At 41.2% G+C, this 60,948-nt stretch overlaps 1 protein-coding gene across 3 annotated transcripts; it reads left to right on the forward strand.

The window, feature by feature from the left end:
* The first annotated feature begins 50,723 nt into the window (after positions 1-50,723).
* Positions 50,724-56,744, forward strand: LOC147896557 (leucine-rich repeat receptor protein kinase HPCA1-like). 3 transcript variants are annotated; one of them, XR_015541781.1, is made up of 20 exons: positions 50,724-51,019; positions 51,358-51,487; positions 51,641-51,712; positions 51,861-51,935; positions 52,044-52,115; positions 52,223-52,360; positions 52,489-52,563; positions 52,748-52,819; positions 52,952-53,023; positions 53,191-53,259; positions 53,373-53,447; positions 53,556-53,627; positions 53,709-53,837; positions 53,959-54,461; positions 54,733-54,885; positions 54,976-55,118; positions 55,362-55,581; positions 55,680-55,912; positions 56,022-56,674; positions 56,713-56,744. XR_015541781.1 is itself a non-coding variant. In XM_087381734.1 (19 exons), exons 1-19 carry the CDS (start codon positions 50,878-50,880, stop codon positions 56,511-56,513), a joined length of 2,937 nt encoding a protein of 978 aa, XP_087237860.1. In that variant the 5' UTR covers positions 50,724-50,877; the 3' UTR covers positions 56,514-56,712. The 3 variants fall into 3 exon arrangements, 2 of the variants coding, with proteins under 2 accessions (XP_087237860.1, XP_087237861.1); XM_087381734.1 differs by lacking the exon at positions 56,713-56,744 and having other exon boundaries at positions 56,022-56,712; XM_087381735.1 differs by lacking the exon at positions 56,713-56,744 and having other exon boundaries at positions 53,727-53,837; positions 56,022-56,712.
* The last annotated feature ends 4,204 nt before the right edge of the window (positions 56,745-60,948 follow it).

A 60,948-nucleotide genomic window follows, 5' to 3' on the forward strand; every position in this document is an offset into this window, starting at 1 on the left:
ACAAATTTATCTTTAGCATCCTCTGACTACAGCCCGATACCAATCCAATAGACACACATGAAACGTATGTTTCATCTACAGCAACATTCAAGAATGCTCTAATCTAGACTAACCCAATCCAATCAGTGATGCAAGTACACCAAACTTCAATGAAGCACTCACAGTGGTGCCAACAATCATCTAATAATAGTCAGACTCCGACTCTGATTACGTGTGACATCATTCCCCCCATCTGACCTCACTTCGACTCCAACACCCACTCTTGCTCTGCTTCAAGCCGAAGGGGACCCTTCGTCTCCGACCCAACTACTTGTTCACCATCAGACACCGCTTCGACATACTGAAGGGTTTCTGACAGTCCTCCAACCCTGCTCCAACAACAAGGGAATCTGTCTCAAGCATACCCAATTCTTTGTACTGACAAGACAGCCAACAAACGTACATGGTATGAATCGAAACATTATCAACAAGCCTCTTCACTCGAATGAGGCTCACACCTCCACATTAGCCATTCTCACAGACTTGTCCCCAACAAACTCCATCATCACAAATACATCCCACAATGCTAAACGCAAGCTGATAAGCAGTCACTCATACATGTTGAAAATCACTGGCAGTTCATTGCATGCACCACTGACCGTATGCAAGTCTACCCTGGCCATCTTGGAAAGCTTCCCCACAGTCTCTCACATAGTATGAAAGTTTTCACTAGAGTGGAGGTATGTTCACTAGCAATGTCATGCTTTTCCTGGGTATTATTGCACAGGTTTTTTAGCTTCCAATCATAAATGAGGAGGTTGTCTACAAAAAAGATGTGGACTCTGACATGCAAAAGGAGTTCGGCCCCTCAGAGATGCAGAAAAACTACTTCATCAACAAAGTCAAGATTTGAGGAGACAATAGCAATTTGTGTGGTATCTTGAGTGGATGTAGCTTCTTATCAAGACCAACACTATGAGCAGAGATTCCTATGCTACCCTCAGTGTAGCTGAGAAGGGGACCAAGATTTCATGGGCTCATCTCCTACACTCTCGCCTGATGAGCAAAATCGCCAAAAAAGACTTCAGCACCTCAAACGCTCATTCAAAGATCGGGTTGTTCATTGCAGCCCTATTCGAATTTGCTAGTCGAATGGATGCAAAAGGCTCAGAGATAGTTCAACACTACAGTGCAAAGTGCACCAAAGCAAAGCAGGCACAGACACCCCAGGAAGACAAGGCAAAGAGAGACATGATACAAGCCCTGCAAGATGCCCAATACTCCTCAGACGATGCCACTATGGTGGCCAATCCCTGGCAAAGCAACTATGAGATAAACCCCTTGCAGGGGAAGAGTTTCTAGGCTTGCCAGCCGAGCAAAAATATTCCAAGAAGATCAAGCTAAATCAAGCTAAATCTTCGGTCTAAGTCTATGCTTCCAAAGCCAGAGATCTAGAGCAAACCTGAGGATAATATTGCTAGCATTCTACTGACAACACCTCCTAGGAGCTATTTTGAACAATTCTCCCCTGTTCATAGCATGGCCGACTTGCCAACATCACCAACACATAAGCAGAAGATTCTGAGTACAAAAGGAGGACAGGCCAGCAGAGAGCCAAAACATGCACTGAGAGTTTTACAGAACTATGTTGATGAATAAAGGACAATTCAGCTACAGTTGAGACAGCAAGTACAAGAATTAACTAAAGACAAGAAAGCGGGACATGAATACATGCTAAAGCAGGCCGACATGCAGAAGAAGCTACATGCTACACAATTGGAGCTCGAGGAGGTCAAGACAGAATATGCATAGTACAGAACCATGTGGGAGAAAAATGTCTCCAAACTCACCTCCCAGGTGAGAGTCCAAAAAGAATGCTTACCTAATGTCACAAATTTTGGTTGGAAGAAATGAAGGCATACTTTATCCTATAGTTGGATCGAATGGGTGCATCCCATTCTGACTTAAACATTGAAAATCTGTTACTCAAGGAACGGATTAATGCTTTAGAAGGGTTGACTAGAAACTCAAGGAAATCGCGGGGAGGTTGATGGTATTTTCTTAAGCTCCTCTAATCTCATAGAAATGAAGACACAGCTAGTCCAAACATCTCAAGCCCTGTGGTCAGATCTTAAGAACCGCTTGTTTGTTATTGCATAGTGACCATATGAGGCATTTGCCTCTACTGCTTATGCCTATGAGATTATGGCACAGGAATTAGAAACCCTTAAAGCTGCAGCACAGAATGCTAAATAGAATAAGATGCCATTAGATGCTGATAGAGAAATTTTTGAGCTGACAATAGAGCCTAGGAAACCAGATGAAACAAAGCAAGGCTAGTCTACACAATTGTCTACCAAACATGCTTCTTTCAAACATGAGGAATATCAAAATACAAAATTCATTGCTATCCCCAACCAGGCCTTAGCCCCTACTGTAGATTTTGAAGAGGCAGAGACAAAAATGGAAGAGGAACTAGAGCTACATGATAGCTCCAAGAAAGACAAAGAGGAAGCAGATCCAATTGCTGCCAAGGCAACAATAATCGATCTAAACTCAACACATACTAAAAAGGTCCACTTGATGGACTATTTCTAGTAAGGGTTCAAGTCTTCCACTTTTTGGAAAAAGTCTTACCACCCGGAGTGCCAGGTGTTGAGGGTGACCTCTCCACCCATGTGGGCTTCACCCAAGGAAGGTTAGTATACCCCTCATAAAGGGAAGTTACATTAGGGAGTAGTGGATAATTTTGTAACTATAGGGATAGTTATAACTATCCCTAATAGCCAGTAGTAGTGACCTTATCCACCACATCATGTTTTGAACTATTTTTGTTTCGGACTGTTACCCATCTGATGATGTTATAAGCTGATCTTCACCTCCTGTATGAGGGTCGATCTTCTGGAATACAAAATCCTAGTAGCATTTTTATTGTATACATAGTTATCTCAGTTCTCTGTATGTTTTGAGTTATCTTTTCATCTTTCCGACGTTAGTCAAATGTAAGTCCGACCCTGGCACTACCATTGCCAAGTGTGGACATGTGTAGGTGTTTTCCAGCCTTTTGGAGACACCACTAACAACTTCGTACAGATACCAAGTCTACAAGTCATCATGAAACATCATTTTGGTGAACTTGATTCTATTCAATGCTAACTTGAGCAAACTTTTATAGCCTTGTGGTCAACTTGGTCCTAATAGGTGATCTAAGCATGAAGGCATGGCGTGATTGCCGTATCATACCGCGCATTATAAGGAAGCATCTATTATGAGGATCTATCATTAATTCTCAATTTGGATTCAAGAAACCCAACTTTAAGATGGGATAGAATGGCCGCTATCAAGTCATCAAGGTTTTCCCTAATGGAACTTTGCAACTCGAGGAGCTTCATGATGACCACTTCTTGAGCTAATTGACAATAGTAATGTCAACTTGTACTATCCTTATTGTCACCTCATTATACGAATTAAAACGTTACCTTAAGCCTATTCTATTCATTGAGATCTCAACAGGTATCATACATACAATCATACACATGACTATGTGATTTAATTCAACAAATTTATCATGATTGACCATGAAATGGTAGAATATAATCAAGCCTTGTTTGGTAAAGATAAGAGATCTTAATAAGCTTTGTTTTACAATGATAATATATTTTGATGCGTGCAATTACTTTAGCTAGAGTGGGAAGGCTATTTTGCTGCAATTTAGTGCTAACTCGATGGCACTTGACATGATTAAGCTTGTACATGTCCATGGCTTATCATCATGCATCACTTCCTTAAAGGATTTCTACAATGTGATTTCTATGAATGGGGAGGTATGCCCTTTAAATTTATTTTTTCCCATGGAGTTACAAGGTTATGCTTTGGTTTACCACTTGTTGTACTACCATCGAGCACTAATATTTCTTAGTCAAGGCTCCTCTATTGGGCTTCAACTTTTGTAATATATTTCCCAACTCCATTTGCAGTGGGCAAGGACTGGTTACAACCTTCTTCACTTACAAGAGCGCATGAAGATAGACTAACCACTTAGATTTGTATTAAACACCTATTTCATTAATTTTGGACTGGTGCACTGTCCAAATTCATTTTATGAGATAATTTTGGATAAAACATTTTTAAAAAAGAGGCTCTTATAAAACAAAACTTTGAGTCAAAAAAGAAGAATTTAAAAAATCAAACTAGAAATAATTACATGACATGTTATTAAAACTAGAGTATATTAAAAAAAGAGGACATCACATTGTTAAAAGAGACAAAAAGTAAGATTTTAAAAAATCAAATTAAAAAAAATGGTGTGACATGTTATTAAAACTAGAGTACATTTTAAAAAAAAGCATGACACATTTGTACAGAAGTAGATCATATAACTCAAAGCCATATGGTGTCAAAAAACTCCTTACATGCTCAGCCTAGAAGATCTCATCTTGGTGTCTCTTATCTTCTCAATAACCCAAACTCCAGAAGATCTCATCACCAGTCTCTCTTATCTTCTCAATAACCCAATCTTCTCTATGAGGCTCTTATTGTTCTCTCAGCATCCGCATCAAATCGCCCATGATGAGAGCTACGATAACAAAGGTTAATAAGTCTAAGAGATCTTGTTGTGCTTTTATAATATGTCTTAAAAGTCTTTCACTCTCTGCTATCTTGAGAGTCTCCTTCCTCTCTATGTGCCTCCGTGCGTCAAATTCCTCTCTCTCCATCTGTGTCAATGGAAAGCCTTGTCGAATTCTGACCTCTCTCTATGCTCCTTGGTCAGCAATCCATTCTTTGAGACTCTTAATTCCAGACTCCACATCTTCGACGATGCCAAGGACATCCATGGGTGGCGAGATGATAAAGAAAGAGAGATGGACTAGGATGGAAGAAAGAAGAGAGTGTTTGTGGAAGGACTAGGATGGAAGAATATTTTGACCCCTTCTCTAAAAGTCTTTGTGGAACTTTGACCCCTTCTCTAAAAGTCTTTGTGGAACTCTAGTTCCATTTCTTGTCTATTACAACTTTACATTAGAGAACTAAAAAGTCTTTGTGGAACTTTGACCCCTTCTCTAAAAGTCTTTGTGGAACTGTAGTTCCATTTCTTGTCTATTACAACTTTACATTACTTTACATTAGAGAACTAAAAAGTCTTTGTGGAACTGTAGTTTCATTTCTTGTCTATTACAACTTTAGAAAACACATAAGTCTCTATGGAATTAAATTTCCATCACTTGACTATAGGCAACTCTCCACCCACAACTATGCCCATCTTCCTGCTCTACTACTAAACGCCTTTGGAAGTCTAGCGAGTCTTTGTACTGTCCTATTTCTCTGATAGCAGATACCAACTTCTCAACCGACCTCCTCATCATGACATATTAAAAAAACTTATTGTGTCTATTACATAAGGTACATAATATAGAAGTAACAATAGATTAATAGAATACTTACGTTTGCATTGAGCCATGAAAGCCTGCAATCGAGTTGACAAACCAACAATAGTTGTCTTCAAGGTCCCAAACCACCAAACTCCAATGTTCCCTACACGAATAATTAAGAACCATTATTATTTAACACAATGTTGCCAGTATAAGATGAAAATAAAGGTTGCCATAATACTTACATCTCGTGATATGCCATAAATAGGACTCACACGCCATATAAATGTAAAGGTTGTAACCATTTACAAACATCGGCTATCGTCTTTCTGCAATCGCTAAGTATAGGAGAAAGAAGGGAATCCAACATATACACACGGTTTTGTACGGATCTACAATATCATGAGATAACTATACTGCACCAACAAATAAATGAATATTAGCTTATTAGTTTTAATCAAAATATTGAATTATCAAGCAAAGAAAAAGTTTGTATCAAACCTGAGAATGGCCATCATAATGTTGTTAGTGACCTCATTTGAAGCTCTAGAGAGGATTGAAATCTCCTCTCCACCAAATTCAAGATACTGAGGTCTATGTTGAATCATAACCCTAACATTAAAAGAGCTTCCCAATTCTTCCAATGAAGCCATGTTTGTACAGTTGAGGTCTTCTATCCCCTTTGACTCTTTGACGGCATTCATTTCGCACTCCTCTGAGCCATTATCTATTTGACTTGTGGGAGGGTCCATAATGTTGCCCTTAATGATTGCTCGAATGGTACATGTTATAAATGCATAGAGATGCAAGTCCGTATATGTTGACAGTGTGGTGTCATTTTGTATATCAAAAATTTGACCAAGTACCAAAAAGCAATTGTAGCCCACCCTCCATCCACAATTGTAGATGTGGCTATCCTCTTGATGTGATACTTGACATGTTATATACTCTATTTGTTGTGCCAAGTCACGTTGCCGCATTACTGTGTCGATAGCACCTACCACTTTTGAGCCGATCTGCACATCAAAACATATAACAAGAGTGAATATGTGCATTGCATATCAATCTACATGTCAAGAAGTGACAACAAGTGTAGTCTATACTTTAACACAGTGCCATGGACGGATGTCATTGAGTTGGCAAAGAAGCACTTCTTAGCAAAGATGTCCATGACCACCAAACTCCAATGTGAGCTGCATTATCAATAAAGAATAATTATTGTGTTTGAGACAATTCTAGAAACGCAATAGAAAAAACAAGTAGGGTTTGTTGCTTACTTCTCATAATATGATGTAAAGATAACCCGTGCCTCATTCATAGGAACATGCTTCAACCACTTACAAACATCCTCTATGGTTTCTTTTTTATTGCTAAGCACTTCAGAAATAAGAGGATCGAGCATATATGAAACTCTTTGTATATTTTGAGGAAAATCTACTATAACATTACTATATTTAAAAAAAAAGTATCAGCTTCTTGGGTTTAATCAAAGTACACAAGTATAAAGCCAAGGAAAAGGCTGCATCAAACCTGAGGATGGTTGTAATGACTTTGACATTAACCTCTTTCTTAGGATTCAAGAGGATTAAAATCTCTTCTTCACCAAATTCAAAAGTATGAGTTTGTTGTTAAATTAACAACATAACAGTGAATGAACTTCCAATCTGCTGCAATAGAGTCATATTTTCATGACTCGTCTTATTGAGAGAGTAGTCTACATCGTATTCTTCTTCACTTGCTATGTCTTCTACATCCTCCTTCTGCTATAAAAATATAAAAAAGTTATGAGATTTACACATCCCATATAAAGGCTTAAACAAGCATAGAAATATAAAGATAAGATTTCATACATGCTACAATGTAGTCATATTTTTTGGTTTTTCCCCAACATTAATAATGGTTTTTTCATAAGACTGCATAGAAGTATACAGATAAGGTTTCATACATGCTTTCATTAGAGTGATTCTCTCCTCCTCTTGGAGGAAAATTTTAAAAAGTTATGAGATTTACACATCCCAAATAAAAATAAAGGTTTAAATAATCATAGAAGTATAAAGATAGCATGCTTTCATTAGACTCAGTCTCTTCTCCTCTTGGAGGAAAATATAAAAAAGTTATGAGATTTACACATCCCAATTAAAGGCTTGAACAAGCATACAAGTATAAAGATAAGGTTTTATACATGCTGCAATGTAGTCATATTTTCAGGTTGTTTCCCAATGGTAGCAATGAATATTCTCAGCCCGAAACACTAGTAGATCGACTTCTATATATGATTCCATTTTGACTAGTAACTCCAAATCAAAAATCTCTTTAAGAAGCAACATGCAATTGTAGGCAACTCTCCACCCACAGTTGTGCCCATCTTTTTGCTCCATTGGTAGATGTCATTTGAATTCTACTTGGTCTTGTTGCTCCCTGGTTGATACTAGCCGATATGCAGCACTGTCCATCATGACATATGAAATATATTAATATGTCATGATCAGAAGATACAAAATAAGAAAGTAACAAAAATATTAAGAGAATAATTACCTTGGGGAGTTGGCATGATAGCCTTCCATTGAATTCACAAACCACAAACGGTTGACTTTAAGGTCCCAAGCGATCAGACTCCAATGTGAGCTACACGACCAGATCAAAAATGATTATTGTTTAACACAAATTTGCCAAAGAAATAGTAAAAATAAGGTTGGAGTTGATACTTACTCCTCATAATAAGGCATAAAGATGACTCGCACCCCATCTAAATTCAAAGGGCTTAACCAAGTACAAACATCTTCTATAGTCTTTTGAGGAGAGCTAAGAATAGAAGAAAGGAGAGCATTGAGCATGTAGACACGATTCTGCACTGCACTAGGAAGCTAAGAAATAACTACACTGCACCAAGAAATAAACAAACATTAGCTCATAGAATTGATTCTGCATTCTGCACTAGGAAACTGAGATATAACTACACTGTAAACAAATAAACAAATGTTAACTCATTGAAGTAGCAATAAATAATCAAATGTTACCTGAGAATGGCTAGGATAACATTGTCATTAACCTCTTTTAAAGGATTGGAGAGGATTGAAACCTCCTCTCTACCAAAGCTCAAATACTGAGGTTCTCGTTTCAAAATGACCCTAACTTCAAATGAGCTTTCCATTTTATCCAATGCAGCTAAATTTGTAGAATGGGTCTCTGTCATAGCTTGTATTCTATGTTTGCGGTCATTCTGCTTTTCCATGGTATCTTCAAAGCTCTTGTGCTTATGGGATTCTTTAACCAAATTTAGAGGTGGTTGCATTGTTGAAGTAGAAGGGAGTACCTCCATATTGACTTCATCCATTTCTTCTCCCTCTATTGCCTGTAAACAAATATGAGAGATTAGATTCATTATCTTTAAATTTAAATCTTATTTAAAAAATGGTATTTAGTTGAGAAATAGAGAGTTCATATCGCTAAGTATTGTCGTAGTGGCCTTTTTACATAACCCTACGAGCTATAATTATCAAAGAAGGCATCATCATCTTTCTCTTCATCCACCAACCTCTCTCTGAATGGGTCATGTAAGTCCATCTTTTCATCATCATCAACTGGGACATTGTGATCTTCAAGGTCATCATCCATGTCATCAATCTCCTTGTGCTCTACCTCTTTTTCATAGCCTGTGGTTAGATTCTATTTGTTTTTATTGAAAATATATCGATTAAACATTTCTACTTTCCCTTCTCGAATCCCCCTCAAGTATCAATTTATGATCTAGATTGAAACCCATAGATCATGATTCTCGAACTAGCAATCGAAAAGATCTGCTTGAAGCTGAAAATAGGCCATGAAATGCTTGTTTTCAATAATATTTGTGGAGTTTCCTTTTCTGAGGAGATCCTCAAATAAATATCCCATCCTGCACAAGGTGACCTCCCAACCTGCTGGTAGCGAATTCTCCACCATGGTAAGCAAGAGACTCCCACTTTTTGCCGGACTTCCATAGTTTTTTTTTTGATAATGTATGGACTTGGGAATATCTTGCTCTTCTAGCATCAATCTCAAATTATTTGAATTCCCTCTTATGTTCTTTTGTAAGAAGTGATCAAGGTTGGGACTTCGCATACACAAGAAGAATGATTCAAGAGATTGAATCGCTATGCCACATTCTCTCTTGCCTCTCTTTGCTGCATAAATACCACTATAGATCTTCAAATCTGATGAATATGCTCGCTCTAGAGTAACCTGCATGGCTTCTTTGTCTTGTTTATCAACAAAAATGACAATGTTGCAAATTGCCACTTTGCTAATGGTGGTATATACTATTCTATCAATGAAGTTATGGATATCATAGCTAGAAACTTCATTGATGAAGAATAGTTGTGGCTTGTCCCATGCCGACTCATTCTTAATGCAGTCATCTTTTGAAACTCCCCTGAAGTTCACAAGCTTTCTAGACTCTGACGTAACCTCTACATTGAATTGAAAGCTTTGGTGCATATCTGTCGGCATCCTTATCTCAGTGATTGATCTTTCCACATATGCAACCACCTGTTGTGGGATTTCTTTTCTCATGTAAGAGGTTACTATTTCTGACCCATCTTCATCCTTTTTAATCCACTTGTTTGCCCATAGCTTTACCTTGGTGTTGACAAAGAAGCTATATGCTTGACCACATTATAGTCAATGTTACAATGACTAAGTGGGATTTGTTTCTCTGACAGCAAATACTTAATGGCACTATGCACTGCATCATGCCTCACCTGTACATTGATGCATTCTTCCAAGCAGTGGTCTTTGTCTTTCTTTCCAAAAAACCATTCTTTCTATAAAAGTTTCTGTGCTGCCATGGATGCATACTTGTCAAATTCCTCTCACCCCTCCCTCCACTCACTTTCTCTCTCTATCCTCTCCTCCCTCCACTCATTCCTCTCACCCCTGGGGGCACGGCTGCCAGAGCCCCTCCTTCTCTCTCCTCTGTCTCCTCACTCCCCTCTCTTCCCTCACTTTCTCTCTCTACTCTCCCTCTCCTCACTTCTCTTTCTCTCTCCCTCCTCTCCCTCCCCTCATTCTCTCTCTCTCCTCTCCCTTTCCTCACTCCTCTCACCCTGGGGGCCACGGCCGCCAGGACCTCTCTCTCTCTCTCTCTCTCTCTCTCTCTCTCTCCCTCCTCTCTATCCTCTCTCTTCCCTCCATTTCTCTCTCTCCTCTCCCTCCCCTCACTCCTCTGTCTCTCTCTCCTCTCCTATCTCTCTCTCCTCCCCTCCCCTTTCCCTCACTCCCCTCCCTCCACTCACTTTCTCTCTCTATCCTCTCCTCCCTCCACTCATTCCTCTCACCCCTAGGGCCGCGGCCGCCAGAGCTCCTCCTTCTCTCTCCTCTATCTCCTCACTCTCCTCTCTTCCCTCACTTTCTCTCTCTACTCTCCCTCTCCTCACTTCTCTTTCCCTCTCCTCACTCCTCTTTCTCTCTCCCTCCTCTCCCTCCCCTCATTCTCTCATTCTCCTCTCCCTTTCCTCACTCCTCTCACCTTGGGGGCCGTGGTCGCCAGGACCTCTCTCTCTCTCTCTCTCTCTTTCTCGCTCTCTCACTCTCTCTCTCTTTCTCTCTCTCTCTCTCTCCCCCCCTCTCTCTCTCTCTCTCTCCCTCCCCTCCCTCCCCTCACTCCTCTCTCTCTCTCTCCCCTCCCTCTCTACGTCACCCTCCCTCTCTCAGCCCCGCTTAGCCCCTACCGCTCAGCCCCTCCCGCTCCTCTCCGCCTCGCCTCAGCCACCCCTCACCTCCTTCTCACTCTCTGCCTCTGCCACACCTCAGCCTCACCCACCCCTCCACCTTGCCTTGCCTCAGCCTCGCCTCACTCTCCGCCTTGCCTCCGCTCACCTCCTTCTCTACTCCCCCCCTCTGCTGCCGCCCCCTCACCTCCTTCTCTGCTCCCCCCCTCCCGTTGCCTCCCCCTACCGCCTCCCCCTCCCGTCGCCTCCTCCCTCCCTCATTTCCTCCCTCTCTCTCCCCCCTCCACCCCTCCATCCCCCCCTCCATCCCTCTTTGCTGCCCCCTCCATCCCCCCTTTGCCGCCGCCTCCCCCTCCCACCGCCTCCCCCTACTGCCGCCCCCTCACCTCCTTCTCTACTCCCCCTCTCCCGCCACCTCCCCCTACCGCCTCCCCCTCCCACCACCTCCTCCCTCCCTCCTTTCCTCCCTCTCTCTCCCCCCTCCATCCCCCCTCTGCCGCCACCTCCCCCTCCCGCCACCTCCCCCTACTGCCGCCCCCTCACCTCCTTCTCTGCTCCCCCCTCCCGCCGCCTCCCCCTATCACCTCCCCCTCCTGCTGCCTCCTCCCTCCCTCCTTTCCTCCCTCTCTCTCCCCCCTCCACCCCTCCATCCCCCCACCTCCCTCTTGAACCTCTCCCTCTCATACCCCCCTCTCTCTCTCTCCTCCCTCCCTCCTTTCCTCCCTCTCTCTCCCCCCTCCACTTCCCTCTTCCTCCTGGAGGCCGCGGCCCCCAAGGCTCCTCTCCTTCTCTCTAAACTTTCTCTCTCTCTCTCTAGTTCCTCTCACCTCTCTCTCTCATAACCCCCTCTCTCTCTCTCCTCCCTCCCTCCTTTCCTCCCTCTCTCTCCCCCCTCCACTTCCCTCTTCCTCCTGGAGGCCGTGGCCCCTAAGGCTCCTCTCCTTCTCTCTAAACTTTCTCTCTCTCTCTAGTTCCTCTCTCTCTTTCTTTCTTTCTCTCTCTTCAAATTTAAAAAAAAAACAAATCTACAAAACTTAGATAAATAATTAATCAAAAAATTTTACAAGTACCTAGAAAAAGTTTGTAACTTTGCTCTTTCTTGCTTTCTTGCTCTTCCTTCCTTACTCTTGCTTCAATGAATGAAATGAGGGGAGAATGAATGAAGAAGGAAGACTATATATAAGAAAAACTAGGTTTTCCTCCTCCTCTCCTATTCGCTTTCCATTCCTCCCCTCTCTCCTATTGGCTTTCCATTCCTCCCCTCTCCCATTGGCTCCCATTACTCCCCCTCTCCCATTGGACCCCCATCCCTCATCCCAATCTTCCATTGGCCCTCCCCCCATCCATTTATTCTTCCTCCCCCATTGCCACCACTCCCATCCCACATTTCCACCACGTCCCATACTCCTCCCATTTCCCCATCCCACCCTTCCATTTCCCAAAATCCCATATTTTCCCATCTCACCCTCCTCTTTTTCATCCCCTATCAACTCCCCTCACTCATTTCACTCCCTTATTATCCTACTTCCCCTCTCCCATTCCATTCCTCCCTCCCCACTCTCACTTCCACTTCCCATTACTCACTTGCCATTTGTAAACTATTAATATATTATTATACTATTTTTTATACTTATTATCATACACCCCTATTACCTCCCCTCTCCCATTCCACTCCTCCCTCCTCACTCCCACTTCCACTTCCCATTATTCACTTGCTATACACATTTGCAAACTATTAATATATTATTATACGATTTTTTATACTATTTGCAAACTTACATGTGGGCAAAATCACAGGTGTTAAAGCGATCCTATTGCGGTCATACAACAACTGTGCTTTTATTCAAGGGCATATTTACAAGGGTGTATTTATCCTCATCAACAAGCTTATTTCAGCTTTTATTTTGACACAATACTCAAGGTATGAAGTGCATGATTTGTGCACAAGGTGTTTATTTTGCTGTATCAAAATTGTTTGCCACACACACACATATATATATACTGAGATTTTGCTAATATTATCGCATCTACATTTCTTCGATGGGCACAAAACTTTGTACACGCCTCAACCTAGGTTTTATTGACTTGCGTACAAAGTGGTGCACCCATCCCATAAGTACTTGTTCGAATAACACACCTACAAACGTATTTTATGACGATTGTGCATAACACTAGGAACAAAATGGTATATAATGTGCGATCGACTATGCAAAGCATATCCAATGGACACAAGACTTTGCACGTTCCTCAACCTAGGTAGTATTGACTTGTGTGCAAAGTGGCATCCCCATCCGATAAGTACTTGTTCGAAAAACACACCTAGGATCGTGTTTTTTGATGGTTCTGCATGACACCAAGGCAAAAACGGTATTTAATACTCAGTCTACCATGCAAAGCATATCCGATGGGCATAATACTTTGCACGTGCCTCAAAAGTGGTGGTATGGTGTTCCATGCAAAGTGGAACGCCCATTCAATAAGTACTTGGTATGATAATACACCTAAGAGCGTGTTCTTTGACGGATGTGCATAACACTAGGGGAAAAACGGTGTATAATGTGTGATCCCTAAAGCATGACTGATAGACACAATACTTTGCACGCACATCAACCTAGTTGAAATTGACTTTCGGCACAATACTTTTACTATGCCTCAAACTAGGTGGTATTGAGATGTTCTCAAAGATGCAAACCCATCTGATAAGTACTTGGTCAGATAACATACTTAAGGGCGTGTTTTTTTACGGATGTGCATATCACTACGGGAAAAACGGTGGATAATGCGTGATCGACCATGCAAAGCATATTCGATGGCCACAATACTTTGCACGCACCTTAACCTAGTTGAAACAGACTTGTGTGCAAAGTGGAACCCCCATCCGATAAGTACTTGTTTAAATAACACACCTAGGACGGTGTTTTTTTATGGTTGTGCATGACACTAAGGCAAAACGGTGTTTTATGCTTGATCGACAATGCAAAGCATATCCGATGGGCACAATACTTTGTACACACCTTAAACTAGGTGGAATTGACTTACATGCAAAGTGGCGTACCCATCTCATAACTACTTGATCAGATAACCTACCTACCAGCGTGTTTTTTTATGGATGTGCATGACACAGGCAAAAATGGTATTTAATGCTTGATCAACCATACAAAGGATATCCGATGGGCACAAGACTTTTCCTATGCCTCAACCTAGGTGGTATTGACTTGTTCTCAAAGAGGCACACCCATCCAATAAGAACTTGGTTCTATAACACACCTAAGGGCATGTTTTTTTACGGATGAACATATCACTAGGGGGAAAACGGTGTATAATGCGTGATCGACCATGCAAAGCATATCCAATCGTCACAATACTTTGCACACACCTCAACCTAGTTGAAATGGACTTGCATGCAAAGTGGAGCTCCCATCTGAGAAGTACTTGTTTGAATAACACACCTAGGACCGTGTTTTTTTATGGTTGTGCATGACACTAAGGTAAAAATGGTGTTTTATGCTTGATCTACAATGCAAAGCATATCCGATGGGCACAATACTTTGCACACACCTTAAACTAGGTGGAATTTACTTACATGCAAAGTGGCATTCCCATCCCATAAGTACTTGATCGGATAACATACCTAGCAGTGTGTTTTTTTACGGATGTGCATGACGCTAAGGCAAAAATGGTATTTAATGCTCGATCGACCATGCAAAGCATATCCTATTGGCACAATACTTTTCCTACACCTCAACCTAGGTGGTATTAACATTTTTTCAAAGAAGCACACGCATCCGATAAGTACTTGGTCAAATAACACACCTAAGGGCATGTTTTTTTGCGGATGTGCATATCACTACAGGAAAAACGGTGTGTAATGCGTGATCGACCATGCAAAGCATATCCAATGGTCACAATACTTTGCACACACCTCAACCTAGTCAAAACAGACTTGCGTGCAAAGTGGAGCCCCCATCGGATAAGTACTTGTTTGAATAAGACACCTAGGATCGTATTGTTTTATGGTTGTGCATTACACTAGAACAAAAATGGTGTTTTATGCTTGATCGACAATGCAAAGCATACCCGATGGGCATAACACTTTGCACACACCTTAAACTAGGTGGATTTGGGTTACATGCAAAGTGGCATGCCCATCCCATAAGTACTTGATCGAATAACATGCCTAGCAGCGTGTTTTTTACGGATGTGCATGACACTAAAGCAAAAATGATATTTAATGCTCGATCGACCATGCAAAGCATATGGTTGTGCATTACACTAAGGCAAAAACGGTGTTTTTCTGCTTGATCAACAATGCAAAGCATATCCGATGGGCATAACACCTTGCACACACCTTAAACTAGGTGGAATTGACTTACATGCAAATTGGCATTCCCATCCCATAAGTACTTGATCGGATAACATACCTAGCAGCGTGTTTTTTTACGGATGTGCATGACACTAAGGCAAAAATGGTATTTAATGCTCGATCGACCATGTAAAGCATATCCGATGGGCACAATACTTTTCTTATGCCTCAACCTAGGTGGTATTGAAGTGTTGTCAAAGAGGCACACCCATCCGATAAGTACTTGGTCAGATAACATACCTAAGGGCGAGTTTTTTTGCGAATGTGCATATCACTACGGGAAAAACGGTGGATAATGCGTGATCGACCATGCAAAGCATATCCAATGGTCACAATACTTTACACACACCTTAACCTAGTTGAAATGGACTTGCGTGCAAAGTGGAGCCCCCATTTGAGAAGTACTTGTTTGAATAACACACCTAGGACGGTGTTTTTTTATGGTTGTGCATGATACTAAGGCAAAAACCGTGTTTTATGTTTGATCGACAATGCAAAGCATATCTGATGGGCACAATACTTTGCACACACCTTCAACTAGGTGGAATTAACTTACATGCAAAGTGGCGCGCCCATCCCATAAATACTTGATCGGATAACATGCCTAGCAGCGTGTTTTTTTACGGATGTGCATGACACTAGAGCAAAAATGGTATTTAATGCTCGATCGACAATGCAAAGGATATCCGATGGGCACAATACTTTTCCTATGCCTCAACCTAGGTGGTATTGACAAGTTTTCAAAGAGGCACACCCATCTGATAAGTACTTGGTCAGATAACACACCTAAGGGTGTGTGTTTTTTGGGATGTGCATATCACTACAGGAAAAACGATGTATAATGTGTGATCCACCATGCAAAGCATATCCAATGGTCACAATACTTTGCACGCACCTCAAACTAGTTGAAAAAACCTTGCATGCCAAGTGGAGCCACCATCCGATAAGTACTTGTTTGAATAACACACCTAGGACCGTGTTTTTTTATGGTTGTGCATTACACTAGAGCAAAAATGGTGTTTTATGCTTGATCGACAATGCAAAACATATCCGATGGGCATAACAATTTGCACACATCTTAAACTAGGTGTAATTGACTTACATGCAAAGTGGCATGCCCATCCCATAAGTACTTGATCGGATAACATACCTAGCAGCGTGTTTTTTAACAGTTGTATAATGCGTGATCGACCATGCAAAGCATATCCGATGGTCACAATACTTTGCACGCACCTCAACCTAGTTGTAACAGACTTGCGTGCAAAGTTGAGCCCCATCCAATAAGTACTTGTTTGAATAACACACCTAGGACCATGTTTTTTTATGGTTGTGCATGACACTAAGGCAAAAACGGTGTTTTATGCTTGATCGACAATGCAAAGCATATCCGCTGGTCACAATACTTTTTACAAACCTTAAACTAGGTGGAATCGACTTACATGCAAAGTGGTGCACCCATCCCATAACTACTTGATCAGATAATCTACCTAGCCGCGTATTTTTTTATGGATGTGCATGACACTAAGGCAAAAATTGTATTTAATGGTTGATCGACCATGCAAAGGATATCCGATGGGCACAAGACTTTTCCTATGCCTCAACCTAGGTGGTATTGACTTGTTTTCAAAGAGGCACACCCATCCGATAAGTACTTGGTTGTATAACACACCTAAGGGCGTGTTTTTTTATGGATGTGCATATCACTAGGGGAAAAACGGTGTATAATGCGTGATCGACCATGCAAAGCATATCCGATGGTCACAATACTTTGCATGCACCTCAACCTAGTTGAAATGGACTTGCGTGCAAAGTGGAGATCCCATCTGAGAAGTACTTGTTTGAATAACACACCTAGGACCGTGTTTTTTAATGGTTGTGCGTGACACAGGCAAAAATGGTATTTTATGCTTGATCCACAATGCAAAGCATATCCGATGGGCACAATACTTTGCACACACCTTAAAGTAGGTGGAATTGACTTACATGCAAAGTGTTGTGGCCATCCCATAAGTACTTGATCGGATAACATACCTAGTAGCGTGTTTTTTACAGATGTGCATGACACTAAGGCAAAAATGGTATTTAATGCTCGATCGACCATGCAAAGCATATCCAATGGGCACAATACTTTGCATGAGCCTCAAAAGCAGTGGTATTGAATTACATGCAAAGTACTACACCATCCGATAAGCACTTGGTTGGATAACACACCTAAAAGCGTATTTTTTTATGGTTGTGCATGACATTGAGGCATAAACGGTGTTTAATGCATGATATACCATGCAAAGGGAGGTAGCAATCCAAGGGTGTCCACTTCCGGACCACTTTCAGGTGAGTGTGACACCCACTCGAGTGAAAATACAAAGGTTTTGCTTCGGTCTGCAATACCTCGATCGAGGTATTATCTCGAATGAAAATCACACACGAGGAAAACCAAGCCAATACCTCAATCGAGGTCCTAGAACTTTTTCACCGAACTGAGCCTATACCTCGATCGAGGTCTCCCGGCATGCCACCTATACCTCATTCGAGGTATCGTGGCAATCCAGCTATACCTCGATCGAGGTATTGTGGCAAGTCCACATACCTCAGTCTCGATCGTGCCAAATACCTCGATCAAGGTATGTGCCATCCAACAGGGCAGTTGAGATACCTCGATCAAGGTATGCTGGACCAATGACTTGGCCGCATGTCCAATACGTCGATCGAGGTATGTGGCATCCGGTTGGCAGCTGACATACCTCGATCGAGGTATCGTGGCAGGTGCATACCTCGATCGAGGTAGATGGACCGATGTGTATGGGGCATGTCAAATACCTCGATCGAGGTATAGAGGTATGACGGAGCGATGTATATGTGGCATGTAAAATACCTCGATCAAGGTATCGTGGCATGTCTATACCTCGATCGAGGTATGATGGATCGATATGTATGTTGCATGTGAAATACCTCGATCGAGGTAGGGAAACCCTAAATTTTCGTATATAAAGAGAGGGATCCCCCCTCATTCTTCATACCTCGATCGAGCTCCTCCTCATCGAAATCGACGGATTTGCGAGAGCTCGACGGAATTGTGGCAGCGAGGAGAGCGACCGACGGACAATGACGGAGATGGACGGAGCGGGAGATTCCAAGTAAGGTTTTTTTTATGTAGCTTTTTTTTTTGCGAAAATTTATTTAAATTTTAGTTTATAGGAATAATTATAAAATATTTCTAAATTTCAAATGCATTTTAAAGTTTTTTTAAATTATTTTTGGAATTACATAATTTTTTATTTAAAATGTAAAAATGTAAATATTTTATTTTTAAAAATCATCTTTTAAAAAAAAGAGATTAAAGTTATTTTTTAAATTAGTGCTATTTTTATTTAAATAAAAAAACGGCTAAATTTGATTTTTAAAAATGATCTTTTAAAAAAAAAAGAAAATAAGAGTTTAGGTAGCTTTTATGTTATGTAAGTTATTTAAGTTAGTGAAGTTTTTATTTAAATGTCAAAAAGTATATAATTTGTTTTTTAAAATCATGTATTTAAAAAAATATATAACTGAAGTTTATAAATTACTGAAGTTTTGAATTAAATATAACGTTTAAATTTTGTTTTTAGAAATCATCTATTAAAAAAAGAAAATAAGAGTTTAAAGTAGCTTTTATATTATTTTAGTTTATAGGAATATGTAATCTAATTATAAAATATTTCAAATTTTCAAATGCATTTTAAAGTTTTTTTAAATAATTTTTTTAATTACGTAATTTTTTATTTAAAATGTGAAAATGTATATATTTTGTTTTTTAAATTCATCTATTTAAAAAAAGAGAGATTAAAGTAGGTTTTATGTTATTTTTCAAATTGGTGCTATTTTTATTTAAATAAAAAAATGTTTAAATTTTAGTTTTAAAAATCATCTTTTAAAAAATAAGAAAATAAGAGTTTAAGGTAGCTTTTATGTTATTTAAGTTAGTGAAGTCTTTATTTAAATGTCAGAAAGTATATATTTTGTTTTTTTAAATCATCTATTAAAAAAAAAGAGATTAAAGTAGTTTGCATGTTATTTTTTAAATTAGTGAAGTTTTGAATTAAATATAACATTTAAATTTTGTTTTTAGAAATCATCTATTAAAAAAAAGAAATTATTGCGGTGTGCGTTTATCTATCTTTATGTGGAATATTATAGATTATATAGTTGGCTAAGAGTTGTTTCATAATTTAGGTAGAGTAAGTAGGCTGAGTTAACAAGCTAGAGCAAGATGATCTAGTTAAGGCCTAGTCAAAAAGTTGTTTAGGGCTAGCTATTCCCAACTAGCTAGCAGCCAGTCATGCCAACCAATAATTCAACAGATGCTCCAAGTCAAGCAGTATAACCAGGGTTATCTCAATGACCATAACCTATCTCTATCCTATAAATATTGTCATTTCCTATATATTCTATACATTTCAAGATGCTATTCTACATTAGTTTGGCATATGTTTAGAGGTGCAATTTGACTTCCACTTGCAATTATTGAGAGGTGCATTTGTCCACCTTCATGTGGAATATTCTAGTATGCAGGTCTTGCCTTGGATTATATCTTTCAAGTTAGCATCTATTCCTTGTAGTTTATTATAATGTATTGTACATAACATTTTCTTTCTATCACTCAGTATCTTTACATCTCTCTTTCAAAAATACACCTCTACTACATACTTTGACATGCTAGTAGAGCCCATGGTAGTGTAGAGCCTCGAAAAATGGAGGGAGCATCTAGAACAAAAGCTATTTGCTATTAATTACAGCAAGGGTGGGTAGTATAAACAAGGAGAATGAGCTTGAAGAAACCGACTTTCTAAAGTAAACAACTTGTAAATAATTGTAAATACGAATTGAATTTGCAACGTAGCACTGTTGTAGGCATAGCCACACATTTGGCCCATCTACCGATAGGTGCATAGGATGATCCCAACGACATCCTACCTCATCAAGGAGTATGTACAAATAGTTTTCATTACGTAAATAGATTATAAGTCATATTGAATAGAATATTATTTTCATTACCCAAATAGAATATTAATTTCCATGTGTTTTTTTTGTGCATGCGCTAGCCAGTGCACAGGTTCTAGCACCACTATTCGTATGCAGATAGAGATTCTGAGAGCTGAGATGAGGGCACTGCAGGATGCTAGGGCACCCCCTCACTTGGTTGCGAGTCTAGATTCAATCATTGAGGCTCTGGGTCGATTGGACACAGTTGAGGACGTTGTGGATACCTTTCAGGCACAGGCTGAGGCAGCACTCGTCATGGCTTGAATTAGAGAGCCATTCGAGAGTTGTTTGAGCGTGAGTCACCTCACAGGCAGGCCTTAGAGGATATGTTTTGGGATGGTCACACTGAGGCGATGCGACCACGATCAAGGCTGCCCTTGCATATTTTACGTTGTAGGCACCCCGTCATAGCAACACACATTTATCCAAGATATCTCGCTACGAATGATGGTCGATTGCCTCACAACTGTCAGATAGCCAGGTCATTTGCCATGCAGCTATATGCTGAGTTTGTGCTTGGTCATTGGGTAGACTACCTTAGTACCCGTGTAGGATCAGGAGCGGGACATGGTACGATGGGGCGTCAAGAGCGTTAGACTGTAGGTGTTCGGTGTCGATGCGAGGCACCAGAGTTGCACACTATCCCTGCACCGGCATTGCGAGCTGTTGGAGGACGGATTAGGGGGGATGTTCATTCAGTGGCATCATCCTTGCATGACATGGTCTCTACCCTATCGAGATCACTTTCGATTCCACCTCCCACATCTATGGAGCCTCCCACATCTACACCACCTCCCACATCTACACCGCCTCAGCATGAGTTGGAGACTCAAGATGCACAGATTGCAAAGTTGGAGGCATTGTTGGCCAAGTCTAGGGATGAGATTAGTTATTCTGATTATTTTAGTTTATTTTTTTGTTGCGTGTTTTGAACTGAAGTTTTTTGGTTAATTCTCACCATGTACGCGACATGTTTGCATTGCAGGCACATCTATTGCGACAGGATATGGAGTCTCGTGTACGACTGTTGGAGGAGCAGAGGATTCGAACACGCATAGCATACCATCATGCGGAGCACTATATTTTGCAGTTGAGACATATTAGTCGTGATCCATCTCACCATAGGATCGACCCCAGCGTGGCCCTATACCCCGCTCCTCCTATAGATGTGCCGACTAGGACACCCATAGATGCACCAATCATAGCTAGGCTTCCTACTGCCACTTGTGTCCTTTGCCACGAGGAGTTTGACACTGTAGGGTGGTTTGGACTAGGGTGCGGCCACATCGCACATCTCCATTGCATGACCCGCCACATGGTGGCACGATCAGTGTGCCCTTTATGCTTTGCTGACATTGATGTGGCCACATACAGAGAACTAGGCATGGATGATCTGTATCCTAGTCATCGTCAGGCCATTGATCCATTCGCCTACGTGGTCTTGACAGAGCACTACAGGGAGGAGGCACAGAGAGCTTTACTGCAACAAGAGGGTGCTGATACATCAGCAGTTGCAACGTGTGTTCCGTGATGCTTCTCATATGGTGATTTCATGCCAGGTGATGAGGCACAAGCAGAGGAGGCATGCCGTATTGAGTGAGAGGCAGAGCTTCAGACATCATTGTAGTAGTGGGTGGAGCAGCAGCTTGGGCGGGTTCGAGACCAGCGTCTTCTACATGTAGAGATGATTACTCGCACTGGATTTGAGGCACGAGTATTTGTAGATGCACGACTTTGGGATCTGAGATGTGCATACATAGAGGAGGCGAGGGAGGCAGAGATGGCAGCGGTGGCTCATGCAGCATGCCCTTCTCTTCATCAAGATGAGGCTGGCCCATCTGATCCGACTTTGCCTGGGGGCACACAACGGACGGTTGGGCAGTGGGTCATACAGGAGCCACGTCAGAGGATGATTAGAGGATCATATGTGGAGTTATCAGATTATAATTCAAGATGATTGTTTCGGCTTCACACATTTCTTGTTTAGGGATGCACTTCTGCACGATGATGATGATGATATACACATTCATTTTAGTACTTTCATGATATTGTTCTTACTTTTATGATGTATGAGCATTTTTGTACTTTCATGATGTTCTTCTTACTTTGTTTATCTCAGTTTATAGTTTTTTCAAATCTAACATAAACATTTAAAATTAGGAGTATGATTTTAAATTTCAAATATCTCAATTCACACATCTAACACATAAGGTATTTTAAAAAGAATGCCATGTGAAGTAATTGTAAACATTAAGCATTGAAAAAGTGTTCAAGTATAAGCTCTCTCTCTCTCTCTCTCTCTCTCTCTCTCTCTCTCTCTCTCTCTCTCTCTCTCTCGTGCTATGAACTTTATCATTTTGAATATCATATTGAATTTCGTATATATCAATGCTTGCAATTATTACACTAAACCTAAGAGCCGTGCGAAGTTTCATCCCCATGTGCGTATTTAAAATTAAGAGTATGATTTTGAATTTCAGATATCTCAAATCACACATCTAATACATAAGGTATTTTCAAAATAATGCCGTGTGTCATAATTGTAAACATTAAGCATTGAAAAGGTGTTCAGGTAAAAGGTCTCTCTCTCTCTCTCTCTCTCTCTCTCTGTCTCTCTATCTCTCTCTTTCTAGAGCTCTCTCGTGCTATGAACTTTATCATTTTGAATATCATATTGAATTTCGTATATATCAATGCTTGCCATTTTTCATACGTAGTCACTAGTAGGGATTATACCTTCCACGTGGCACATACGAAATGAGTTGGAGACCAAATCTTGCATGGATGTGTGCATTATACCTTCCACGTGGCGCATACCAAATCAGTTGGAGACCAAATCTTGCATGGATGTACGTCTAGGGTAGCCTAAGAGCCGTGCAAAGTTTAATACCAAACGTACCCAGCGTCTACACCAAAAGATGTCACATGATGTTGGGGGTAATAAACTTCACGCATCTCTTCACTTCCTACTACTTTTGAACTGAGTGACAACGATATTTATCACTGAGAAAGGGACATTAAAAAGAAGCTTTTATGCCAAGATACCACTTCCCTTGGATGAGAATGAAGATGGTAACATCCCAAATGATGTTGTACTCAAGCATAGGGAGTGTTTAGGGTTTAGGGTTTTTAGGATTTAGAGTTTAGTCGTGCTGTAGGGATTTGTAAAAATCTATGCATTATACCTTCCACGTGGCGCATACCAAATCAGTTGGAGACCAAATCTTGCGTGGATGTACGTCTAGGGTAGCCTGAGAGCCGTGCAAAGTTTATTCCCCAATAGATAAGTCCACACGTGTATTTCATTAGTACGTGCGCCATTTTTCATACGTAGTCATGCTAGTAGGGATTGTAAAAATGTACGCATTATACCTTCCGCATGGTGCATACCAAATCAGTTGGAGACCAAATCTTGCGTGGATGTACGTCTAGGGTAGCCTAAGAGTCGTGCAAAGTTTAATACCCAACAGATAAGTCCACATGCGTATTTCGTTAGTACGTGCGCCATTTTTCATACGTAGTTGTGCTAGTAGGGATTGTAAAAATGTATGCATTATACCTTCCACGTGGCGCATACCAAATCCGTTGGAGACCAAATCTTGCATGGATGTACATCTAGAGTAGCCAAAGAGCCGTGCAAAGTTTAATCCCCAACAGATAAGTCCACATGCATATTTTGTTAGTATGTGCATTATTTTTCATATGTAGTCATGCTAGTAGGGATTGCAAAAATGTACGCATTATACCTTCCACGTGGCGCGTACCAAATCGGTTGGAGACCAAATCTTGTCTGGATGTACGTCTAGGGTAGCCTAAGAGCCGTGCAAAGTTTAATCCCCAACAGATAAGTCCACATGCGTATTTTGTTAGTACGTGCGCCATTTTTCATACGTAATCGTGCTAGTAGGGATTGTAAAAATGTACACATTATACCTTCCATGTGGCGCATACCAAATTAGTTGGAGACCAAATCTTGTGTGGATGTATGTCTAGGGTAGCCTAAGAGGCGTGCAAAGTTTAATCCCCAACAGATAAGTCTACATGCGTATTTCGTTAGTACGTGCACCATTTTTCATACGTAGTCGTGCTAGTAGGGATTGTAAAAATGTATGCATTATACCTTCCACGTGGCGCATACCAAATCAGTTGGAGACCAAATCTTGCATGGATGTACGTCTAGGGTAGCCTAAGAGCCGTGCAAAGTTTAATCCCCAAGAGATAAGTCCACATGAGCATTTCGTTAGTACGTGCACCATTTTTCATATGTAGTCGTGCTAGTAGGGATTGTAAAAATGTACGCATTATACCTTCCTCGTGGCGCATACCAAATCAGTTGGAGTCCAAATCTTTCGTGGATGTATGTCTAGGGTGTCCTAAGAGTCGTGCAAAGTTTCATCCCTAACAGATAAGTCCACACGCGTATTTTGTTAGTACGTGCGCCATAGCTTTGCCGCAGTCGTGCTAGTAGGGATTGTAAAAATGTATGCATTATACCTTCCACGTGGCGCATACCAAATCAGTTGGAGACCAAATCTTGTGTGGATGCATGTCTAGGGTAGCCTAAAAGCCGTGCAAAGTTTCATCCCCAACAGATAAGTCTACATGCGTATTTTGTTAGTACATGCGCCATTTTTCATACGTAGTCGTGCTAGTAGGGATTGTAAAAATGTACACATTATACCTTCCACGTGGCGCATACCAAATTAGTTGGAGACCAAATCTTGCATGGATGTACGTCTAGGGTAGCCTAAGAGCCGTGAAAATTTTAATTCCCAACAGATAAGTCCACATGCGTATTTCGTTAGTACGTGCACCATTTTTCATACGTAGTCGTGCTACTAGGGATTGTAAAAATGTACGCATTATACCTTTCACATGGCACATACCAAATCGGTTGGAGACCAAATCTTGCATGGATGTACGTCTAGGGTAGCCTAAGAGCCGTGCAAAGTTTAATTCCCAACAGATAAGTCCACATGCGTATTTCGTTAGTACGTGCGCCATTTTTCATATGTAGTCGTGCTAGTAGGGATTGTAAAAATGTACGCATTATACCTTCCACGTGGTGCATGCCAAATCAGTTGGAGACCAAATCTTGCGTGGATGTATGTCTAGGGTGGCCTAAGAGTCGTGCGAAGTTTCATCCCCAACAAATAAGTCCACATGCGTATTTCGTTAGTACGTGCGCCATAGCTTTACCACAGTCGTGCTAGTAGGGATTGTAAAAATGTATGCATTATACCTTCCATGTGGCGCATACCAAATCAGTTGGAGACCAAATCTTGCGTGGATGTATGTCTAGGGTGGCCTAAGAGTCGTGCGAAGTTTCATCCCCAATAGATAAGTCCACATGCATATTTCGTTAGTATGTGCACCATTTTTCATATGTAGTCGTGCTAGTAGGGACCAACAGATAAGTCCACACGCGTATTTCGTTAGTACATGTGCGAATTTTCTTAGTCACGTTTTTAAAATGTCCTAAAGCACAAAACACAATTACAACATTACTACTAATAAACAATTTTTTGTTTTACAAACACAACAAATCCCATTGCGGACATCATGTATAAAATAGAATCTAATACAATGATGTGTATGAACGTGTATACAACCATCAGAGTGAAATACAAAATATGAGTCCATGAAAATTACAATGGTACAGTCACACAGTGACCCTATATATATCGAATACAAAAATGTGTAATCAACTAGTGATACCCAATAAAAATCAATCTGATCAACTGATGATCCCAAAAAATATGATATGTAATGTGCTACTTCTCAGGATCAGCTCTCATGCCAATAGTTGCAAGTATGCTCTCGTGATTCACCACTACAAGGCTATGAGCATTGAAGTGCATCCCATGCCCATCCACTATATCCTCATTCAGCACACTCTTCAGCATAGAGCATCGCAACGAGTAATAATCCACACCCTCCTCATTGCCCTCCGAAGCAATAACCGTGAAGATATCACCAATATGCAACATATCTGTAAGCTGGTCATAATCTCTAGAGGAAGTGAATCTTGCATCCTGATCATCATGTACCTCCTCCCAAGGCTGGAAGGGAGAAAGCACTCGCCGTACCCATGGATCGGCCCATGGTATCATGGAGCACCCTCCCCAATCATCATCAATGCATGCAGAGCAAAAACATGCAAACCGTCAAGAAAAGATCGCGGGGTGACTCACCTATGCTTCTGATGGAATGGAAATCAAGAGTGCCAGACACTGAACAACAATCAAAAGGCCTAGATCGATCAAGACTCCCAATGTCCATGCACCAAAAATACCGGCTCACCACCCTATCGTCACGCGACTGAAACACGCGACTGAAACGAGGAGATAGCACTAGTGGATAAGTGTTGGCTCCACCACCGCACCACATCATGTGCATCCTTGAAGCGATTGGCACTGTGACGCAACTGGTATCAATGCAAAGCATGCTTCACACAAGAACCTGCACCATCGTGCTCTCCCTTACCGTGCCCTGTCTCAAAGTAGCTCCATGTGATCGGAATGCCTATCTCATGGTGCCATCTGCAGAACCAATAAAACTGTCTAGTGGATTTGAACTGACCACCACAGCCGTCTGACCAGATCCAATGCTGCTGCCATGTGACACCATGATCCCTCAAGAAACTATCATGCAAAGTGAAGCAATGCTGCACAAAATGGGCATCATGCGATCGATCATCACTAATGTAGAAGTGATACTCTCGCACAATGACGCGTGAGTCCATGGTGCTATCAATGCCATCCACATGAGCCTGTGCATGACGATAGCTAATGTGCACAAATATAGCAACCTACAATATGGCATTGAAAAAATATATGACTATTGAAATAATTCAATATAATGAGGCCATAAAAAAATCAATACTCAATCACATGTCACCTGTTTGGAGAAATAATACTCCGATTGGATCTCATGCTGTGGTGCAAAGGTATAATTCTCCGTAAAGTCCACCACTGAGACAACCACCCCTGTAGGAAATGTCCTCAAACATGCACGGAACTAACGATCCTCCCATTTCACAGTGTGCGAGTGGCGTATGTAGCGATACAGCTTCCCTCGAAAACTGTCAATGAATACAACATGTGGTGCCTCCTTCCCCACAAGCTGCAACCTCCTCGACTGTGCACCACCATCTAATGTCAAGGTACTATACTCATATTGATGCCAACGAACCATCTGCACATCACAAGTATCTAGTGCAACTCATGGCACTCTAGCAAAGTCACCACACAAAGTACACCTGCCTTCCACACAATCAAGGGAGTGGAATAAAGCATCACCATCTCATGTACACAATATGGAATGAATGAAGTCGTGAGGGCTAGTAGGAACCACTCCCCTATGACCATCAAGGGAACGGAATATGTCATACATCAATCCAAAATCCACATGGTAGCGACAACAGCATGTGTCACGCTCCTGAGAGCATCGCACAAACCATGGCCTGCATCGCTCAAATGACCTCTGCCCAATCCTGAACTTCGGGTGCGCCTCTACAAACTGAGTGTACAACTCAGTCTGGGTACACTACTCCAAAAAACATGCACCATGCTCAATGTACACACCGCGTGACACCCTCTTCCACAATGCCTTCTTGAACACCGGGGATGCTCTGCAATGCTCCTCCCAAAACTGTTGTGTGAAGGACCTAGTGGAATCATCCAACAATCGATCACTGCGAGGTGCATGACCACTCGAAGCCCAAAGAGCATCAGTCTCACTATCCTCTAGACTCTGCCTCCTAATCATGCCTGCTCGCAATGTGCGTGGTGCAATCTGAAGAAGACATGAAGCGGTACACACATGGCCTATCATATGAGCTCTACTAATGGCAGCCACAATAGCACGACATGCTGCCAAGGCATCACTGGAGTTCCTATGCTTAATAGAAGCATAGGAACGTTGAACACTACTAAGGACCTCGCTACATACAACCCTATCTCTACGTGCACCAAGACCAGCAAGCCTCCTACACTCTACCAAGTCAAGGTGATCAATCAGGGACGTGAGAAGAGCAGATTGCGAAGCTGCCGTGAGGTCACAAAAAAAAGACTGCACAATCTTGCTAGTACGAAGATGGATAGTGGACTTCGGCAAGTCACGTCGTGAAGCAACACTGCTGCTGCAAGGTGGGGCAAGGGGATCAATGGGAGATGGTAGGGTGGAGGGGGGAAGGGAGGCGCCAAGGGAAACGGGGGGAGGGGGAGGCGGAGGGGGGAGGGTGGAGGGGGAAGAGGTAGAGGTGGAGGCCAAAATGTAGGTGGCTAGGGGAAGGGCGGAGGCTGGAGGTAGGGGAGCGGATGAGGATGGCGGGACAATGGAGGTGGGGGTGGGGGTGGGGGTGGAGGTGGAGGTGGAGGTGGGATGTAGAGGTGGAGGTGGATCGGTGGTGGCAGCGTGAGCTCTAGCTCTAGAGGCTCTCTTACGCTCACGAGCCTTCCGCTTGCACTCCTCGTCAATGAGATTTGGGGGGTTCCTACATCTTTCACGTCTACTAGCTCTACAGCTTTGAGAACCCATTCTCAATGGGTTCTCAAAGCCGTAGAGCTAGTAGGCAAGAATGGCTAAGAATGGGTGAAATGAACCAAAACGTGGTGTCTTATAGAGAGCCTCAACTCATCCACTAGATTGCTCTTAGATTGCTCTTGATTATTATTGGTGGAGAAGGTGCTAAGATTGAAACTAATTGGCTGGAATCCAACGTTAATTTCGAATATTTGCATCATTTGATTTTATTCCAGTTTTGTACCTCCAAATGCCTCGATCGTGGTCATAAACCTCGATCGAGGTATGCTATGCCTAGGTCATATACCTCGATCGAGGTATTCAATGCCTCACGTAGGTCATAAACCTTGATCGAGGTACATACCCCATGGTCATAGACCTCGATCGAGGTATTCTATGCCTCACGCAGGTCATAAGCCTCAATCGAGGTATTCTATGCCTCGCACATCGCGGTCATAAACCTCGATGGAGGTATTTATGCCTTGCGCACATCGTGATGTGTATACATGTGGCTGATGTGACACCATGCATGGTCATGATGTGGCAATATGGTGTGGAATATACGAGTCTCTTCCATGACGTGGAAATGTGATGTGGCATGATGAGTTGGCATTCATGAGGTAGTAGATTGACATGGCAAATTGAGGTGGAGGGATTGGTGATGTGGCAAGGTTGACGAGGTATGCCAAGGTGGCAAGGTGTGATGACATGGCTCCAAGAGTTCCTATGATGTGGAATGATGAGGTGGCACATGTGGCTGATGTGGCAGCACGTGTGGCAATGTAAGGTGACATGGCAAGGAGTGATGTCACATCTCCTTGATGACATGGCACCACGCGGTCTAACAACGTGGCATGGTTGCAAGGCAAAAATAGATGACTCAACCTTCTGCATGGGTAGCATGCACACTCCAATGGCTTGCCACTAGGGTCGGTGATGCTCCTAGCCTACCTCACCAAGCCTAATACCAAGCCTACCTTGTGTCACGCACCGTTCTTTCACAATCACGATCAAAATTGTAGCAAGATAATAATCACGAATGAACAAGAAGAGAGATTGCAGAATGAATCAAACTGATGAGTCATTACAATAATTTTGGAGAAGAATCACTCCGTGAAGGAGCTCGATACCACCCGTCCACCCCCGAGCTATCTCACTCTCACTCTCACTCGCATGAAGATGTTCAAATCAGATGATCAAATGATCAAATCTCAATCACACTCTCACTCTCACTCTCACTCTCAAAATATCTTGATCTGATCTTCTTCTTTGTGCTGCCTCGATTCGCGTGCACTAATTGTCACTTTCGCAGTGCCTCAATATGTGTGCCTTCTCTTCACTCGAGCAACCTCGATATGTGTGCCTTCTTTTCTCTTTCATATAGCCTCGATATGCATGCGTTTGGATTGTGTGTCCTCCTCATGATCTCCTCTTCTTTTATAGCCTTTCACGACTCCAAAATAAGCCGCCAAAAACCTCCAAAATCGGCCAAGAACAACTTTTCTCGAAAAGCATGCGTGTGCTTTTCACCTTCTTTTAGTGTGCGCTTATGATAGTAAACGCGTACGGCATGAAAACGGCCCTGTTCGGAGCATCACCACACCTGCCTCGTAGATCCAATGGACAAGCTCAATAGCTCATCTCGTAGATCGGACCCTCTTCTTTCCCTTTGCATGTGACCTTTCATGGCTAATTCTTCCATCTCGACCTCCATCTAATGCCTGCAACTCTTGACACGGAAATCTAGACGCACTTTTAGCTCAAAACCACTTTGTTAGCAACTTCTGACCTCCATACAAGCATGCAAACGAGTGAACCACAAATTTTTCATGAGGACAAAGTTTTTCTACTCAACAAGATCTAAAGCTCTCTCATACAGAGTTTCTTCAAATTATTTCTCTAACCAACTCAAAATCAAGCCGACACCATAATGGACAAAAAACCAAAATTTTTCGACCAACACCAAACTTTCCCAAAACCTTCAAAACATCAAAACCATCCTTTTTGAACACTATCTGTGATATATATTCCAAAATATTTCATATACAAAATTCAAGCGTCACACCTTGTCTTGGTATTAGGCTTGGGTGGCCCTTTTTCCCCCACAAAAGGGAGATTTCACTCTTGGAGGCCATATCGTATGTTTCCCTTACTCAAATTCAACCAAAATTTTTTCCACTTATTCATCATGCAGAGGACTAAAAATATTGACATTTTTTGAAATGTTTGGTCATGTTTGAGAATTACTAGATTTATTTTTAATATTATTTGTTGATCCTCTAAGGAGTAAAAGTAAAACTTAAACTTCAATCTTCATAAATCTAACCGTTGGATTTGGGATTTGATGATTCAACCACACACCCTTATGTGCCTACTAACCTTTCACCGAATTGGATTTGCTTAATTATTCAAAATACTAAAAAAATGTGGTGTGCTACTAAAATGCATGTATTTTATGACTTTATTTATTATAAATAATTATTTATAATTAGATAAATCATTCAAAAAATTGCCAATAAATCAAGTTAAGCTCTACATAATGTAAAGAGACCACCTACAAAGTTTTAATAACATTTAATCTAAAATGAGTGAGAAATTTAGAATTTAATATGACACTCTCTGTTCGTGACAAAGGTGTGACCACCTTGGAACCATGCCGTGTGACACAAAGAAATTTTTTGTGTGTGCATCGAATTTTCGATCAGACTATACGATTGTGTGCACAATAGCAAGTGTGATGTTGTGTCTGAAGACTTCAAAGACTAGATCCATAGGGAAGTAGGTAAGATTTGCATTTTTTTGTGCTAAAAAGCTTGTTTTTCCACCTCCTAAGGATTGGGGAGTGAACAAAAAGTGGACACCCTTAGCTTGCTACTTCCCCAAATCATATCCGATGGGCAAAATACTTTGCACACACCTCAACCTAGGTGTTGCTGAGTTGCATGCAAAGTGGCGTGTCTGTCTGATAAGTACTTGATCGGATAACACACCTAGGAGCGTGTTTTTAAACGAATGTGCTTGAAACTAAGGCCAAAACAGTATTTAAAGCTCAATTGACCATGCAATGCATATCCGATGGGCAAAACACTTTACCTGCACCTCAACCTAGGTGGTATTAACTTGTTTGCAAAGAGGCACACCCATATGATAAGTACTTGGTTGTATAACACACCTAAGGGCGTGTTTTTTTACAGATGTGCATATCACTAGGGGAAAAACGGTGTATAATGCGTGATCGACCACGCAACGCATATCCGATGGTCACAATACTTTGCACACACCTCAACCTAGTTGAACTTGACTTGCGTGCAAAGTGGAGCCCCCATCCGATAAGTACTTGTTTGAATAACACACCTAGGACCATGTTTTTTATGGTTGTGTATGACATTGAGGCACAAATCATTATTTAATGCGTGATATACCATGCAAAGCATAGCCGATGGGCACAATACTTTGCACGCACCTCAACGTAGGTGTTATTGAATTGCATGCAAAGTGGCGTGTCCATCTGATGAGTACTTGATCAGATAACTTCTCCCACCAATAAATTAAGTACTAATTAAAAATTATAATAAATGAGTAGATTATTATAAAGAGACTAATATTTCTGTAATTGTTGCTGCTGCAGCTTGCTTGCAAAGGACTCTCATAAAGGAGATGGCTATAGATTTTGTTCCAGGGATGGATGTGATTTTATGTAGCAAAAGAGAAGTAGTTGCATTTGCTACAATCCATGATAGTGATCCCAATTCAGTTTGCCACTTTCGAAGACTTGGCAAAGATAAGGTGGCAGTTACTGTATCAAAGATTCTTAGGGCACATGTTGAGCTAAAGTATAAATGTGGAGATATGGAAACACTTGGAGATGTTATGCCCTACAATACATCCAACAAATCATTTATAGCATGGGACAAAGACGAGACTTATGCAACAGACATTATCAAGAATACAAAGTGCACCACCTTGGATTTTACTATAGGGGACATTTTACAAATGAGATCATTTGCAAATAAGACTGTAGCAGAAGGTGAAGTATTGGGATTTGAACAAGTGGAGCAATGATCATTTGCATAGATGAGGATTCTAAAAGTCACTGATGATGGTATGGTTGATAACATAACATCCTTATGTGATCCCTACTATGAGGTAGGCAAGAATATGAGATGGAGCATGCAATTTTTAAACATGGGAAAGAGGCACGTGGTTTTTAATGATAAAGACAAGGTATACTACAATATCAAAGGACCTAAAAAGCATGCCCATGTGCCAGGCTCTATCACTTCAAATGTGGATGATTTCAATGTACTCAATTATAGAAGTGACATCTTATCTGGAGTGGATGAGTTCATTGGTTCCGAGAAACAAAATGATTTTAGAAGCGAAGCCTTATCTGGGGTGGATGAATTCTTGCACAGTGAGAAGGGCAAAGGTTTCAATAGCGATGTCTTGTCAAGTGTGGATGATTCACGCATATTAACAAACCTGGTGTCAATCAAGCTTATGGATTTGTGAAAGCCATGCAAGATGTCCCAATGAGCGATGTTCTCTCAAGAGTGGAAGAGTCTCAAGGCATTGAATTCATTGAATGGTCCTAAGAGTATGTTAAAAACGAGGATGAGATTAACAGAGGATTATTCATTATTTAACTTTGATTGTGATATGGCCAAGGATGCAACGACCAATCATGGATGCTTGGTTACAAACAAATGTGAGGAGAAGAAGTGCATAAATACAGATAACAACATGCACGAGGAACGAAAACGGTCATACATATGCTTGAAGAGAAAGTGAATCTAGGCAGATCCACAAAAGCAACCAAAGAGGAAGAGAGTAATAAAGGAGGAGAACATGTTAAATGCATTGGGATATCTATGTTGCAAGCTAAGATGTATGTGCTTCATTGATCTTGCAGACATCAGGGAATGTAGAGGACACGTGTGGGACACGTGTGGCAAAGAAGACGAAGCGAAAGAAATGAATACCTTCTCACAAGTCTCTCTTGCTTTCTTCAGAAGGGCAATAAAAGGCTAAGTTCAAAACAAAAGGTAAAACCTCTCGTAAATGGAAAAAAGATTTGCAATAAGGCATATCGCAATATTACTAGATTATCCCATGGTACATATTGGGATTTAGTCACCAAGGCAAAGGGCGGCAACAAATTTAGCATTCACGGTACTAGAGGAAGGTCCAAATCAAGAATCTCAACTATCAGGGTAGCAGCAATTTTGCAAGACTTCATACATGAAAATGCTTTGTCTCAACCCCATATATCTACCAAACTCCCTAACGGTGACGCGATCACTGAAATGCACCTTCCAATGGGCTTGACAAAGCTCGAAGTATTTGACTCTATTGCAGAAAAGCAAAGGCAAAGAGGGGATGCTGTGGCTTCTTCTCATACTTTGCATACTCTTTGGAAGAAGAACTTTGGATATGTTAAAATCCCAAACAGGCAAAAAATGTCAAAGTGCAATGTCTGTGATGATTTAAAGCGAGCAATTGAGAGTGCAACATGTCCAAATCAAAGGGAATTATACAAAAAAAACCAAAAATCTCATCATGACCTTATTCAACATTCCAGACAAAAATATGCATTTTGGAAGGAGCAAGCTATTTTGCATCTCGATGACTACATGTGGCTTATTGTAGATGGCATGGATCAGAATACAACAACATTGCCTCGTTTTGTTGCCACTCCACCTAAATTACAAGGAAGGCACTTTCTAAAGACACATCTATGTGGAGTGTTAGTGCATGGAATTAAGTTCTTTGCAGATATATGGATTGATTCCTTGCATCTACATGATAGCAATCAAGTTGTAACATCTATTATGAAGGCAATTCACAATGCACATGTAAAAAAAGGTTGCTAGCGAGAAAATAAGAATGTACTGACTTTGAGAATACAAGCTGATAATTGCTAGCGAGAAAATAAGAATGTACTTATGTTTGCATTTTGCTCCATGCTAATTGCTCATCGAATCTTCAATGAGGTCAAATGTGGATTTTTGTATGTTGGGCATACACATGAGGATATCGATCAGGTTTTTAGAACAATCTCAAGAGAGCTTAAATGCAAGGATGTGGAGAGAATAGATGACTTGGTAAGAAGATGTGGCAGACAAGTTGGTGGTCATAAGGAAAGTACAGTATGTGAGAGGCTCGAAAGAATGTACGATTGGAAGAGCTTCATTCTACCTTTCATACAAACGGGTGGTGATCCATTGACACGTCATACCAATCCACACTACTTTCATTTTTTTTTTAAAGATGAAAAACCCGTAATGCAATGGCAACAGTATTCTCATGATACAAAATGGGAACCTGAAGAACCTTACAATCTCTTAACTTCAATTCCTAGCAAGGAAAGGTATCCAACATGGGCTCCTATACAAGAATTCAATGAGAGGTCTAACTATGAAATAGAAGGATTAAAAACATTTATTACATACAAAGAGAAAATGTTTAGCTGACATATTCTAAGATTGAACGTCCCACTACAATGGGCTCCTAACCAAACAATTGAATATTGTGTAGTATCAAAGTATAAGAACTCAACATAACCACTAGCAATTGTGACATGTTTGCATTGTACTTCAACCCTTGAAAATAATATTTTTGACCTCACTCGACAGTGCAAAAGGAAATTTATTTGCAAAGTAAGGTAGAGGAGGAGCGAGTTCCTTGATAATAATAGCTAACATAATGCCTAAAGCATGCTGTATAAGGCTTTGTTGAGAACCATAATATGACAACTTCTTCAATTACAATTTGTTGTGTGTGTTGAAAAAATATTTGTGCACACTAAAAATAGTACATTAGTGCATACATAAGGAAAAATAACTGCTTGACTCTCTGGACAAAGTGGTGGCATGCATCTCTTAAAGGTTTATTTAGGAAAAAATGTGCTTGTCCCTTAGGGAACACTGCTTAGTAAACAACATATCCATGTTAGCATTCTATTGATCAAGAATTTGTAGGGGATTTAGACTCGATTCAAACAATTTGGATTTAAATCATTATTGAAATTAAACTAATTCCTTAATTTCATTTAAATATATTTCTACCCAAAGAATCGCTAAAAGTCTTGGTATAGGCATGGCAATAATAATTGGTTATCATGTGCTAACTTAAGATACCACACCATAATTGAGCATATTATGGCACATATTTTAATTTACCTTGTACTAAAACCAATTATCAAGTGATACCATATAATTAAGTGTGGTAAAGGTGTATACCAAAGAGCCCGCTATAGGTGAACAATCCAGATCCAAGTACTCCACTAAATTGTGCTGGCTAGAGTTCTAAAAGGACTAACAAGGTTTATATATCTATTTGGAAAGTTGGTTTCTCATATTATAGTTTGATCTATTTCAAAAAGTACCATGTGTCCATTGTGTGGCTTCTTGATACCATCCTTGATCAACTTATACACAGATAATATATCTAAAATTGTTTTAGTTTTTTGTAACGATAGTGTTTGTTTAAAAAATAGATGATAGTTTATGATTTTCAAAGCTAATTGCCTTTTATTTTTGAGGTTATAGCATACTAATTTTTAGTTCAGGTGACCGCCTTTGATCCTTCCTTTTTTTTCCCATTTTTTGGTTGTCTAGCTCACTTAGTATGGTGGCCTTAATCAACTTGAACATGGAAGTATATTTATAATACTATATAATACGCTATTCAACAATTTTGCATTTATGTAACGGATCAAAGTAAAGTCCAAAAATCTTTAATACTATACTACTTCTCTTTCAAAACAAAAGTCAATTGTCTCTTGGAAAGGCGACATCTGTATACACGTACTTGCTATTACAATACACGTTTTTGGAGAGGTGGTATGTGTGTGTGTATACACATGTGTACATGTGCATGCACATGCACACGCACACGCACACACATGAGCACATGTACATGGACATGTACTCGTAGCTGCACCCGCATGCGCACACAAGCAAACATTATGTAAATGCACATGCACACATGCACGTGCATGTGCACGCACTAACAATAGATAGTCATATTGCTTGAAAGTACTAAATAGAACTCCATAAATGGGCGAAGTAATAGTTGCGACAAACGGATGCACGCATGTGTGCTTCGTATTGAAGTATACAATTTACATTTAAAATGAAACTTTGGTCTTGTCATTATGTTCACAATGATCACCAAAGTCAATTTCTATTTCAAACAAGCATGTATAGACATGATAAATAAAATTTTCAATTATGGAAGAGTCGGCCATCGCCATTTCTTGCAAATCCAAAGCAAAAATTAGTTTGAAATCTATATGTGAATGCAATATGCAAGTAGTTTCCCCCCTCCCTATTCCCTCCTCCCTACCCTCTCCCCCCTTCCCCTCCCTTTCCCCCAAGATGGACACATACTTCACTTGGTAGTATGACATTAGTTGGATTCACTAGTTGTAAAATTGAAAAGGACACATATTTACATAATTTTCTTCAATTAAAAAGAATACACTGACAAGCGTTTTCCAAACTATAGTGATAATAAGCAAGATGATGATGATTCTATTGGTCAAAGCCTGATGATTTTTTAAAGTCGAATAAACTTTTGTGCTTTTTGGACATATAAAATAAATGTTTTGAGAGTTGATTTTTTTTTTGGGGCTCTTTTGTTTTGAAACCGGCACTTTAGATTTTGCTTTTCGAAGAAATAAGCCTTTATTGAATTTTCTACTTTAAAAAATGAGAAAGAGATAGATGTTTTAATGGTTTATACTCTTTAGAATTTATGTTTCCAAGAAATAAAATTTTGTTGAGTTCAATGGTTAAAGAGATTGGTCTTTTAATGGAGCATGTCATGCAATACTGAATTGATTATACAGTCCTTCTTTAAGGTTGTACACATTATCACTATAGGCGACCTTGTGACTTGTAGATGTAAGTCCAAGACTCAAGTGGCAAATCTGATCTTGATATTTTCAAGCCACAATAGTTGCTCTAGTAATAATGAGACATGTTGCTCTAGAATATGTCAGCTTGCAAGAGAAGTAGACAGAGATTATGAGACAGAAAAGCCGAAAATCCAGGTCAAGGCACAAGGAATAGAGTGTGGGTAGAGCAAAGCACTGGCACGATATCGAATTGGCAACGGAAGACACTTTTGTAACATCTACAAAGGGAGAAACAACGAGAACAAAGAAGACTCCTTGTAGAGCAGCAGCAAGAAGCGGTTGCAGATGCACACATTCGATCATTGCCATCAGAGCAAAGAACATGAGATGTGGTGTCACGATTGGTGGAAGCATTCAAGGTAGCAACATCAGGCCATTCAGGTAATTACCAGTCTCGATTCTTTACAAGCTTTAGCTTGCACCCTAAAGTTCATAGAGTAACAACCCTACCAACACCTCAGGAGATGCACACCCAAGAGGCGATGCTCTCTAATCTGAGAAATGGCTACAGAAAGTGAAACGAGTGCACATATTAGATCAACTAGCTACAAAGAGAGCGACATTAGCTATGTTAGTGTCCCCTAAAATAAAGGAGAAACAGCTTGGGCGCACAATGTCAAAGATGTTGTCAATCAGAAGGACCAACATGGCTCCTGCGGTTGAATCTAGAGTAGAAGCAATGCACGATCATCCCAATTCGAGAAGCCTGTGGACTTCAACAAAACACAAGAAAAGGAGAGACAGCCTAAGTGCAGAAGTCATTGCTATAGTGACAATGTTTTGGCACAAAACTACGAGAGTTTCTCCAAATAGAAAGGGCATATGTAAGAAGCGGACGGGAAGAAAGGTGTTTGAGAAGCATATCATACACATGCTAGATACAACACATGTCAGTGGTGCCTAAACCAACCCTATGGTTGTTTGTGATTGAGCTTTGGGATAGTTTACTTGTTTCTTTTCTTAAACTAGAAATGTGATTGTCCTAAACCAGACTGGTGGTTGGAACATCATGCAACCGTAGGCTAGTTCAGCTCAATCAACAATGATGTGATTGTCCTAAACTAGCGTGGTTGAACAAACATTAGTTGTAGTCCAGCTCGATGGCATGGTTGAGCAGAAATTAACAGCAATATATTTTGCAATATATTGTTATTTTACTAAACCAGCCCAGTGGTTGGAACATCATGCAACCGTGGCTACTTCAGCTCAATCACTAGTTATGTGATTGTCCTGAACAAGTGTGGTTGAACAGACATTAGTTCTTGAACATTGTGTTTCTTAGTACTTAAATTCGTTAAATTTAATTTCCTGCTATTCACGTCATATACCACTGTTAAATTATGGAATTCAGAAATGAAAAGCAATATATTGTTATTTTCTAATGGTGACATTCAGAACAGAAAAGCAATATACTTGTTATTGTCTAATATGTGGAGTTCAAACTGTCAGGCTAAACCATCCTGGTGGTTGAAACTATGATAGTGTCCTAAACCATCCTGGTGGTTGAAATTGTGACTATCATAAACGTGTCCTAAACCAACCTGGTGATTGAAATTATGACTGTTCTAAACCAGTGCGATGGTTGAAAATTGTTTTGCTTCATTATATACTTTAATTAGACTATGTTTTGTATTCTTTAGTAGTAGCAAAAAGGGGGCTTGAGCATTGCTCTGTTGTTCCCGCATGTTGGGTTAGCAAACGGAGTTGTATCTCAAGTTTGTGGATCAGAATCTGGACATTTCGATTGGGTAGAGGAGCTTTGAGCATTGTAAGCCCTGGTATGTCAGGAAACTCAAAGATAGGAATGTTTGTTGTTGCAAAACACACATAGACTTTGACCTGGCCCAATAAGCTATGAATGACTTGAGATCTGGTCATGTTGGAGCATTGCTCCATGGGGATCAATGCCCATGCCTCCCTAATGAATGCACAGTTTGTAGGCCACCTAGATCCTCATCATGTGTTGCAAGGGAGGGCAGGTTTTGTAGCTTGAGGTCTGTGTGGGAGCCAGTGGTTTGTCCAAAGGGAGATCATGAGTGGCACAGGATTGGATGCATTCACGGCACACGCAAGTTTGAAGCTGAAGAAGAAGACATTCAAATGTCTGTCCAAATAAAATGAGGGAAGACAACCACGTTGCTCTAAAATGGAGGAGATTTGAAAATGTTAATGTTGAAGGATCCGATAAAAAGAGATGACTATCATATAAGAGCACCCTAGGTTACATGGTTCAATCCATCCCAAAATATGTGCTTCACAATTTCACGGCCAGCTGCTGGCAAGATAAGCAGTTCAGGATGTGCCTTGCCAATTTTCCCCCTGACATTATTGTATCTATCATAGATTTTGCAAAAAATTATTCTTTTCAAGAACAAGATGAGATACAAAGTGCTCACTAGTACAACAAGCAAATAACAATTCTTGTGCATATCACGTACAGTCATTTGCTTGATTCTTCCACGCCTAATGCCAGTCTACTTGCTGACTCACAGGAGTCCAGGTCAGTGCAACGCACTTACCATTTCTACATTTCAGATGATAGGGAACATGACACCCTATTTGTGCAGCATGCTTTTCTACTGCATTGCCAAGAATGGCTGAAAAAGGAAAATCTCCATGCAAAAAATATAAAACAACATTGGGTGTGGTCAGATGGTGGTGCCTCTCAATTTAAATCAGCACGTGGATTCTACTTCATCTCAAGGTTCAAATCCCTGACCGCGGTCTAGACATGATGTGGAATTTCTTTGGGTCTAGCCATGGCAAGGGTGAACATGATGGATACAATGCTGTTATTAAGCAAGCTCTGTTTACACGAATTAGCATGCCCTCAAGAAAAACTCAATGATGCCCATGATGCTATTACATGGCTTACAGCCAACCTCTCCATAGGAGTGCATTCAACATACACTAAACAAAGCCTTATGAATATTGTATTATGCAGAGTGTTCCATGAAGTGAAAGTGGATGAAGTGCAAAGGAGAAGCCGGCACAATTGCTAGAAAATTAAAGGAGTTCACGGTCTGCACATATGGGGCTTTTCAAACAACCAACTGATTAAAACAAGAAAACTTTCTTGTTTCGGCATTGCATGCATCATAGGGGATCATGACGATTGTGAGAACATTGCAACTATGAAGACATGGGTGCAAGTTTAAGTTTTTCCCTCTACGTTCAGATGGAGTCTCAAACAATGAAGAGACAAACGACTCACCATAGTTTAGGGAGAGTTTCGATGACCTCACTGATTGTCTCGAAGAGGGGGATAACTTTGCAATTGTCATAGATTCTAGGGAGAATGAGGAAGATGACCCATACTTTCTATTGCAGTGCACAAAACCTAAGGTTGAGGAAACATTTAAGGATAATTGGGGAATGACCTATGAGAAGTGGGATGTACTAGTCGGAGCTTTCTGGTACAAAAAAACATCCAAGAGAGGCCGCAATTATGAAGTGCTACATAAGAGTCCACAAACATGTGTGTACTCTCATCTAGTAAGAGCTATTAAGTTCCTAAACAACCTGTGCCACAACGAAAGAAGGGCAAGAGTGTCTTCAAATTGGATTTAGACATGCATGAGCACATCTTGGTGTGTCTTGGAGCAATGGATGAGGATGACTAAGATAGTACTGAGAAAATGTATGTAGTCTCATTGTAGGGAAACAATATGTCCACTTGTCCTACAAAATGGAATTTGTATTGAGACTACTTCTTTTTAGTATATCCCAAATAACCACTGTGCTGGTTTTATTAAATTGTTTTTGTAAATCCCAAACGGTAAAACCCATGCTTGTTTTAAGTATATCCCAACAACCACCATGCTGGTTTCCCATAACGAATCCACACATCCTACAAATCCATTCATCTTGTAATAATAGAAGCAAACCACCATGCTAGTGGCTGTTGATATCCTAGGGCAAACCAACCACCACGCTGGCGATAACTTGTCCTGCACTACTACCATGCTATCCCTACACTACTGCCATGCTATACTAAAATTTGTTGCACAGTGCTATACTAAAATAGTGCCCTTTAAACTGTTTATCATTTCTTAACCGTCGGATTTCATCCCATGCTTGCTTTTAGTATATCCCAACAACCACCACATTGGTTTCCCATAAAGAATCCATTCATCTTGTAATAATAGAAGCAAACCACCGCGTTGGTGGCTGTTCACATTCTAGTGCAACCAACCACTGCACTAGTGATAACTTATCCTGCACTACTAACATGCTATCCCTACACTACTATCGTGCTATCCTAAAATTTGTGGCAAACTGCTAGTGCCCTTTAGACTGGGTATAGTTAACTATTAGATTTCAACCACCAGGCTACTCAATAAAACATTTAAGTACTAACATGGAAGCAAGTTGATACAAAATCAGGTATTACGAGCACCATGAGAATATCCACAAGTTCAAGAAATGTTTGCAAGATTTTTATTATTTCAAGGAAATTCTAGATTCCCAACTATCTTATCAACCTCTCTATAGCAAGCATCTCCTAGCTCTGGAGGCCAGTCTACTGCACTATGGCAAACCTCTTCACACACTTGGATCACACACTGCTTGCTTGACTCTACCAATTTATATGCCCATAGTAACTCCTCCTTTCGCTGGGGGTCCTCTTCATCCTACTCTTTGCACTCTATACATCTTCGAGCCACCTCTTTCATGTCCTGCCAAAAGAAACCTACATCATGAGCTTGACAAGTACCTTAAAGGAGCAAAAAAAACAATAGCCAGGGAATCATAATCACCGTCTGTGCCGACTCCAAGTAATACACCCACCACCGAAGCATGTCCTCCTTGCAGCTATTTTCCTCCTTCTCCAGGTCTCTTTCTGCGAGGATGCCATCCAACATCATTTTCAGATAGAACAAAAGCATTCCAAAGTCTTTTGGATATGCCATAGATTCACAGTAGGTGGACCGGTGTACAGAGTTTTGGGGCTAGATTTCATAATGGGCTCTTAGTTGTGTCTGCACTACACTTAAATAGGGAGAGAGTTCATTGAGCCCGACCTTCTCATTCTTCGGTCTCATGTTAGTTGTCTAATCTAAATCTCTCATCTCACATTAGTTGTCTAATCGAAATCTTTCATCTCACATTAATTCACTAATCAAAATCTTTTGGTCTCACATTAGTGATCTAATCAAAATCTTTCATCTCACATTACAGGTCAAATCAAAATATTTCATCTCATTATTATCACCGCACTGGCGTGGATCAAAGGACACTATCTAGTCACTTAGCTGAGAAAACATTGCCCAAGTAAACTTTGGAGAAGATCAACAATTCAATAGATTACACATTGATTACATAGATTACAATCTCAAAGACTTCTTCCCTTCATGTCGGCCCTTCCCTTAATGCCGCTTCCTCTTTCCTTTATTTGAGCTTCTTGGTTGCAAGCTCAGCCCTTCTTGCTCCTTTCTTGAAGGGGGCTAGTTCCTCCCTTAAGGCTCCTTTTCCTCACAATCAGGTTCAGTCTTGACCTTCAATTTGAGCTCCTTGTCTTTAAGATATTTTTCCCAAATGGCAAATTGAGCTGCAGCATCTACTTTCTCATCGTAGATAGCTGTAGCAAGCAAGCACATTTGATCTATCCATAACCTGGGCAATGGCAAATGGCATTCTCTACATAGCGATTTTCTATGCACCCACACTCCAAAGCAAAAAACGTGTACAGGGTGGTAGCATGCATGCCACCAGATACAGCAATCATCTATGATGGGGATATGGTAGACCATGCATTTCAGATCCTGCTACATAGCAGGATAGGCATTGGATTTTACTATTGCGGCCGTCAATACCATAGTCTTGCTGTGTACATGACGAAGTTGCTCCTTGATTCCTTCATCCCTCATCCTAAGGTTGCGGATGTTCTCCTTCATCTCCTCTACTTTTTGCTCACTCTGTGCAACAGCTTCATCTAAATCCCTTAGCATCTGTTGAACTTTCGTAAATTCCTGAAAAACTTCTTCATGGGCGGTTTCCAAGACTTCCATTCTAGATTGGAAATCTTGCAGGGCGACGGGCTCCTTTTCATAACTATCGAAAGCCACTGCAAGCTTCTGCAAACATCCATCGTGATCTTCTTGCAGGGTATTGTAGCTTGCTCTTTGGACTTCCAACAGTGTTTCAAAAAAATGACCCTCACCGTGGCTGCTGCAAATTTCTCCACCGTGGTGGCTGGAACTTGCTCCACCATGGCTACTCTCTACATCCTTCCTAGCCTGGGGAGCTGCCTCGTTGTCTTCTCCACCCCAGCTACTCTCTGCCCCATCCTTCCTGGCCTTGAAGCTCTCTCGCAGTTCCTGCATCACCTTTCTGGTTTCTGCATTCCCCCTTTTCAGCTCCTCCATCATCTGGTCTTTTTCAATGTTCAATGAGTTCTGTATGCTGCAGAACCGTTTGTAAAGACCCTTCTTTTCGGCTCTCTGATCTTCAAGGTCCTTTTGCATCTTTTCTAGCTCCTTGTCCACCATGTCTCCGCCATTTCTCAATTCTTCAAGCCTATCTTGGAGCTCCTTCAGGCGCTTCTCTGCTTCTTCTCTTCTATACCTTTCCATGTCGATCAATTTTGTGGCGGCCTCAACTTACTCTTGTACCTACAAGGCCCTCGCTTGTGCCTCCTCTATCTTGGCTTCTGCACCTTCCCTGAGACTTTTCTCAAGTTGCGATGCCTTTGCTGCATCGGTGGCTTTCTCTTGTAGAAAAGTCACCTTCTGAGACATCTGCTTCTCGTATTGCTCAAAAATCCCTTCCAGGGTAGATGCCATCAGGTGCATTGCAACTCCAATGGACTGAGATGTCAATTGGGATTTGCCATGCACACAATTCTTCAGGTTGGTTAACACGCTCTTGGAGATCGCCCTTGAGAAAGATACATCACGTCCTTTCAGTTGCTCTACTACAGCTTGAACTTGCCAGAACTTGCAGGTTCCTCTCGTATCAGAAACGAAGTGAATGGTCTTCTTCAGTACATCTTGGAGGTTTGTTGGCAAGCTCAAAATCTTGACTCCACCATCTTTACTAATCTAAGTGTTGGGGTATATGTCTAGAATTTATCCTGTCTCTTCCACTTCATCTCAAAAAAGTGTGCTCGCGTACTACCTCAAGAAATTCCTAGAGCCTTTTCAATCAGGCTTTCATTGATGGTAATCTTGTGATCTTGATAGACTAGTTGTCCCTCCTTCATGTTCACCTCCTGCACCATCTTGGTGAAGTTTTGGAGAGCATCCAAATTGGGCTTTTGAATAGCAAGAGAGGAGCTCCCATATGTCATGATTTCAAGATCATGGGAGGTGGAGCTCTCACACTGTGCTGCGAAGGGGGAGGAAAGATTGTGTGAGGAGGTCCTAGACTGTGCAGGGTCCATTACAAGAGGGGATAGAAGCTGTAGGAAGAGTGCAAGGAAGAAAGAAATGGTCAAGAGGGATAGACGATGAAGCAACCAAGGAAATGGAAGTGGAGGTTTGAGATTGCAAGGGAGAACGCAACGTTCGAGAGGGATATAAGAGGAAACAGTTAAGGGAATGGAATAGCTGATTATACTGTCAAGGTGAGAGCCACCGCTATGGTTGTAGCCCAACTATTGTCAAGGTGAGAGCCACCATAGTGGTTGGCTTGAATTTTGAATAATTCAGGGCAGCAGTACTGACTTGCATGGTAATGAATGCTTAGAGGTGGTGGCATCTAAGATTCCCAGCCACGTATGTGGTGGCAGTGGCTAAGATCCACCGGCTTGTCAGTTAATTACCAGCCACCACAGTGGCCCGCAATTATTCAGCTTCCAGTTACCACAATTACTCAGCTTCCAGTTACCACCACCAGGCTTGCATGCATGATTACTACGAGTGCAGTAGATTATGGTAATGAGGGATTAAAGGTAATTAGGCTTCATGATTTACTTTTGTGGGAATTACTGCCCGATGGTGGTGGCTGTCATCCACCACGTCTGTCGTGGTGGCTACAATTCCACCGTGCCACCGCTCACCCACCACCTCACTCTGGCATGCATAATCACTACGAGTGCAGTAAAAATTACCAATCACCGGACTCACATGCTCAGTAGAGAACTAGAGTGCATGGTAATGAGTGATTAGACATGGTAATGAGAATTACTGCCTGATGGTGGTGGCTCTCATCAACCACGTCTATCGTGGCTAAGTTAATTACAAGCCACCGGAGTGGCACAACATGGCATCTTCTTCATGATTACCAGCCCATCTGGGGGATTCCACTGTGGTGGCCTGCAATTAATATGGATGGAACCCAGGCTCCAGCCACCGCGATGGCTCAAACTTTATAATATATATAAGATCCATGGCATTTGGCATATTACTACGTTGCTTTGATCAGCCCATGCTCTACTACTTTGCTCCACACCCCTCCTCTATCTCTTTTTCGCCCCTACTCTACTTTGCTCCATGTTCCCTCCTCCAACTCTCGTCACTACATCTGCTCTCCTACTCATCTTTTGCTCACCCACTCATCTTCAGCATGCCTAGTTGGTCCCCCCCTCGATGCGCTGTGATTCCAATAATATCTGCCTTCTCATATAAGGTGATTGCGTTGCACTCATGTGGAGTAGAAATGCTAGCACTAGTGGAGACCCTTCGTTCCCACAAGCAACTCACCACACATCTGAATATCATCACCTTGGTTAACATGCTCACAGAGGGCCTCTTTATGGCCGTGTTGTATGGGTTCCCCCTAGATGTCGATGAAGGCCTCAATATTTTCATAGCAGAGCACTCTCGACTTGCTGGGGGGGCCATAATCTAAGTCCTGGCAATGTGCATGGTCTTCGACCTCTCCATCATATCCTCCTTTGGCTCCTTAAAAAATTTTAATGCAACAAGCTAGACTGGCAGAAAACTGAGTTGTACAAATTCCCTCTTGCTCAAACGAGGCTCTTAACAATGGCTGGATGTAATCTTTTGGGTGAGCTCAATGATCTTTTGTCTCGATGGATGAAATGTTTTGGTCTCTAAGGCATTTATGTACTCTCTTTTTGTTCAATTTGAGGCTCTCAATATGCATTGTTGTTAACTTTTATATTTGTACTTGAATGGTTATGGCTGCTACCTGTAAACTTTTGTTTAAGGCTCTCAGCAATTGCCGAGTTTTTATAAATGTAAGATCCTCTGTTCAATTTTTGCTCGGTATAAGTTGATAATTTTTATATAACTTGTTATTGGACGTAAATGTACATTGTAATCTCTTTTGCTCAACTTTCACTCAATTAATTATACTTTATATTTACTGCAACAAGGACTAAAATACCAAGAAAGAAGGACTACAATTTCCTTGGTTTATGACCAAAATAGCGCTAAAATAACTCCAACGACCCCACCGTTGTGATTGCATGGAGATACATCTAAAATTATAGAATTAAAATTTTGGAAAATGCAATTGATGATATGGCCCTTGAGGGATTCCCTTTAGGGGCAAGGGCGATATCGACATGCCATTTCTATCCAATGGCATCCTGGATATTGTATAATGCACGTAGATATGGCCCTTTCCCCTAAAGGGGACCCCTCAAAGGTCATATCATCAATTGCATTTTGCTTGGTTGCACAACGGAATACATTTTCCTTGGTACACAAATATATCACTCCAAGAACCAATGCAGTGGCTTTCATAGATCTCTTCCCGTAATACGTAAAAATAGGTAACGGAGCTATAACTCTAAGAACCAGTGTGGTGATCTCTCCAAAACAACCTTGGGCGATGACAGGTGGTCACACCATAGACTATGCTGAGGCGATGCTCAGAATGATAGATTGTGTCTCATTATTACGCCAAAAACCAGCGCGATGGTCTCTCTAAGCCAACCTATGATTTGCATGGGCTACGAGCAAAGAAGTAGCAAAAGGCTGCATGACGACAGGTGGTCAGGCAAGAGTTTGCACTGCGGTAGTGTCAAAAATGATAGATTGTGTCTAATTATTATGGCAAGAACCAGCGCAGTGGTCTCTCCAAGCCAACCTTCAATTTTAATGATCTGCATGGGTGTGTGCCTAGTGACAAGCAGGAAAGCTGCAGCAAAAGGCTGCGCGATAATAAGTGATCAGGTGACGTAGGCCAAAGACTGTGCTGTGCGAAGGAGTGCAGAGATGTCATGTGTCGAGCTATGTAGTGTTCTGAACAAATAGATTGCATCTCATTATTATGCCAGTGCGCCTTCATGACGTCGAAAAGATTTTCGACGAGAGCACGGGTCCATGCAAAATTCAAATATTCACCCAAAAGCACATCATGTCCCGGCCCCAAAATGGCCCCGAAAATAGTTTTGCGATTGGCTACACCCAAGCTAACGTTGACCCGAAAAGTAACACATCATAATAAATGATAAAACTAAAAGATATTAGGTGCTCCTAATATTAACTACCAAAACATGTTCCGCATTAAATCTCACTTTTGTAGTTTTGAATTATCGCGTGTATAAGTGTTCTGCATATAAATGTTTTTAATTGGTATCACTCATTCATGATAAGAGGCACTCTATAGGTATAATTTAAACATATGAAGGTTCTTATGATATTCATTAACCCTTGTATCTTGGATTTAGCATGAATTATAGCATAAGGAACAATCAATATACGATTTGAATTTGGTGTTCTACATGACATTAGGTCCCCTAAAAACTCACGCTTCTCCATAATATCCTATTGAAGACATATACAAAGTATGGTTGAGTTTGGCACTTGTTAGACATGTCAAAGAATTTGTAAAAGATCAAATTTTGCCTTGCCATCAGTATTCACTAAATTACATTTAAGGCCATAGATCATAATGAATATGATTATCTAGCTCCAAGGAAATACAAACATATGTGTTATAGTTATCCTTAGACTCTAGGACTTACAACCTCTAAGAAACTCATTCTAAGTAAGAAGTATGGCCATTTATCTAAAACCTAAAAAAAACAGCTTGAAATATCGGTGTTAGGTTGACCTTAAAACTTTAGGTAGAACTCAAAGTAATAGGTGCAAGTTCCAACCCATAATAATTTCAATTTTTTTTCAGCGTATAAGCGATTATGGAAAATAACCAAAACCCCAAAATACCTTACTGATGCCTTTGAATAATTCCAGGAGTGGTTAATTTAACAGGACATAAAAGTATCCTAGGACATTTTTATGTCCTTCTACCAAACTAGTGTTAATTAAAGTGGCCTTGAATTTTTTGTAGGGAGGGTATGATTATCATCTTCCCCCCCCCCCCCCCCTCATCATGGCCAAATTGCCAATTTTCCATTGATGGAGTTGTGTGATCAAGCCTTGACCCATGTTTAATGCAGCTTTGCATGAATCTTGGGCCCGTCCCATCCATATGTGTCTACTCAACTAGATCGTTGTTTAATAATAGAGGGCATCTATTTAGGAGGCAATGTCCCCATGCAAGCTAGTAGGGCTGTCCTAACCCTTCTAACAACTAGCTTGAAGTGCCCCATGACTGTCAAACTACTAGAATTTGTTTTTTCTTAGTGCTGCAGTGCTAGCCCAGTAACTCAATCTGAAGCCCAAGCGCCACAAACATTGGTCTTCTTTATGGTTGGAGGTAAAGTGCTCCGCGAGCACTTTCTTCAAAGGGAAGTTGCAGGGATGCGATGAGCAGTCAAAAGGCCTTGAGCCGCCTTAAAAGGCTTGCTTTCTGATCGAACAAGTTCAACCGGAGTACTTTTCTGACCGTTAAGGTCCAATGGGAGGGGGTTATATGCGATAATTTTAGATTTTATTGGTGGCACTACCTAGCAAACTTGTTGTGTGTCAGTCACTATTTCAGCTAGATTCACCATCCACATTGTTTTATTCTGCATCAACTGCTCGAGTTTGAGGCATGGGGAGACTACAAGCTAGAATGACATGGCACAACGACATGGTTGGCATGCATGAGATGTTAGATTTGCCATTTGTTGATTGCTAATCTAGTTAGTTGTCCTTTTCTAGCTCATGGAATGCTGTTTTATGATTGCACTTTTAATGGTTGGACTTTTCATTTTTGACAATTTCAATGGCATTTTCACCATTAGTTTGATTTGGAAGGTTCTTTGATTGCACGGCAAAGATTGATCTTTGATAATCGACGCCCGTGACGATTGGCTGAAACAGCGTGTAAAACCCCTGTTAGGCCATCATAAATCGCAATCTGGAATCACACAAGCCTTCATGAGGAACTGTTGCCTTTTGCAATGCTAGATTAGTATCCCATTGCTAGAGTTATAGGTTGGATTCAAAAGGGGGCATTGGTTCTCACCTTGATTTAATGCAAAAGATGTTCGAAGCGTGCAAAGTTTGTCCAGCACCATTGTGCCACCAAGCTTGAACCAGCCTGCCCAAGTAGATATTAACAAATCATAATTTCTCACGGGATTGCAAAAGTCAGAATCCTCCAATGATAATTTCTAGAAACGGTAGTTGTATTTATGAGTGCTGGGCTGAGCAAGTTGGTAGCCAGCCAAGCATCATCGAGCAAGTTGGTGTGGACCTAGGAGGCTTGTAGCCAAGCATCATCGTCTGAATGCAGCCTAATCAAAGATAGGCTGACGAGAATAATGTTACCTTGACGTTGAGCCGGAGATCAGGTCAATGGGTACATAAATGGTGGCTTCTCAAGGACCGAGTCTTCTCCGTCTCGAACGAGAGAACTTTTGGCATGCATATATGTTGATATGCACAACATCGTGAATTGAATGATGGGATATACGCCAACCCAACAAGTTGTGCAGCCGCCACTCGTCCTAGTATTAGAGTCACCACAGGACACGCCAAATTTATGTTCGCATAACAGAGTAAGTCACGGCAATGCGACGTAGACCAGCTTGCCCTTCTGTCTTGCTCGCTTCCTTCCTTACTTCGTTGCCTCTGCACCCTCAGCTCCTCATCCCTCCCTATCCCTTGTACCAGCTTCTGACTTGGGCGACTCCTTCCCTCCTCCTTTAGGCTTGCTCCACCTTGCATTGCGCCTCCCCTCAACATGTTCACCACAATCGCTACTCTTTCCACCCTCCTTACACTCACAATTTGCCTCATCGTCAGCTCCACATCCACCCCTGCGCTTTTGCTGCTCTCTTTCTCCTTCGTTCCATCCGCCGCCGCATCCACCCACCAACAAGATGGTACTGCAAATCGCTGCTGTTTTGTTGCCTTGTGCTGCCCGCTAATTTTTAGATAGGACGTAGGGAATCGTCCATCTCCTGCTTTCGACTTCATCATAGGACGAACTGTTGCAGCTTTGGACCGCAACTTCAGAAGAAGAAAACGAGCTTAAACCTATCGCTTAGGACTAAAAGTTAGGCCGACATGAAATTCGAGCTATAATTTCTCATCCTAAATCTAAAGTCTAGCACGAGCCAGCTACAAAGCTAGCAAGTTCTATTGCCATCTCTGCCACTGTCAAGTTTTGTTGCAATTGTTATGCTGTTCTATCAACTCAAAATCCGATTTCTTTATGCAGTGAATGCACTCTTAGCTCTGCACACAGCTTGGTCTGCAAATCCTTCCTCCTGGGATACCAGCACAGATCCTTGCGAAAAGAAATGGGTTGGTGTCTTCTGCGACAGCACAAACACGCGAGTCACTGAATTGTACAGTTCTTAATAACCCTTTTCCGCTTCCGTTGCCTTGTTTCGAACTTTGGATCCGCTCGACGATCACCCCCATTAGTCCAACTCCGTCCAATACAAAAAGCCATTCCTTGTAGGCAAGCTCAAAATGCTATCTTCTTTCATGTATGGCAGGCTTCTTATTAATCAGAACCTTAATGGAGTTCTTCCTGCTGCGATTGGAGACTTGACCAACTTGAAAGATTTGTACAATTCTATCTAATTGTTTGCAATTTTTTTGGTAGCGGATCTTACAAGCCGAAAACCGCCTGTCTACCAACGCTTTCAAAACAGCTTGTCATATGTTGAGAATTTTGGCTGAAAGACCTTACTGCTCTCAACTTTGGCTTCTTAGGGATCTCTCATCTAATCCAAGGCTACGAGGCAGTCTTCCTAATGAGATTGGCAAATTGACCAACCTGAGGAGATTGTAAGCGAATGCATTCTTTGGTTTTTGTAAACTCTTCACCAGTGCTTCGATCATTAATGATGCAAAATCACTCGCAGCTTGTCCGGCTCACAGCATGTAGTTTTCCAGGTATGTGCAGTTTTGTAATTTCTCCGGCTCAATTCCATCAGGGCTAGGGAACATGACGCAGATGCGATTCTTGTACGTTACACCTCCACGATGGACGAATTGTCACTCCATGCTTCTTCCGTTCGGTGCTGCGCATTACAATAATTAATATATCTTGGGTGTTCCGTGACATTGTCCAGAGGCTTGACTCAGAACTTTTTCACGGGACCTCTCCCTGCAAGCATTGGTTTGCTCAAGCATATGATCTGGCTTGATCTCTCTAGCAATTATCTCTTTGGGAGTCTACCAGATTCAATATCAACAAACACAGTTCACCTGTGAGTGAAAATTTTTAATTGAACTGTCTTTAGCAATTGTACATATACAATAGAACTTGAATGGGTAACTTGCATGTATTATTTGGCTAAGTGGGGGTTTGCCTGTGTCATGGTTGTCAAATCGGAAGCCATCTACAAAATAACTTATTCTCAGGGACCATTCCATCGACTATTTTCAACTCACAGATGCAGTTAAAACATTTGTAAGTGGAATTTGCCAAGTTTTTAATTCGTATATATATTATGGTTCCTGGGGGGTTTGGAAAGTGTGAGAGAGAGAAATAGAGCCATGATTGTAGTAAGTCATTTTCAACGTGAACACTCTTGCTTCAAGGATTAACTTGTCAGTCGTGCAGACCACTGAAGGTTTGAATTTTGGGTGATCAGAACACTGAACAATAATTCATTTACCGGAAGAATTCCTTCCACGATTGGCGATCTGGCACATGTTAGGATTTTGTAAGTATCATGGTATAAATCTCCTTCATGCTCAGTAGAGTCAGTACTCTTATTGTTGAGACTCGAGAGTTGTTTGCTGCATGATTGCGTTTCCTTTAATCATGATCGCATTGCTTTTCTTTCAATGGACAGGCGATTGGATTCGAACAACCTTTATGGCACAATCCCATCCACGATCAGCAAAATTTCAAATCTCACCACATTGTACGATCTCAAAATCTGAATCTGATCATGTGCAGCATACCAAGGCTTTCTGTCTTGATGATGCCTGCAGTTATCTCAAGCATGGTGCTCCTCTCCGGATCAGAAACTCGCTACTTTCCAGTGTCCACCTGTGCCTAATTGACTATGTCTTCTCTTCTGTGACGCAGGCAGTTAAATAACAACGCTCTAAGTGGTCCGCTGCCAGACCTTTCGAACAATACGAAACTGCAAGTGCTGTGAGGGTTCCTACAAGCAGCACGTAGATGTTTCTTTGCAATTTCGAAGGAAATGCTGTGCTGTGTATGCAAAACCGGGTGCAAATTCATGGTCTCGTATTTGTTCATGGCAGGGAGCTTGGATGTAACCAATTTACCTCTTCGGCGATTCCAACATGGATCAAAAAATTGACAAACCTCTTACTACTGTTAAGTATGGCGATATCCCGATTTTAATACATTTAATACACACTGCGAAATCAACATGGCGGACATCATGTTCCTCTGGTCTAAACTTTTGGCCCCTTTTCCCACAGATCCCTGCAATCTGCGAATTTGACTGGCGGTATTCCTGCTGAAATTTTCGCACTACCCAACATCAGCAACGTGTATGTGCTCTAGTGATATGAATTTGAGGCTCGAAAAGAATGAGGAAGCTAAATGATTCATGCACTGATGCTTAATTACAGGACACTTGGATCGAACAGGTTGAATGGCACCTTAGACCTCACCGCTCCCAGTTCCAAATTGCTTCTCGTCGACGTGACGGACAATGAAATATCCGACCTTGATGAGGGCACCTATACACAAGAATTACTGTAAGTGTCCTCTTCTCAGCCGTTTGGGGCTACTACGTCACTCATTTGTTGTCTACAACGCTGATCGCCGTTGCGCCTACGACAAATAGTGACATACGTTTTGGTTGATTCATGTGTCCAGATTGAATGGAAATCCATACTGTATTAGCAATCCAAATATCTGTAGGACTACACGTTCTGTCCGCACGTCGGTTGCAGCCGCTCCTCCGTCAACTGCTATGACCACATCGGATTGCAGAAATCGATCATGCCCTGATGACTATTCAATCAATCCTAAGGGTTTTGGGGACTGCCAATGTGCCCGTCCTGTTAAGGGAAGTGGTTTCTTTCCTGCGACCGAGATGCCGGTTTTGACTGACTACTACATCTCTGTAATGGAGCAGCACGTAGCAGATGGGCTTAGCAAATATGTCGGATCAAACCTAACGTTTCGTAAAAGCCAATTAGTGGTGCAAGTCGTCTCGAATTTTCATGTAACAGTTTCGGTTTTCCCTCCTAACAGAATCTATTTATGGCTTCCAAACGAGGCAGCTAGTATATCTTACGTACTCAAGAATCAGGATATCGATTTTTTCGTCGTCGGAGCATGGCTTTGTGGTTTCAATGGCCCCCCTTACGATCCGGGTAATTCATTGAAGTCAAGTTCTCATGTGCTTTGCCTCGTCTTTTGTGCACGATCGGAAACCTGTGAACAAACTTTCTCGATATTTACTGGAATGCACACAAGTTTCTGACCTTTTCACGTTTGTGACCTTTTCATATATACGAATAAATCATTCTAGCTTGATCTCTAATATAACTTTATGTGAAGTTTCAAGATGCGATTCATTTACCTTGCCTCCTCATAACTTGTATTTAAATGTGGATCATACTCTCGTTGCTTTTCCTAATGCAGAGATTAAAGTTGTCTACAAGCTCAGCACAGCTGCGAAGATTGGAATCGGAGTCGGCGTGTCAGTTTTTGCAGTAGTGATGATGGTGATCGCCGCATACTCTGTCAAGCAGAAAAGGAGAGCGGAGAAAGCAGAGAAGCAAAGCAAGCCTTTCGGTGAGTCATTTCTTCATGTCGATTAAAATTAGATCTCGTTCCTTGTTTCCGTGGAGGCCTGATGGGCAAATCTATGTTGCATATTTCCAGCATCTTGGATCGCAGAGAGCGAAGGAGGGATCGCAGAGTTTCCTCGATTGAAAGGTGCACGCTGGTTTTCATTCGATGAAATCAAAAGATGTACCAACAATTTTAGTCGGAACAATGAGATCGGTGAAGGAGGATATGGAAAGGTACTCTTGCCGTCCTAAATCGATTCTTTCGCATGTCTTGCCTACGCTATTATTTTTCTTGATAATTTATCCAGCTGAAATCAATAGTTTTGTCCAAAATCGAACGATTTCCCAGTTTGATGAAGGCAGTAGCTGATTTCTAAATAAGTAGAGGAGATCAGTTTTATGTTGGACAACCTTCAGTATTCTTGAACGAGTAATTTGCAATGGTCTAGGATGTGTGTTGTTGGATTCCCTGCCCAGGTATACAAAGGATACCTTTTATCCGGGGAACGAGTGGCAGTTAAAAGGGCAAGGACTAACTCTTTACAAGGTGCGACGGAGTTCAAAACTGAGATAGAACTGCTGTCCAGGCTGCACCACAGAAACCTGGTTGGTCTAATCGGCTTCTGTTTCGAAGAAGCGGAGCAGATGCTTGTGTATGAATATATGCCAAACGGGACGATACGACAATGCCTATCAGGTATCATTCGAAATGGGAGAGAGAGACGGTTGAATCTCTTTGAGCAAACGAGAGAGTTACTTCCTCTCGATTAATATTATACAGTTGCGTTTTGGCAGGTCGAACCGGGATGAGCATGGACTGGGAAAGAAGGATCGCAGTTGCTCTGGATTCTGCAAGGGGCATTGCGTACCTACATAGTGAAGCTAATCCGCCTATCATTCACAGAGATATAAAATCAAGCAACATCCTTCTAGACGAGAGATTAGTCGCTAAAGTTGCAGATTTTGGCATCTCTATGCAGCTTGGATACGCAGAGGAGAACAATTCCACGGAAGTGAAAGGAACACTGGTAGTAATAATATGATGACCGACGAGGCAATTCACTCAAGTTTGCCACTAAACGATCTGGGTTTTATAACGATAACCGAGCTCTTACTGAATTTTATGTGCCTCTACAGGGATACTTAGATCCAGACTACATCATGACCAATGTCTACACTGAGAAAAGCGACGCATATAGCTTCGGGGTGGTATTGCTGGAGCTGGTAACGGGGAGGGCGCCCATTCAGGGAGGCAAGTCATTGGTACGTGAAGTGAAAACGTTCGTGGAGAAAGGCGGGCTGCTTAATTCTTCGTCGACCGTGTTGGAATTCTTGTTAGATGGCGATCTGATGGCAGAGTCTCCACCGATCAAGGCATTGAACAATCTTGTGGAGATTGCACTCAGTTGTGTGGAGGATGATCCAGCTTCTCGACCCAGCATGGGGTGGGTGGTGAAACAGCTTGAATCTCTGTACCTCCAGCACCGCGCAGTCGCTTGCATGGATGTAGAAATGACAAAGGATCCATTCTCCGGACGATTCGTGGAACGCTCAGCATCTCTCACCAAATCTTCGACTTGCTCTTCATTCGAGTATAGTGGAAGCGGCAGATTATTGATTCCCAGATGATTGCTACGTGATTAGGCAGGCAACAAGAGGAAATTCAAGCCCTCATTGAGCCACGTGTCATGCTAGTTTCAGACTTGGATGACCAAGTGTCTTGGCTACCACGCTCTAGTGTTCACGTCTTGTGCACTGCAAATCTCGTGTGCTCGTTGTACGAGAGGTATGTACCCTGAAGTTCATTAGTTTTTTTGAAGTTCATTAGTTTTTTTGAAGTTCATTAGTTTTTTGGCGTGCCCTCTAGCAACTCTTCGAATTTGCCAAAGCATAAAATTAGGCATTTTTAGAATTTTTGTTAAGTGCATTTTTCCTATTGGACAATATATTGACTATTCTTCATTTCACTTGAATGCAACTTTAAAGTGGTTGACTCTACTCTCTCTCTCTCTCTCTCTCTCTCCTCACACACCATCTTTACCTTTTCTCCCCCGCCCCCCCCCCCCCCCCCTCTCTCTCTCTCTCTCCCTTTATCTCTTGTAGTCTTTCTCCACACCATTTCCTTTTTGTTTGCTTTTTTTATCTTGGGCAGGTGTTATGAATGATTAAATATCATTCACCTTATTTAGATCTCCCTTTGTACATTCATCACATCTTCTTGTCAAGATATTGTAAGCCTTCCACTCTTCTTACAATCGTATGTTGCCTTACTAGGAGTAATAATGAGATGGAATTCTTCTCGGGGTAATGATTGTCTTACTGGCATAATAATGAGATGCAATCTAGCAAAACTTGTTGTTCTGAACACCACAGAGCTCGACACGTGTCACTACACTAGCAGTTCTGTCCTCCTACGTACAGTCTCTATGTTGCATCTTTATACAGTAAACTATCCACAGTCTGTCCTATCATCTACCTATAGCTCGTTACATATCATCTACCCGTAGCTCAATACCTGTCATCTACGTGTAGCTTTTATATGCTAATCTAAACTCACGACCACCGCATTAACGTTGGCTTGGTGCAACTACCGTGCTAGTTCTTGGAGATGGCTAACATAGCTACTCCTAATTAAACCACATAAAATATATTTACCTTAATTAATTGGCTCGATCACATGCGACCCGCGTTGGAGTCCACAACATATATTTCGCATCAAGGGCTCCTCTTTCTTCTTAGTGTGCCATTGGGCAGGTTTAAAACCAGCCTGGTTGTCGGAACAACATGTTGTTATAGTGTAATGAAAGTGCAATTAATAGTTTAAAACAAGTGGTTAAAAGTCAATCCTAAACTAAGGAAAATATATTTCCTTGTGCAACCACCATGCTAGTTCTATTTAGTGCGAGTTGAAGTTAATCCTAAATCAAGAAAAATGTCGTTCTTGGAACTATTTCAATGCCACTTGCAGTTAATCCTAAACCAACAAAAATATATTTCCTTGCGCAACCACCGCACTAGTTTGGTTCCATTTTAGTGCGGGTTGTAATAAAAAATGTATTTCCTTGCGCAACCACAATGCTATTCTTGAAACTATTTTAGTGTTGCTTGCAACTAATCCCAAAACCAAGAAAAATGCACCAATTGCTTATGCAAAGACTGCAACCAACAACGATTACTACCAGCAATAGCTAAAATAATAGTATTATTTATATTAAAGTTTCAAAAGAGATTACACCCAGTAAGTATAACAACTCTGTCATTGCTAAGAGCAAAAGTTGAACAAAGACATTATATCTAAAGATAGTTTATAACAACTCAACAATTGCTGAGGGCCTCATCAAGAAAACATTGAACAAAAGAGATTATATCTACGTCCAAAGACAGTTTATAAAAACTAATAACTCAACAATTGCTGAGAGCCTCATGGAGCAAAACATTAGCTTCGAGTGGCCATCCTACTAGTTCTTCGAGTCATGAAGTTATTTAGTTAGGATCAAGTATTTCTTATACAACCATCTAGACCACCATGCTAACAAGGTGGTATCATTGGCTTGACCACTACACTAGTTCTTGGAGTAAGTTTAGTGTTGGTTGTAATTAACTCTTAAATCAAGAAAAATGTAATTCCTTGCCCTTGAGTGCACTTTTTCAAGTCGATATGCCCTTTGAGGGGTCCCCTTTATGGAGCAAGGGCCATATCAACATGCCATTGGACAATATGGCATGTCGATATGACCCTTGCTCCTAAAGGATACCCCTCAAGATCCATATCAATAGTTACATTTTTTTATACTTAAAATTGTATTTTTCTAGATGTATTTCCTTACACCACCACGCTAGTTCTTGGAGCTATTGTCATTCTAAACCAAGAAAAATGTAGGTTCTATTTTGGAGCTATTTTAGTCCTATTTTATTCCTTGTGCAACGACCGCACTAGTTGCAATAAATCCTAAACGAGGGGAAAAGTATGCCTTTTTTGCTTCTTTAGAGCTTCTTTAGAATCATTTTCACTACCGGAGTAATAGTAATAACAGTTTTGTAATTGCCTGTGCAATGATCACTCTGGTTGCAGTTTAGTTATATTTTACCAAATGTATTTTCTTTCAACCAACGTGTTGATTCTTGGAGCTATTTTAGTATTACTTATAGTTAATCCTAAACCAAGGAAAATGTTTTCCTTGTGCAATGACCGCACTAGTTGTAGTAAATCCTAAACGCGGGCAAAAGTATCCCTTTTGTGCTTTTTTAGAATCATTTTCACTACTATTGTAACAATAGTAACAATAGTTTTCACAATAAATCATAAATTAGGGAAATTTATGCTTCTTTAGAACCACTTTTACTACCCCAAAGTAACAATAACAAAAGTTTTTGTGATAATAGTATTATGTTGAAGTTGAAACAAAAGAGATTATATCGGAAGCAAAAATTGAACAAAAGAGATTACATCCAAAGAGGAACTTTTTAGCACTTGTTATGTCTTTGTAGCACTTGTTTTTAAACTTTTATTACTTGTCATCTCAACATCACCACAGTGGTGAGACCTGGTGCCAGTTTTTTCCCTTGTTAGCACTTTCTTACACTTTCTCGATGCTTCCTGAACTGACAATAGAATGTAAGTATCCCATTTCCCTTACCTTCTAGGACACTTTGTCTAAAGTTGCTCAGTTAAAGTTTCCCATAAGGTGAGGGAAATGGAAAAGCTTTGTTCAAGCATTCTAACAACTTCATGAAATCTCCCCAAAAGTGGGAAAATCTTGATCAATCATCTCAAAAATGGAGCCACAATGGTATGAGAGATGCCCAACATTTTTTGAGATCTCCCTCACCTTTTGGGTGAAGAGGAAATAGAAAGGATGCTTGGTACCACTCCCTTTTGGAAGGGTAGAAATGATGGGTCTATAGGAGAACCAAACAAAGGGTACCTGGTGCCTCGTGTTCTCTGTTAGGAGCTAGTTCTCTACCTCTAAATGGCGGTCTCTTAACACAGTACCAATTCTATCCAGCCTTTTCTGGAAGGCCCTCCCAAAGACTGTTTCCCTTGGCTTCCCATCCTACAACTCGGAGTCATGGCTATCATTGGTGGAGTGTTATTGGATGGAGAGCCAAGGCAAATAATGGATGCCATGACTTAGGTAGCATTAAGTAGAAAGGGAGTCAAGGTTACAGCAGAAGAGTCATCACAAGGGTGGAAGCAGGCTTTGAGAGCCTAGAAGGGGGTAGAACTGAGCAATTCCTAGGTGCGAAAAATTGTTTCTCTCCCCTTAGGGCCTTTATATAGCTGGGTTGGAAGACTTTCCACACTCCCATTCTTTTCCACTTCGCTTCTTATGCCAATTCGTGCGACTCTGGGTGCCTATCGCTGTTGCTATGATCACACAATCCACTATGGATTTTGCTATGATTTGACAATCCCGATAATATAACACCCCCTTAAATGATACCTTTTTGGGATGCGGGGGGAGGAGTAGTGTCACATGTAGAGTTCCAATTAAATAGTCCAACCAGTACCCACCTTGCTAGTAGCCTCCTAGCCTAGCATAGGCAATCATATATATCATTGTCTAGCCACTGGTGTATATTTCTAAGACTCCAAATCCCATGATGTGTGATTATATGGTTGCCATGGGAGAATTTCTCCATCATTAGAGCTAAGCAAACTAGCAAATTAAAAATTGTAACCATTTTGAAAGGTAATATAACTAGAAATTCTAGAATTCTAACAGTCTGATTTTCTATTATTCTTATAGTTTGATTCCGAATCAATGCTAATTCGAGCCTACGAATTAGATGGTACTGAGGGCACAATCGTTGTTATAACAATTTAATGCAAGCTAATCTGAGGCAGAGAATTCAGATGGTGGTCATGACCACTCTCATGTAGGGTCAGTGTTTGACTAGTGGCTATAATTGTCCAAATGAACTTCGATCATCCACAACCTTAGATCTATCCAAGAATAGATATCAACCCATTTCAAGGATATTTCAAGCTACAATGTGGATCTTGAAATCTAAGCCTACAAATTGATTCTGTAATGTCGATCTTCAAAATTTGAGCCTATGA

Source organism: Dipteris shenzhenensis, chromosome 11 (assembly GCF_047967505.1).
Source record: "Dipteris shenzhenensis isolate YYH24624 ecotype China chromosome 11, Dip_SZ_1.0, whole genome shotgun sequence".
In the NCBI taxonomy this organism is placed as follows: Eukaryota; Viridiplantae; Streptophyta; class Polypodiopsida; order Gleicheniales; family Dipteridaceae; genus Dipteris; species Dipteris shenzhenensis.

Bases quoted from the DNA above. Each gene is read 5' to 3' on its own strand.
- LOC147896557 (XM_087381734.1), top strand. From the start codon at position 50,878: ATGTTCACCACAATCGCTACTCTTTCCACCCTCCTTACACTCACAATT. The intron at 52,820-52,951 runs GTAAGTATCATG...TTCAATGGACAG, and splicing joins CTGGCACATGTTAGGATTTT to GCGATTGGATTCGAACAACC. The intron at 53,448-53,555 runs GTTAAGTATGGC...CTTTTCCCACAG, and splicing joins TTGACAAACCTCTTACTACT to ATCCCTGCAATCTGCGAATT.